The sequence below is a fragment of the Oncorhynchus masou genome, chromosome 9 (genome assembly GCF_036934945.1).
Source record: "Oncorhynchus masou masou isolate Uvic2021 chromosome 9, UVic_Omas_1.1, whole genome shotgun sequence".
Taxonomy (NCBI): Eukaryota; Metazoa; Chordata; class Actinopteri; order Salmoniformes; family Salmonidae; genus Oncorhynchus; species Oncorhynchus masou.
The window spans coordinates 79,455,090-79,520,622 of record NC_088220.1 but is presented as its reverse complement, the minus strand read 5'-3'; the positions used below and the strand labels follow the sequence as shown (position 1 = coordinate 79,520,622).

At 45.1% G+C, this 65,533-nt stretch overlaps 2 protein-coding genes across 2 annotated transcripts; both read left to right on the top strand.

The window, feature by feature from the left end:
* Positions 1 to 7,487: 7,487 nt before the first annotated feature.
* Positions 7,488 to 13,732, top strand: ctsc (cathepsin C). The gene is made up of 8 exons (XM_064975252.1): positions 7,488 to 7,853; positions 8,114 to 8,259; positions 9,311 to 9,471; positions 10,386 to 10,541; positions 11,381 to 11,499; positions 12,250 to 12,381; positions 12,481 to 12,713; positions 12,826 to 13,732. The coding sequence occupies exons 1-8, from the start codon at positions 7,694 to 7,696 to the stop codon at positions 13,090 to 13,092; spliced, it is 1,374 nt and encodes a 457-aa protein (XP_064831324.1). The 5' UTR covers positions 7,488 to 7,693; the 3' UTR covers positions 13,093 to 13,732.
* A 242-nt stretch (positions 13,733 to 13,974) lies between these two features.
* On the top strand, positions 13,975 to 41,285 carry LOC135546655 (ras-related protein Rab-38-like). The gene is made up of 3 exons (XM_064975253.1): positions 13,975 to 14,255; positions 24,377 to 24,657; positions 41,037 to 41,285. Exons 1-3 carry the CDS (start codon positions 14,057 to 14,059, stop codon positions 41,187 to 41,189), a joined length of 633 nt encoding a protein of 210 aa, XP_064831325.1. The 5' UTR covers positions 13,975 to 14,056; the 3' UTR covers positions 41,190 to 41,285.
* Positions 41,286 to 65,533: the final 24,248 nt, after the last annotated feature.

Sequence of the window (65,533 nt, the reverse complement as noted above, 5' to 3'; positions counted from 1 at the left end):
ATGAATCCTCACTGTCTCAGAGGGGAGAGCAGTGGCGGATTTAGGCATAGGCAACACTGGCCAGAGCGGCATCTTCCCGGGGGTGGCATGGGACACCCGCACAATTGTTACATTTTAAAAAATTAAAATCACAAATTATTCAGAATGGAGACATTTGCACGATCGGTTTTCTATTGCTCATTTGCTCGTCACGTCAATGATATCATGTCACCGTGTGGCACTGTGGGTCAATTAACCTTGTCGGAGTGGGCGCCCTGATTCTAGTTGGTGAGCTCGGCAGGCTACTACCTGGGAAGGTCTCCCACTCAGAAGTATGAGATGGGGAGGGGGGCGGGGGTAGGTTGACCTCAGGTCTCCCCACTGGAAGTCAGAGGAAGGGGGAGCAGGGGAATCTATCAAATAGAGTCCCTCTAACTTTGTACAGTGCTAATGCAATTAGATGTATGAGTAAACCCCTACTAAACCCCTACTAATCCGTTTGGCCCTATAACAAAGAACAAACAGCAAAAACATATACATTATCAAATGTCTACTGTTGCTGATGATCTGGTACTGCTGTCACTAACCAAGGAGGGACTACAGCAGCACCTAGATATTCTGCAGATTCTGTCAGACCTGGGGCCTGACAGTAAATCTCAGTAAGACCAAAATAATGGTGTTACAAAAAAGGTCCAGTCACAAGGACCACAAATACAAATTCTATCTAGACACCATTGCCTTAGAGCAGTGTTTCCCAAACTTTTTATAGGCCTGTACCCCTTCAAACATTCAACCTCCAGCTGCGTACCCCCTTCAGCACCAGGGTCAACCCAGACGGCAGGCCTAGACGGCATCCCCAGCCGCGTCCTCAGAGCATGCGCAGACCAGCTGACTGGTGTGTTTACGGACATATTCAATCAATCCTTATACCAGTCTGCTGTTCCCACATGCTTCAAGAGGGCCACCATCGTTCCTGTTCCCAAGAAAGCTAAGGTAACTGAGCTAAACGACTACCGCCCCGTAGCACTCACTTCCGTCATCATGAAGTGCTTTGAGAGACTAGTCAAGGACCATATCACCTCGCCTCTTCAACCTCAGGAGGCTGAAGAAATTCAGCTTGTCACCAAAAGCACTCACAAACTTCTACAGATGCACAATCGAGAGCATCCTGGCGGGCTGTATCACCGCCTGGTACGGCAACTGCTCCGCCCACAACCGTAAGGCTCTCCAGAGGGTAGTGAGGTCTGCACAACGCATCAGCGGGGGCAAACGACCTGCCCTCCAGGACACCTACACCACCCGATGTTACAGGAAGGCCATAAAGATCATCAAGGACATCAACCACCCGAGCCACTGCCTGTTCACCCCGCTATCATCCAGAAGGCGAGGTCAGTACAGGTGCATCAAAGCTGGGACCGAGAGACTGAAAAACAGCTTCTATCTCAAGGCCATCAGACTGTTAAACAGCCACCACTAACATTGAGTGGCTGCTGCCAACACACTGACACTGACTCAACTCCAGCCACTTTAATAATGGGAATTGATGGGAAATGATGTAAATATATCACTAGCCACTTTAAACAATGCTACCTTATATAATGTTACTTACCCTACATTATTCATCTCATATGCATACGTATATACTGTACTCTATATCATCGACTGCATCCTTATGTAATACATGTATCACTAGCCACTTTAACTATGCCACTTTGTTTACATACTCATCTCATATGTATATACTGTACTCGATACCATCTACTGTATCTGCTCTGTACCATCACTCATTCATATATCCTTATGTACATATTCTTTATCCCCTTACAATGTGTATAAGACAGTAGTTTAGGAATTGTTAGTTAGATTACTTGTTGGTTATTACTGCATTGTTGGAACTAGAAGCACAAGCATTTCGCTACACTCGCATTAACATCTGCTAACCATGTGTATGTGACAAATAAAATTTGATTTGATTTGAAATGTTGTTTTTTACATCATTATAAGCCTGCCACACACACACTATACGATACATTTATTAAACAATAGTTAGAGTTTTTGTCACAACCTGGAAGTGACAATGATAATTATAAGACCAGGGCACAAATAATAATAATCAATCATTTTGCTCTTTATTTAACCATCTTACATATAACATTTCACTTGTTCATCGAAAATGGTGAATAACTCACCACACAATAATGAGAAGGTGTGCTTGAAAGATGCACAGAACTCTGCAATGTTGGGTTGTATTGGAGAGAGTCTCCATGTTAAATCATTTTCCACACACAGTCCGTGCCTGTATTTAGTTTTCATGCTAGTGAGGGCCGAGAAACCACTCTCACAGAGGTACATACAGTTGAAGTCGGAAGTTTACATACATCTTAACCAAATACATTTAAACTCAGTTTCACAATTCCTGACATTTTATCCAAGTATAAATTCCCTGTCGTAGATCAGTTAGGATCAGCACTTTATTTTAAGAATGTGCCATTTCAGAATAATAGTAGAGAGAATTATTTATTTCAGCTTTTATTTCTGTCATCACATTCCCAGTGGGTCAGAAGTTCACATACACTCAATTAGTATTTGGTAGCATTGCCTTTAAATTGTTTAACTTGGGTCAAACATTTCAGGTAGCCTTCCACAACATTCCCACAATAAGTTGGGTGAATTTTGGCCCATTCCTCCTGACAGAGCTGGTGTAACTGAGTCAGGCCTATAAAAAAGGAGGCCTCCTTGCTTGCACACGCTTCTTCAGTTCTGCCCACAAAGGTTCTATAGGTTTGAGGTCAGGGCTTTGTGATGGCCACTCCAAAACCTTGACTTTGTGGTCCTTAAGCCATTTTGCCACAACTTTGGAATTATGCCAATTGGAAGACCCATTTGCGACCAAGCTTTAACTTCCTGACCGATGTCTCGAGATGTTGCTTCAATATATCCACATAATTTCCAGCCTCATGATGCCATCTATTTTGTGAAGTGCACCAGTCCGTCCTGCAGCAATGCACCCCCACAACATGATGCTGCCACCCCCGTGCTTCACGGTTGGGATGGTGTTCTTCAGCTTGCAAGCATCCCCCTTTTCCCTCCAAACATAACGATGGTCATTATGGCCAAACAGTTCTATTTTTGTTTCATCAGACCAGAGGACTATTCTCCAAAAAGTATGATCTTTGTCCCCATGTGCAGTTGCAAACTGTAGTCTGGCTTTTATGGTGGTTTTGGAGCAGTGGCTTCTTCCTTGCTGAGCGGCCTTTCAGGTTATGTCGATATAGGACTCGTATTACTGTGGATATAGACACTTTTGTATCTGTTTCCTACAGCATCTTCACAAGGTCCTTTGCTGTTGTTCTGGGATTGATTTGCACTGTTTCGCACCAAAGTACGTTCATCTCTAGGAGACAGAACGCGTCTCCTTCCTGAGCTTTATGACGGCTGCGTGGTCTCATGGTGTTTATACTTGCGTACTATTGTTTGTACAGATGAGCGTGGTATCTTCAGGTGTTTGGAAATTCCTCCCGAGGATGAACCAGACTTGTGGAGGTCTACAATTTTTTTCTGAGGTCTTGGCTGATTTCTTTTGATTGTGCCATGATGTCAAGCAAAGAGGCACTGAGTTTGAAGGTCGGCATTGAAATACATCTACAGGGACACCTCCAATTGACTCAAATGATGCCAATTAGCCTATCAGAAGCTTCTAAAGCCATGACATCATTTTAGGGAAATATCCAAGCTGTTTAAAGGCACAGTCAACTTAGTGTATGTGAACTTCTGACCCACTGGAATTGTGATGCAGTGAATTATAAGTGAAATAATAATAACTGTAGTTGCAAAAGGAATCAGTGTCTTAACAGTGTGATTTGCCAAGGCAGGATACTCTGAGCGCAGCCCTATCCAGAAATCTGGCAGTGGCTTCTGATTCAATTCAATTTTCACAGAACTGCTTTCTGCAATTTCGATGAGGCTCTCTTGTTCAGATATCGGTAAGTGGACTGGAGGCAGGGCATGAAAGGGATAATTAATCCAGTTGATTGTGTCATCCATTTCGAGAAGGTACCTGCGTAATTGCGCGCCCAACTCACTCTGGTGTTTCGCTATGTCACATTTGACATGGTCCGTAAGCTTGAGTTCATTTACACACAAAAAAATCATACAATGATGGAAAGACCTGTGTGTTGGCCTTGTTAATGCAGACAGAGAAGAGCTCCAACTTTTTAATCATAGCTCCCTTTTTCACACCCAGATAGGCCAGTCGTGTGAGAAACTCGTCATCAATACTTTGCCCCTTGATAACCAGCGCACTTCTGTATGTTGTAAAAGCGTTACATAGTTGTGGCCCATATCATTGCATAGTGCAGAAAATACACGAGAGTTCAGGGGCCTTGCTTTAACAAAGTTAACCATTTTCATGGTAGTGTCCAAAACGTCTTTCAAGCTGTCAGGCATTCCGTTGGCAGCAAGAGCCTCTCGGTGGATGCTGCAGTGTACCCAAGTGGCGTTGGGAGAAACTGCTTGCACACACGTTACCACTCCACTATGTCTCCCTATCATGGCTTTTGCACCATCAGTACAGATACCAACATGAGCAGCAGCTACGTTTGGCTACATACAGACCGTTAGTGGAATTCCCGTGAGAGAATAACGGTTAATGTGATTGGATGTTAATTATTTGACTTGGCTGCTTGTATTTGACAATGTGTTGTTATTTAGCTGAACACTAGATCGTTTAACTTGATTTTTGCCGGTGAACCGACGATACTCAGATGAGAAAAAAAAACTTGCCCAAATGTACAGCCCCGTTGGAAAATATAAATGGACTGTTTAATAAAAAAATAATTAAAAAAGTGAATCACATTTTTATTTGGCTTACCCACTACGGCATTGCCCCAGTTAGGGAAAACCTGCCCTAGAGCACACCCAAAAATATACATACCTCAGACTAAACATCAGCGCCATATACCTTCCAAAAAGCTGTGAACGATCTGATGCCATCAAAAGGAACAGATAATTTGACATACCAATTAGGATCTGGCTAAAAATGCTTTAATCAGTTATAGAACCCACTGCCCTTTATGGTTGTGAGGTCTGGGGTCCGCTCACCAACCAAGATTTCACAAAATGGGACAAACACCAAATTTAGACTATGCATGCAGAATTCAGCAAAAAAAAAATCTGTGTACAACTTAAAACACCAAATAATGCATGCAGAGCAGAATTAGGCCGATACTGGCTAATTATCAAAATCCAGAAAATAGCATTCAATTCTACAACCACCTAAAAGGAAGCGATTCCCAAACCTTCCATAACAAAATCATCACCTACAGAGAAATTAACTTGGGGCTGTCACGTTCTGACCTTCGTTCCTTTGTTTTATCTTTGTTTTAGTGTGGTCAGGGTGTGAGTTGGGGTGGGCAGTCTATGTTCTTTTTTCTATGATTTGGGATTTCTGTGTTTGGCCTGGTATGGTTCTCAATCAGAGGCAGCAGTCAATCGTTGTCCCTGATTGAGAACCATACTTAGGCAGCCTGTTACCACCCTTGAGTTGTGGGTGTTTGTTTTCTGTTCTGTGTTTTCACCGGTCAGGACTGTTTCGTGGCGTTCGTTGTCGCTTTATTGGGTTGTTTCAATGTTCGATTGTTCTATTAAATCAATATGGACACTTACCACGCTACGCATTGGTCCTCTTCTTCTTCCACTACCAACAACGGCCGTTACAGGGGCTCTGTTCACAAACACAAACAGACCCCACAGAGCCCCTGGACAGCAACAGAATTAGAACCAACCAAATCATGAGAAACAAAAAGATTATTACTTGACACATTGGAAAGAATTTACAAAAAAAACAGGGCAAACAAGAATTATATTTAAACCTAAACAGAGAGTACACAGCGGCAGAATACCTGACCACTGTACTTTAACTATTTGCACATCGTTACAACACTACATAGACACATGATATTTGAAATGACATTATTTTTCGAACTTCTGTGAGTGTAAAGTTGTATTGTTTCTTTCACTTTGTTAATTATCTCCTTTACTTGCTTTGGCGATGTTAACATATGTTTCCCATGCCAAAAAAGCCCTTGAATTGAATTTAAGAGCATCTATTTCACATTATTACAGCATCGTCGGACTGAGCTTGTTGTCATTGCAGGCAATATCAATGCTGTGTGTTACAGGGAAGACATCCTCTTCCCTCATGTGGTACCCTTCCTGCAGGCTCATCCTGACATGACCCTCCAGCATGACATTGCCACCAGCCATACTGTTTGTTCTGTGCGTGATTGTCGTGAATGTCCGTTTTCTGCCATGGCCAGCGAAGAGCCCAGATCTCAACCCCATTGAGCACGACTGGGACCTGTTGGATCGGAGGCCATTCCCCCCAGAAAAGTCCAGGAACTTGCAGGTGCCTTGATGGAAGAGTGGGGTAACATCTCACAGCAAGAACTGGTAAATCTGGTGCAGTCCATGAGGAGGAGATGCACTGCAGTACTTAATGCAGCTGGTGGCCACAACAGATATTAACTGTTATTTTTTAACCCCCCCCAGGGACACAGTACACCATGTATGTTCGTGTAACAGTATAACTTTAGATCGTCCCCTTGCCCATACCCGGGCACGAACCAGGGACCCTCTGCACACATCAACAATAGTCACCCACGAAGCCTCGCTCCACAAAAGCCAAGGGGAACTACGACTTCAAGGTCTCAGAGCGAGTGACGTCACCGATTGAAACGCACCGCTAACTCAGCTCGCCATTTCACATCCGTTACATTAGTCACATGTCTGTGGAACTTGTTCATTTTATGTCTCAGTTGTTGAATCTTGTTATGTTCATACAAATATTTAAACATGTTAAGTTTGCTGAAAATAAACGCAGTTGGCAGTGAAAGGACGTTTTTTGTTGTTGCTGAATTTATAGCCTGTACACACACCTTTAAAAAACATAAACAATTATATTGAATGTTCTCATTGTCCAATAAAACGCTTGTCTTTCACTGATGAAAGACTTACAGATTCTAAAAGTCAGCAACAGCAGAGTTGCTGAAGTGAAGTGTCTTCACAGCTGAAAACCAATTGAATGTATTTGCATTAACAAGGAACACCCCAAAGTCATTACCCACATTTGCAGTTTCCCTTTCCAATTCGATCCTCTCTTCCAGACAGGAACAGGTGAAGCGAGAGGATTTACTTCGCCCAAAATCTGTATGTGAAAGTGTCGAGTTACTGGAGGCTAATTTGATCAAATATAAGTTTCGTAATGTTTAGGCTGTTACAAATGTACTGATATAATTGGATTCACGTTGCATTCCGGCAACTTTGAGAAAAATGAACAAGTTGTGCATCATTGGCTACAATGGTTCCGCCTGACCTCATTTGCCTTCAATCATTGAGGACCTGTATTTTCGTTGTTCGAGGGGGTGACTCGGCTTTCTTGACAATATAATAAATAATATTTGTCTTCTCTCAAAAAGTCCCAGCGAGTCACGTGATAAGCTGCAGCGGGTCATATGACTGAAGGGAAAGTTCCTTCTGATTGTACAAAATCGCAGAGGACAAAGCACAAACCCGTATCGCAGGTGCATCGCAGTTTGGGGAAATATAGCTTAACGTTTTCTATTTGTTCTTATACGTAGACTCAAGTTCCTTGCTAGTTATTATCGTAGATTCAAATCTCTGCGTAGTGTTGCAAACAGGAGCGTGGTGTGACGCGATGAAGGTGAGCGGTGTGTTGTTGTGTGTGTTCCTGCTCTGGGTGGAGGGCTCCCAGGCTGATACCCCGGCCAACTGCACATATGAAGACCTGTTGGGCTCCTGGGTGTTCCAAGTGTCGAAGGGGGGACAAGGCAAAGGCATCAACTGCTCTATGATGGGTAAGAGCTGGAAATACGGAACGACCTCACGCGTTAAGCAATCAAGGAGGCTATGTAACAAACTTTTAATTGGTTCAAGTGTTAACTTGACCCGGTAGTCTATTGCCTTAGTTTGTAGGCTATTGATTTAGCTTTTGTATCATTATTACAACTTTCACCTCTGCCCAATGTTACAATGTCTACCCCGTATTAATTTGCAATACAGAAGAAGCTCACATTTTAATTGAAGTAATTACCAAAATGTCTCTGTTTTTAAAAAGACACCATTGATAAGTCAATAACGGTGCGCCTGGAGAAGCTGTCTGTGGCGGTGGACGACCTGGGGAACACGGGATTCTTCACCCTCATCTACAATCAGGGCTTTGAGGTTGTCCTCAACGACTACAAGTGGTTTGGCTTCTTCAAGGCAGGTTTAAGCTCTCACTTGTTTCATTCAGGGTTCCACTTTAGTCTCTAACAGTAGCATACTACGATCTCAAGAGGTCTGGAACATTTTTGGTGGATAAGAAATTACATTTAATCTCCAGCCTGTAGGCTACAGAAAAGACCACATCCTTGTTCCACCATATTCTATCTGCTACAGGATTGTTGATGGGACGTTGATGCACTGCACAGATGTTTCTATAGCAGCTTCCTGGAGAGGCATGCTGGGAATGGACAAGCAAAATATTTTACATCTTTGTCTTTGACAGGACTGGATTATCAAAGGGTGGCATCAGCTCTCATGTAAAAAGCCCATAAGCCTGGTTGAGAGGAACTGTCATTGTTTTGGGGCAGAATTGTGATGTTTTATGTGTTAAAAGTGCATCTTGGTCAGTTGAGCTCAGTCAATGCCATCAATATTCCGCCTGATGAGCGGGCCGGCCGCGATAGAAGTCCTCCTACCTTGTAGCCTTGTTCATTCAGTTTCAGACACATGGCTGGTCACCTTTCCTGTTATTGCAGGGTTGGTGGTTCAATCACTAATCTGACTTTTACATCTCAGTTGCTACATTGATATATTCAGGCTTGTGTTTCAAAGATACTTTCAGTGTTGATACTTTTTCATTCGGGGTGTTATTTCGTTTGCCTTTTTCACGTGACTTCCTTGTGACTATCAGGGGAAATGTTAAGTGTTGTCCCTCCTACATGGTTTAGCTGATGTCTGCACGTCACTTGTACTTCCTTATTGAAACCGTCTGGACTTGTTTCAGCACAGTGACACACCACATGCTTCACTGGAAAAGCCCGTTGTTAGTTACTCATTGCTGCTGTTCACAACGCCATACTGTCTGCTCTCTCTCTCATATTGAAAGCGGTTATCAGGGTAACTGCCACATCCACTTGCATAAAACATCACTGACTCTTGTTTTTTAATCTCTAACTCGGGCCATAAAGATTCAATATGTGATCGTCCTCTTTCTACACAACACACAGGGACGCCTCGTACAGACTGCTTTTTCTCCTCTCTGTTCCAGTATTCTGAGCAGGGCTCTGAGGTGACCAGCTACTGTGACCAGACTCTGCCAGGCTGGGTCCATGATTCTCTGGGGAACAACTGGGCCTGCTTCACTGCCAAGAGGGTTGTCCCAACACCCCCTCGCTCCATAGACACACATCGCCTCCATCACAATTACCTGTGAGTAGCCTCAGGGTTTTATAGCAGGCTTGACACTCTGTGCCCAGTAATAATGCTCTCCAATAGTCCTATAATTGGCTAGAAGGCTATTTTCATCCATGGTCCCATTTTAGTGTGAGCATTGCTCATATTGAAAAACAAGCCGTCTGCTTAGTTTAGACTCTTTTACGTTGGCTGTCAGTCACTGCTCGTGTGTTGTGTGAGTCATGTGTTCTGGTCTGAGCAGTGCTCTCTCCCTCTGGCTGTTCTAGTGCTCCTGCATTTGTTCATTCTGTTTTCATTCCTTCAGGCTGTGTAGGTCTGTTTACTCCTCTCATGTGGGGTACATGTCAATCAAGTCATTCAAATGTATATTTATAAAGCCTGATTTTTACATCAGCCGATGTCACCAAGTGCTCTACAGAAACCCAGCCTAAAACCCCCAAACAGCAAGCAATGCAGCGGTAGAATAAGTCTTTACTCCTCTCCCAGGTTGGTGTAGGTCTGTTTGCTCCTCTCCCAGGTTGGTGTAGGTCTGTTTGCTCCTCTCCCAGGTTGGTGTAGGTCTGTTTGCTCCTCTCCCAGGTTGGTGTAGGTCTGTTTGCTCCTCTCCCAGGTTGGTGTAGGTCTGTTTGCTCCTCTCCCGGGTTGGTGTAGGTCTGTTTGCTCCTCCCCCGGGTTGGTGTAGGTCTGTTTGCTCCTCTCCCAGGTTGGTGTAGGTCTGTTTGCTCCTCTCCCAGGTTGGTGTAGGTCTGTTTGCTCCTCCCCCAGGTTGGTGTAGGTCTGTTTGCTCCTCTCCCAGGTTGGTGTAGGTCTGTTTGCTCCTCCCCCAGGTTGGTGTAGGTCTGTTTGCTCCTCTCCCAGGTTGGTGTCGGTCTGTTTGCTCCTCCCCCAGGTTGGTGTCGGTCTGTTTACTCCTCCCTCCCCTCCCCCAGGTTCCTCCAGAAGTCCTACAAACACAACCTGGACTTCATTGACTCCATCAACGTGGCCCAGAGCTCCTGGAAAGCCATGGCCTACAGCGAACATGAGACCTACACTCTGCAGCAGCTAATGCACAGAGCCGGGGGACCAGCTTCACACATCCCCAGGTACAGTCGCTCACTTGTGACTCTATTGAAACAGGAATTCAATTATTATGAAACTCATTTTGGTGAACTTCACACAAGGAAGAAGCAGGATGAGTCTGTTAGCTGTGAGATTTGTTACTTCTGAAAGAAAAGGGGGACAATCAGGGGTTTAACTTTAGTTTGTGTGGGGGGGGGACATCATGTATTACATTTGATCCTGTCAAACACTCCACACAGCCCACCTGACTGCTCGGCGGCGTCCGCATGGTCCTAATGCCCACCTTCGCCTCACTTTGCATCACATTCCAACGATCAAACTGGGAGTGACAAAAGCAATTTCATAATGTGGGAGGGACAGGTCCACAGTGACAGTTGTGCCCCTGGAGAGAATAGCCCTGGCAGATGAGTCCAAGGCCAGAGGGCTCTGTTTTAGGATAATGGGACACGGTCTCTGGCCCCAACTCCTCTAGACTGCTCTGGTATGACGGATAGTAAGAGGCACTCTGTACAAGGGCTTACAAATGCCTGAGGTTTCTTTCTCTCTCAACCCCCAGCTGAGTTGTATTTCTCTCCACTCGTTCACTCCCCCCTCATGGATTTTAAAGGAATGGTTTGGTGTCAGAAATATGTTGAACTAAGTACAGTCATTACGGTGACACCAATCCATAGTGGGGGGGGGGGGACTAGTGATCACCTCAGGAGACCGTGGGGTAGAGATCCCCTTGGTGGTCAGCAGGTATGAAACAGGACTCAAACTGAGGTAGTACCTAAAAGTGTTCAATAGGAACACTCATTTTGGATTCATTGCAAAACATGCCCATGGTGTACCCTTATTGTATGAGTCTATGCTCCCCCCCCAGACGTGTTGGCCCCGCCCCTGTGACATCAACGCTAGCCAAGATGGCGGCCAGCCTCCCTGAGCGCTGGGACTGGAGAGATGTCAACGGAGTCAACTACCTCAGTCCTGTCCGCAACCAGGGTAACGCACGCCGGGTCAAATACCTACACTTGTCTATCGTGACTCTTGGCAAAATGTCTCCTCTCACAACCCATGTGTTTAATGTTCAGCCTTTCTGCTGTCTGAGGCTTTAGGAATGTCCTGTACAGGTCACACCGCACCACTGCCTGTCCTAGTTAGAGAACTGCTAAATCAATGTTCCCGTCTCAACCCCACAGATAACATGCTCGTGTAGTGATTGCATCACCCTCCATGCATAGCTGGCTGAGAGGGCAACGGCAGAGCTGGGATTTAGGGGCTCTGTTGAGGGCTTTTAATACCTGTGTGAGGAAGTGGGGCCCTTACTGAAGGCTCTGCATGGTCGTCAGTGGCCCTACAGCATTTACTGCAGAACTATTGTGAAGGAAGTGAGTTTGTTTATACAGGATGTACCGCCCCCACCTGTCAACCAATCATGTCAATAGAGCTATACGGAGCCCTCTGCATTGTTACCATTGGAGGCTCGATGTGGTACGGAGCTTCATTTTGCCTCTGCGTACCTCCGGAGGCTCCACAATTGCGTCACCCTCCATGTGAAGCCTCTGACCACATTTTCGTCTCCAGCATAAATGTGCTTTCAGGATTCATTCCCACAGAACTCCAGTTGCAGGTTAAAGATGATCCACGGACTGCTTGACCGGGTGTCTGGTTCTTAGTGGTGACTGATATTACAGTGAGGTTTTTGATTGGTTGTGACAGTGCAGGGTTTGATTGGTACTCTGTGGGCTCCAGCTTCGTGTGGTAGCTGCTATTCCTTTGCCTTAATGGGAATGTTGGAGGCTCGTGTCCGGCTCCAAACCAACAACACCGAGACTCCCATCTTCAGCCCACAGCAGGTCGTGTCCTGCTCCCAGTACTCCCAAGGTAATGAGCGAATACACTCTGCATAATTGTACCTTAACGGTGTTTGTGTATTCCTCCCAGATCTAAGCCCTCTTACTTCCCCCCTCTCCTCCCTCTCAGGTTGTGACGGTGGTTTCCCCTACCTGATTGGGAAGTACGTCCAGGACTTTGGGATCGTGGAAGAGTCATGTTATCCGTACGTTGGGACAGATTCCCCGTGTGACGTTCCCGATGGCTGTCTCCGCCACTACACTTCGGACTACAGCTACGTCGGAGGGTTCTACGGAGGCTGCAGCGAGTCTGCCATGATGCTGGAACTGGTCAAGAACGGACCCATGGGGGTGGCCTTTGAGGTGGGACACACACACGTTGGTTTGAGCATTGGCTAGCTCTATGTATAATGGCCAGTATTAGTTTTTCTCAGTCAAAATGGCCAGGTGTCTTCCTCACACTGTTCTCGTCCAGGTGTATCCTGACTTCATGCACTACAAGGAGGGTATCTACCACCACACGGGCCTCCATGACCCCTACAACCCGTTTGAGCTGACCAACCACGCGGTGCTGCTGGTGGGCTACGGCCAATGTCACGTCACGGGTCAGAAGTTCTGGGTGGTGAAGAACAGCTGGGGGACAAAGTGGGGCGAGGAGGGCTTCTTCAGGGTCAGACGGGGGTCTGACGAGTGTGCCATCGAGAGCATCGCTGTGGCAGCCAAGCCCATCCCTAAACTGTAGAGGGTCTACGGGGGTAGGAGGGAAAGGGTTCATCTTTAGACATTTTCCCAATTGGAACCTAGCCTGAAGTCTGCAATGGCATATCAATGTAATATTTTGTAGTTGTGAAGTTTGAAATGGCATATCAATGTAATAGTTTGAAATGGCTGGGACATTGTCAGATAGTTGGTAACTGTAAAAGTGTCCTCAGGCTCGCTAGACAGTCTGATCCTTGCCAGTCAGATGGATATTTGGTGAATGATGCCAAAAGGGAACCTGCTATAATGCCCTGTAACTGGGATTTGTAGTTTTATTAGTAGTTAGTCTGGTGATTGATAGGAGGGCAGAGAACCTCTACTCTTTATCTGTAATCTCAGGGGACACTGTCCTGTGATCTTAAATATCTTCCTTGTTGCTCGTCATCTCTGTCCTGTCTTCTATCTCTGCTGATGCTGTAAATTGGAGTCTCCTGGGAATGTTCAAAGGGACTGGCTCATGATGTTGGAAGGGATGCAGTATGATTCAATGTTGGTGCCTTTTTTTTCTCACTTCAGAAGTGGTTGCCTCTCATTAGAAGTGTCAGTTTTCCAATAAGATCACATCATGCATGTTCAGATTCTGTTTGCCTTAGAATTTGAAAAAATAAAGTTTTAGAAATATGTTCAGTGACTTTTATATATTGACATCTGGGCAAATCTTAAACTATATGTGCTCAACTTCAATATTCTTGATGGAACGTTGCATGTCTTGCCATTTTCCCCCAGAAATAAGTCATTTTCAGATAACGGTATGAACTTCAGATGGGGTCAGCCCAGCTACGAGCTCTCACGCCTTAGGCCCGCCAGTCACAAGGTCCCGCTGTTACCCTCTTCTGCCCCACTTCTCTGGGCGTTCCTTCAGGATCGCTGGAGCACACCGCTCCACAGTCTCTTCTCTACCGTCATCACGGCGTATTAATGTCCTACGGTAGCCCTCCGCGGTCGCCATGCAGAACAATCACAAGGAGCACCTCTATAAGATCCTGGTAATAGGGGACCTGGGGGTGGGCAAGACTAGCATCATCAAGCGCTATGTCCACCAGAACTTCAGCCCAAACTACCGAGCCACAATAGGAGTGGACTTCGCCCTGAAGGTCCTTAACTGGGACCATGAAACCGTACGGCTACAGCTTTGGGACATAGCAGGTAGGAGAAGCATTACGCGTGACACTGCTCCATTGGGGTCACAGGCAGGCCCGTTTTAGTATTATGCTATTTGGCCTCACTTGGATAAATTACATGTCATTAATGTAAGAGGTTTGAAGGCTTGTCAAAGTTACAACGTAAGAAGCCGGATGGGGAGACGGGAGAGAATTGTAGTTATTCGGTTCTGTGGAGTGGTCAACGGAGTATGTGTATCAAAAAGATTGGATGTATTGTATACTGACGGCAACATGTAATACAACAATTTTAGGGAGCGTTAAGTTTCGTAATATTACACAACAGTCCTGTTCGTGTGCAGATGTTGGGAACCGATGGCAGTAAAGTTAGACCGTAATGCGTATTGGCCTTATCTTACGTGAGTGGCGGTTATTGGAGAAATTCGTCTGACGCTTCTGTGCGCGCTCTCTGTTCTATACTCTCTGGACCGTACAGCCGGTGCGCACGCCTGCATGTACAGTCATGTGTCTCGCACTCGTGAGGGAGATTTGAGGCTCAGAATGGGTTTATCGTGAATGAGAACCGACAAGACTTCCGGGATCGAGAATGCCTGCTACCTATTGTATTCATAATAGATTGATGCATTGCTTCATTCAGCTCAATTTGGAGGGATATTGTTCATGAGACATTGCAACGTCCCAGTTATATGGCCTCTGATAATAGCTCTCAACCTTCATTACGCAGGGGTTTTGACTAATTCCCGTCAGTAACTACATGATCACACGCTTTCAAAGCCTTTGAAGGAAACACGTCTTGCAGCAACAAAACAGTTAAGCTAGTACAGTTGAGTCAGGACAACTCGTGTATGTCGATGTGGTCAATTTAAATAGAGCGCCGTACCAAAATAGCAATGTCATGTGGATGGTTTCTCAGTTTAGCTTGATGTAGTCAGCTGGTAGCCAGCTGGAGTTTGTGCTTTGTTTAAACTAGCCTTGCTCTATTGATCATACACTTGTAGAATGTCACACCTAGGCCCGATCTCAGGTGTACCTGTAGGCAAGACCTTACGTCATATGTACTTGTGGAGATCTGAGAGTATTTGACAGGTGGAAGCTTGAACGTAATTGCTTTCATCAATCAAATCCAATCATTTATAAGGCGTAGGGTTTAGGTCTCGGCAGTGGTGGAAAAATGACCCATTGTCATACTTAAGTAAAGATACATTTTAATAGAAAGTACTCAAGTGAAACTAACCCAGTAAAATACTACTTGAGTAAGTCTAAAAGTATTTGATTTTAAATATACTTTATAAAAATGAAATATAAATGTATGGGGAAAAAAGTACACAGAACAAAAATATAAACGCTACATGTAAAGTGTTGATTTCATGACCTAAAATCAAAGATCTCAGTTTTACATACAGTTGTGGCCAAACATGAGAATGACACATTAATGTTCAAAGTCTGCTGCCTCAATTTGCATGATGGCAATTTGCATATACTCCAGAATGTTATGAAGAGTGATCAAGTTAATTGCCACTATTTGCAGAGTCCCTCTTTGCCATACAAATGAACTGAATCCCCCAAAAAACATTTCCACTGCATTTCAGTCCTGCCACAAAAGGAACAGCTGACATGTCAGTGATTCTCTCGTTAACACAGGTGTGAGTGTTGACGAGGACAAGGCTGGAGATCACTCTGTCATGCTGATTGAGTTTGAATAACAGACTTCAAAAGGAGGGTGGTGCTTGGAATCATTGTTCTTCCTCTGTCAAACATGGTTACCTGCAATTAAACATGTGCCGTCATCATTGCTTTGCACAAAAAGGCCTTCACGGGTAAGGATATTGCTGCCAGTAATATTGCACCTAAATCAACCATTTATCGGATCATCAAGAACTTGAAGGAGAGCGGTTCAATTGTTGTAAAGAAGGCTTCAGGGCGCCCAAGAAAGTCCAGCAAGTGCCAGGAACGTCTCCTAAAGTTGATTCAGCTGCGGGATCAGGGCACCACCAGTACAGAGCTTTCTGAGGAATGGCAGCAGGCAGGTGTGAGTGCATCTTGAGACCATTCATGTGTGGGGTTGCTTCTCAGCTAAGGGAGTGGGCTCACTCATCATTTTGCCTAAGGACACAGCCATGAATAAAGAATGGTACCAGCACATCCTCCGAGAGCAACTTCTCCCACCATCCAGGAACAGTTTGGTGACAAACAATGGCTTTTCCAGCATGATGGAGTACCTTGCCATAAGGCAAAAGTGATAACTAAGTGGCTCGGGAACAAAACATCGATATTTTGGGTCCATGGCCAGGAAACTCCCCAGACCTTAATCCCATTGAGAACTTGTGGTCAATTCTCAAGAGGTGGGTGGACAAACAAAAACCCACAAATTCTGACAAACTCCAAGCATTGATTATGCAAGAATGGGCTGCCATCAGTCAGGATGTGGACCAGAAATTAATTGACAGCATGCTAGGGCCGGATTGCAGAGTTCTTGAAAAAGAAGGGTCAACACTGCAAATATTGACTCTTGGCATCAACTTCATGTAATTATCAATAAAAGCCTTTGACACTTATCAAATGCTTGTAATTATACTTCAGTATTCCATAGTAACATCTGACAAAAATATCTAAAGACACTGAGGCAGGGGAATTTGAAAATTAATAGTTGTGTCATTCTCAGAACATTTGGCCACAACTGTACGCAAAAAGCTTATTTCTCTCAACGGTTTTGCCCATATTTGTTTACATCCCTGTTAGTGAGCATTTTATCCTTTGTCATGATAATCCATCCACCTGACAGGTGTGGCATATCAAGAAGCTGATTAAACAGTGTGATCATTACACAGGTGCACCTTGTGCTGGGGACAACAAAAGGCCACTCTAAAATGTGCAGTTTTGGCATACAACACAATTCCACAAAGTTGAGGCACTGTGCATTTGACATGCTGACTGCAGGAATGTCAGGCAGAGCCGTTGCCAGAGAATTTAATGTTAATTGGCTGGGCCTGGCTCCTAAGTGGATTGGCCTGGCTCCCAAGTGGGTGGGCCTATTCCCTCCCAGGCCCACCTATGGCTGTGCCCCTGACCAGTCATGTGAAATCCGTATATTAGGGCCTAATGAAAGGATTTCTCTTAATTGTTAACTGATGTCGTTCTATGAACTAACTCAGTTAAATCTTTGAAATTGTTGCTTTTATATTCTAGTTAAGAATATAAATAATTTAAAATTCCTTATATTAAGCAAACCAGACTTTGATTTTCTTGTTTTTTAAATTTACGGATAGCCGGGGGCACACTCCAAACACACATAATTTCCAAACAAATGATTTGAATTTTGTGAGTCCGCCAGATCAGCGGCAGTAGGAATGACCAGATGTTCTCTTGATAAAATGAATTGGACCATTTTCCTGTCCTGCTAAGCATTCAAAAAGTATGTTTGGGTGTCAGAAAAAAATTATGGAGTAAACCAGACAATATTTTCTTTAGGAATGTAGTGAAATAACTGTTGTCAAAAAACTAAATAGTAAAATACAGATACTACTTAAGTAGTACTTTAAAGTATTTTTACTTAAGTACTTTACACCTCTTGGTCTAGGGGTCCATTTGGGATTGGGCCCTTTCAAAGACTATGGCTGTGTCCACTAACGTCTGAACACACTGATAAACAGCTTTGATAGTGACAGTAGGAGACAGTGAATACGTCAGAACACACTGGTAAACAGCTTTGATAATGACAGTAGGAGACAGTGAATATGTCAGAACACACTGATAAACAGCTTTGATAATGACAGTAGGAGACAGTGAATATGTCAGAACACACTGGTAAACAGCTTTGATAATGACAGTAGGAGACAGTGAATACGTCAGAACACACTGATAAACAGCTTTGATAATGACAGTAGGAGACAGTGAATACGTCAGAACACACTGGTAAACAGCTTTGATAATGACAGTAGGAGACAGTGAATACGTCAGAACACACTGGTAAACAGCTTTGATAATGACAGTAGGAGACAGTGAATACGTCAGAACACACTGGTAAACAGCTTTGATAGTGACCGTGGGAGTCTGTGATAACATCTGGACACACTAGTAAACAGCTTTGATAGTGACTATAGGAGTCAGTGATGGGAGACGGAGTCATAGTAGCACATTCCACTTATTACACTGCTGTAAGCAGAGGACTTTACACACCTAAAACCTGTCTCTCTCTGGTGGGCTCCCTCTCTCTCTCTCTCTCTGGTGGGCTCCCTCTTTTCTCTCTCTCTCTCTCTGGTGGGCTCTCTCTCTCTCTCTCTCTGGTGGGCTCCCTCTTTCTCTCTCTCTCTCTCTCTCTCTCTGGCGGGCTCCCTCTTTCTCTCTCTCTCTCTCTGGTGGGCTCTCTCTCTCTCTCTCTCTCTGGTGGGCTCTCTCTCTCTCTCTCTCTGGTGGGCTCCCTCTTTCTCTCTCTCTCTCTGGTGGGCTCTCTCTCTCTCTCTCTCTGGTGGGCTCCCCTCTCTCTCTCTCTCTGGTGGGCTCCCTCTTTCTCTCTCTCTCTGGTGGGCTCTCTCTCTCTCTCTCTCTCTGTCTCTCTCTCTGGTGGGCTCCCTCTCTCTCTCTCTCTCTCTCTGGTGGGCTCCCTCTTTCTCTCTCTGGCGGGCTCCCTCTTTCTCTCTCTCTGGTGAGCTCCCTCTCTCTCTCTCTCTCTGGTGGGCTCCCTCTTTCTCTCTCTCTGGTGGGCTCCCTCTTTCTCTCTCTCTCTCTGGTGGGCTCTCTCTCTCTCTCGGGCTCCCTCTTTCTCTCTCTCTCTCTCGGGCTCCCTCTTTCTCGGGCTCCCTCTTTCTCTCTCTCTCTCTCTCTCTCTCTCTCTCTCTCTCTCTCTCGGGCTCCCTCTTTCTCTCTCTCTCTCTCTCTCTGCGGCTCCCTCTTTCTCTCTCTCTCTCTCTCTCTGGCGGGCTCCCTCTTTCTTTCTCTCTCTCTCTCTGGCGGGCTCCATCTCTCTCTCTCTCTCTCTCTGGTGGGCTCCCTCTTTCTCTCTCTCTCTCTCTGGCGGGCTCCCCTCTCTTCTCCCTCTCTCTCTCTGGCGGGCTCCCTCTCTCTCTCTCTCTCTCTGGCGGGCTCCCTCTTTCTCTCTCTCTCTCTCTCTCTCTCCCTCTCTCTCTCTGGCGGGCTCCCTCTTTCTCTCTCTCTCTCTCTCTCTGGCGGGCTCCCTCTTATCTCTCTCTCTCTCTCTCTCTCTCTCTCTCTCTCTCTCTCTCTCTGGCGGGCTCCCTCTTTCTCTCTCTCTCTCTCTGGCGGGCTCCCTCTTTCTCTCTCTCTCTCTCTGGCGGGCTCCCTCTTTCTCTCTCTCTCTCTCAGGCGGGCTCCCTCTTTCTCTCTCTCTCTCTCTGGCGGGCTCTCTCTTTGTTTCCTCTCTCTCTCTCTCTGGCGGGCTCCCTCTTTCTCTCTCTCTCTCTGGCGGGCTCCCTCTTTCTCTCTCTCTCTCTGGCGGGCTCCATCTTTCTCTCTCTCTCTCTCTCTGGCGGGCTCCACCTTTCTCTCTCTCTCTCTGGCGGGCTCCCTCTTTCTCTCTCTCTCTCTCTATGGGGCTCCCTCTTTCTTTCTCTCTCTCTCTCTGGCGGGCTCCATCTTTCTCTCTCTCTCTCTCTGGTGGGCTCCCTCTTTCTCTCTCTCTCTCTGGCGGGCTCCCTCTTTCTCTCTCTCTTTCTCTCTCTCTGGTGGGCTCCCTCTTTCTCTCTCTCTCCCTCTCTCTCTCTGGCGGGCTCCCTCTTTCTCTCTCTCTCTCTGGCGGGCTCCCTCTTTTCTCTCTCTCTCTCTGGCGGGCTCCCTCTTTCTCTCTCTCTCTCTCTGGCGGGCTCCCTCTTTCTCTCTCTCTCTCTCTGGCGGGCTCCCTCCTTCTCTCTCTCTCTCTCTGGCGGGCTTTCTCTTTCTCTCTCTCTCTCTGGCGGGCTCCATCTTTCTCTCTCTCTGGCGGGCTCCATCTTTCTCTCTCTCTCTCTGGCGGGCTCCATCTTTCTCTCTCTCTCTGGCGGGCTCCCTCTTTCTCTCTCTCTCTGGCGGGCTCCCATCTTTCTCTCTCTCTCTCTGGCGGGCTCCCTCTTTCTCTCTCTCTCTGGCGGGCTCCCTCTTTCTCTCTCTCCCTCTGGCGGGCTCCCTCTCTCTCTGGTGGGCTCCCTCTCTCTCTCTCTCTCTCTGGCGGGCTCCCTCTCTCTCTCTGGCGGGCTCCCTCTCTCTCTAGCCGGCTCCCTCTTTCTCTCTCTCTCTCTCTGGCGGGCTCCCTATTTCTCTCTCTCTCTCTCTGGCGGGCTCCATCTTTCTCTCTCTCTGGCGGGCTCCATCTTTCTCTTTCTCTCTCTGGCGGGCTCCCTCTCTCTCTCTCTCTCTGGCGGGCTCCCTCTTTTTTCTCTCTCTCTCTCTCTCTCTCTCTGGCGGGCTCCCTCTTTCTCTCTCTCTCTCTGGCGGGCTCCCTCTTTCTCTCTCTCTCTCTGGCGGGCTTTCTCTCTCTCTCTGGCGGGCTCCCTCTCTCTCTCTCTCTCTAGCCGGCTCCCTCTTTCTCTCTGGCGGGCTCCCTCTCTCTCTCTGGCGGGCTCCCTCTCTCTCTCTGGTGGGCTTCTCTCTCTCTCTCTGGCGGGCTTTCTCTCTCTCTCTCTCTGGCAGGCTTTCTCTCTCTCTGGCGGACTCCCTCTTTCTCTCTGGCGGGCTTTCTCTCTCTCTCTCTCTCTCTCTCTCTCTCTGGCGGGCTCCCTATTTTTCTCTCTCTCTCTGGCGGGCTCCCTCTTTCTCTCTCTCTCTCTCTCTGGCGGGCTCCCTATTTCTCTCTCTCTTTCTGGCAGGCTCCCTATTTCTCTCTCTCTCTCTGGCGGGCTCCCTCTTTCTCTCTCTCTCTCTGGCAGGCTCCCTCTTTCTCTCTCTCTCTCTCTTGCGGGCTCCCTCTTTCTCTCTCTCTCTCTCTCTGGCGGGCTCTCTCTCTCTCTCTCTCTCTCTGGCGGGCTTTCTCTCTCTCTCTCTCTCTCTGGCGGGCTCTCTCTCTCTGGCGGGCTTTCTCTCTCTCTCTGGTGGTTCTTCTCTCTCTCTCTGGCGGGCTCCCTCTTTCTCTCTCTCTCTCTGTCGGGTTCCCTCTCTCTCTCTCTGGCGGGCTCAATTCCTCTCTCTGTCGGGTTCCCTCTCTCTCTGGCGGGCTCTCTCTCTCTGGCGGGCTCAATTCCTCTCTCTCTCTCTCTCTCTCTGGCGTGCTCCCTCTCTATGAGGTAGTCACTTGGAATGCATTTCAATGAACCGGTGTGCCTTGTTCAAAATTAATTTGTGGAATTTCTTTCCTTCTTAATGCGTTGAGCCAATCAGTTGTGTTGCTAGAAGGTAGTGTGGTATTCAGAAGATAGCGCCATTTGGTAAAATACCAAGTCCATGTTGTGGCAAGAACAGCTCAAATAAGCAAAGACAAACGACAGTTCATCATTACTTTAAGACATGAAGGTCAGTCAATCTGGAAAATTTCAATAACTTTTAAAGTTTCTTCAAGTACAGTCACATAAACCATCAAGTGCTATGATGAAACTGGCTCTCATGAGGACCACCAAAGGAAAGGAAGACCACGACTTACATGTGGTGCAGAGGATAAGTTCAATAGAGTTACCAGCCTCAGAAATTGCAGCCCAAATAAATGCGTCACAGAGTTCAAGTAACAGACACATCTCAACATCAACTGTTCAGAGGAGACTGTGTGAATCAGGCCTTCATGGTCAAATTGCTGCAAAGAAACCACTGCTCACGGACATCAATGAGAAGAAAAGACTTGCTTGGGCCAAGAAATACAAGCAATGGACATTAGACCAGTGGAAATCTGTCTGATGAGCCCAAATGTGCGATTATTGGTTCTAAATGCCATGTCTTTGTAAGAAACAGAGTAGGTGAACGGATGATCTCCGCATGTGTGGTTCCCACCGTGAAGCATGGAGGATTTTAAATTTTTTAATTTCACCTTTTTTTCACCTAATTTCACCTTTAATTTCACCTTTAAATTTTTTAATTTCACCTTTATTTAACCTCTTGATACTCCCTTTCCCGGATCCGGGATCGTGAATAAAGCCTCAGGCTCATTAGCATAACGCAACGTTAACGATTTCTGAAAATCGCAAATAAAATGAAAATAATGCGCCTGCTCTCAAGCTTAGCCTTTTCTTAACAACACTGTCATCTCAGATTTTCAAAATATGCTTTTGAACCATAGAAAATCACTAATTTGTGTAAGAGTATGCTAAGCTAGCTTAGCATTTTGAGTAGCATTTAGCACGCAACATTTTCACAAAAACCAGATAACCAAATAAATAAAATCATTTACCTTTGAAGAGCTTCGGATGTTTTCAATGAGGAGACTCTCAGTTACATAGCAAATGTTCAGTTTTTCCTGAAAGAATCTTTGTGTAGGAGAAATCGCTCCGTTTTGTACATCACTACCGAAACAAACCGAAAATTCAGTCACCAAAATGTCAAACTTTTTCCGAATTAACTCCATAATATCGACCGAAACATGGCAAACGTTGTTTAGAATCTTCCAATGATATGCCTACAAATACGTCACAATGCTGCAGACACCTTGGGGAAACGACAGAAAGGGCAGACTCATTCCTCTCGCATTCACAGCCATATAAGGAGACAATGGAAAACGGAGCCTCAAAAATCCTGCTCATTTCCTGGTTCATCCGTTTCATCTTCACAGAGAATATCTTTGCAGTTCTGGAACATTCAGAGTGTTTTCTTTCCAAAGCTATCAATTATATGCATAGTCGAGCATCTTTTTGTGACAAAATATCTTGCTTAAAACAGGAACGTTTTTCATCCAAAAATGAAATTGCGCCCCCAGAGTTTCAAGAGTTAACCAGGTAGGCGAGTTGAGAACAAGTTCTCATTTGCAACTGCGACCTGGCCAAGATAAAGCAAAGCAGTGTGACACAGACAACAACACAGAGTTACACATGGAGTAAACAATAAACAAGCCGATAACACAAACAATTCAATGACACAGTAGAGAAAAGAAAGTCTATATACAGTGTGTGCAAAAGGCATGAGGAGTTAGGCAATAAATAGGCCATAGGAGAGAATAGTTACAATATAGCAGATTAACACTGGAGTGATAAATGAGCAGATGATGATGTGCAAGTAAAGATATTGGTATGCAAAAGAGCACAAAAGTAGATAAAACAAAAACAGTATGGGGATGAGGTAGGTAGATTGCATGGGCTATTTACAGATGGACTAGGATGAGGTGTGATGGTGTGGGGGTGCTGGTGACTGATTTATTTCAGAATTCTTAACAAGCATGGCTACAACAGCATTCTGCAGTGATACACCATCCCATCTGATTTGCACATAGTCTCACTATCATTTGTTTTACAACGGAACAATGACTCAACACACCTCCAGGCTGTGTAAGGGCTATTTGACCATGAAGGAGAGTGATGGAGTGCTGCATCAGATGACCTGGCCTCCACAATCACCCGACCTCAACCCAACTGAGATGGGTTGAGATGAGTTGGACCGCAAAGTGAAGGAATATCAGCCAACAAGTGCTCAGCATATGTGGGAACTCCTTCAAGACTGTTGGAAAAGCATTGAAGCTGGTTGAGAGAATGCAAAGAGTGTGCAAAGCTGTCATAAAGGCAAAGGGTGGCTACTTTGAAGAATCTCAAATATAAAATATATTTTGATTTCTTTAACACTTTGCCATATGTGTTTTTTAATAGTTTTGATGTCTTCACTATTATTCTACAATGTAGAAAATATAAAAAATAAAGAAAATCCCTTGAATGAGTAGGTGTGACAAACTTTTGACTGGTACTGTATATTTGATCTATGTGTGGAGTGAGATGTACCCTGTCTGTCCATGTTGTCATATTTTACCGGGATTGATTAATGAATTTGACCCTCTACAACTGTGACTAGGACTGTGTAGTCGACTCTTTGCCCTGAGGCAAATGGTTGTTTACAGCCTAAAGTAACCTTCATCTCAGTGGCGTTACCAGGGCTTATGATATGGTATTAGGGTCTGGGGTGGTGTGGCAACAAGACACATGTTTTATCACAAGGCTAAGGTATGGCGTTTAGTTCTGCTATCAGTACTAACAATACTGTGTGTGTGTGTGTGTGTGTGTGTGTGTGTGTGTGTGTGTGTGTGTGTCTGTGTGTCAGGTCAGGAGCGGTTTGGGAACATGACCCGGGTCTACTACCGTGACGCCATGGGGGCGTTCATCGTGTTTGACGTGACGCGGCCGTCCTCCTTTGAGGCCGTCACCAAGTGGAAGGAGGACCTGGACTCTAAACTCACGCTGGCCAATGGGAAAAATGTGGCCGCTGTGTTATTGGCTAATAAGTGCGACCAGGGGCAGGACGTGCTGACCAACAATGGGATCCAGATGGAGAAATTCTGTCAGGAGAACGGCTTTGTGGGATGGTACGAGACTTCTGCCAAGGTAAGAACACAGACACACACACACACACACACACACATACACACACAGAAGTAGATTCATGAGAATGTCTTACCAAACCTCCACACACACTCACACCTCCGTACATATTGTTAACACACTGACACACACACACTCACAGGTAGAGTTGGGTGGTGTCCAGATGTTCAATTCATTTCTGTACCATACCGTGGTATACAGTATTACCTGAAGTGCACACACAGTGGAGCTATTATTATTATATAAAAATATAAAAAAATTGACGCAAAAACAATTTAGGAAACATGGATCTTGATTCAGGAGGTGATTCAATGATTCTGCAATAACCAAGAAGCTTGATGTTGATATCTAGCCACTTAGCTACCAAGTTAGTAACACTATGCATAGCTGGAGCCCGGAGCTGGAGATCATTTAACACGCAACCTCCCACAATTTATTTTACATTTTTAAATGTTTGAAAACGCTATTGAAATACCCCGGTATATGGTATAAACGGTATACAGCCCCAGCCTGCTCACATGCTATGGAGTCATGGCACCTTGTACAGCTCTGGAATTTCACAAATGAACTGAAAGTGAGCACAGTCAGGTGGATCAAACACACACACACACACACACACACCACTCTCCTGTCCCGAGAACCCCGTGTGCCAGTGGAGCTCTACATTCTGAGAGTCAGAAGAAGGTGAAATGTCATTACCGTGGGTTACCAGATTTATGAGCTGCATTTTATTTCTGAAAAGTTGTCCCTAACTGACTGCCTCTGTTCTCGCCAGAAGTTAGTTCTACATATACTTTCACCTATCCAGTTGGATTGAGGAGTGGAAGAGGAAAGAGGGCACAAATGAGGAGACAGCTCTTTGGAATGGATGCACTGGAAATACAACCGCATGAAGCATTCAGCCTCTTCACTCAAATACAAGAGAGGGATGTAGAGTGGTGTAGAGGGGGATGTAGAGTGGTGTAGAGGGGGATGTAGAGTGGTGTAGAGAGGGATGTAGAGTGGTGTAGAGAGGGATGTAGAGGGGTGTAGAGAGGGATGTAGAGTGGTGTAGAGAGGGATGTAGAGGGGTGTAGAGAGGGATGTAGAGTGGTGTAGAGAGGGATGTAGAGTGGTGTAGAGAGGGATATAGAGTGGTGTAGAGAGGGATGTAGAGTGGTGTAGAGAGGGGTGTAGAGAGGGATGTAGAGGGGTGTAGAGAGGGATGTAGAGTGGTGTAGAGAGGGATGTAGAGTGGTGTAGAGAGGGATGTAGAGTGGATGTAGAGAGGGATGTAGAGTGGTGTAGAGAGGGATGTAGAGTGGTGTAGAGAGGGATGTAGAGTGGTGTAGAGAGGGATGTAGAGTGGTGTAGAGAGGGATATAGAGTGGTGTAGAGAGGGATGTAGAGTGGTGTAGAGAGGGATGTAGAGTGGTGTAGAGAGGGATATAGAGTGGTGTAGAGAGGGATGTAGAGTGGTGTAGAGAGGGATGTAGAGTGGTGTAGAGAGGGATGTAGAGTGGTGTAGAGAGGGATATAGAGTGGTGTAGAGAGGGATGTAGAGTGGTGTAGAGAGGGATATAGAGTGGTGTAGAGAGGGATAGAGTGGTGTAGAGAGGGATATAGAGTGGTGTAGAGAGGGATGTAGAGTGGTGTAGAGAGGGATATAGAGTGGTGTAGAGTGGGATGTAGAGTGGTGTAGAGAGGGATATAGAGTGGTGTAGAGAGGGATGTAGAGTGGTGTAGAGAGGGATATAGAGTGGTGTAGAGAGGGATGTAGAGTGGTGTAGAGAGGGATATAGAGTGGTGTAGAGAGGGATGTAGAGTGGTGTAGAGAGGGATGTAGAGTGGTGTAGAGAGGGATGTAGAGTGGTGTAGAGAGGGATATAGAGTGGTGTAGAGTGGGATGGAGTGGTGTAGAGAGGGATATAGAGTGGTGTAGAGAGGGATGTAGAGTGGTGTAGAGAGGGATATAGAGTGGTGTAGAGAGGGATATAGAGTGGTGTAGAGTGGGATGTAGAGTGGTGTAGAGAGGGATATAGAGTGGTGTAGAGTGGGATGTAGAGTGGTGTAGAGAGGGATATAGAGTGGTGTAGAGAGGGATGTAGAGTGGTGTAGAGAGGGATATAGAGTGGTGTAGAGAGGGATGTAGAGAGGGATATAGAGTGGTGTAGAGTGGGATGTAGAGTGGTGTAGAGAGGGATGTAGAGTGGTGTAGAGAGGGATATAGAGTGGTGTAGAGAGGGATATAGAGTGGTGTAGAGTGGGATATAGAGTGGTGTAGAGAGGGATATAGAGTGGTGTAGAGAGGGATATAGAGTGGTGTAGAGTGGGATATAGAGTGGTGTAGAGAGGGATATAGAGTGGTGTAGAGAGGGATATAGAGTGGTGTAGAGAGGGATATAGAGTGGTGTAGAGAGGGATATAGAGTGGTGTAGAGAGGGATATAGAGTGGTGTAGAGAGGGATATAGAGTGGTGTAGAGGGATGTAGAGTGGGATATAGAGTGGTGTAGAGTGGGATATAGAGTGGTGTAGAGAGGGATGTAGAGTGGTGTAGAGAGGGATGTAGAGTGGTGTAGAGAGGGATATAGAGTGGTGTAGAGAGGGATGTAGAGTGGTGTAGAGAGGGATATAGAGTGGTGTAGAGAGGGATAGAGTGGTGTAGAGAGGGATGTAGAGGGGTGTAGAGAGGGATGTAGAGTGGTGTAGAGAGGGATGTAGAGTGGTGTAGAGAGGGATGTAGAGAGGGATGTAGAGTGGGATATAGAGTGGTGTAGAGTGGGATATAGAGTGGTGTAGAGTGGGATATAGAGTGGTGTAGAGTGGGATGTAGAGTGGTGTAGAGTGGGATGTAGAGTGGTGTAGAGTGGGATGTAGAGTGGTGTAGAGAGGGATGTAGAGTGGGATATAGAGGGATGTAGAGTGGAGTAGAGAGGGATGTAGAGTGGAGTAGAGGGATGTAGAGTGGTGTAGAGGGATGTAGAGTGGTGTAGAGGGATGTAGAGTGGGATATAGAGTGGTGTAGAGAGGGATATAGTGGTGTAGAGAGGGATGTAGAGTGGTGTAGAGAGGGATATAGAGTGGTGTAGAGAGGGATATAGAGTGGTGTAGAGAGGGATATAGAGGGATATAGAGTGGTGTAGAGAGGGATATAGAGTGGTGTAGAGAGGGATATAGAGTGGTGTAGAGAGGGATATAGAGTGGTGTAGAGAGGGATGTAGAGGGATGTAGAGAGGGATGTAGAGTGGTGTAGAGAGGGATGTAGAGTGGTGTAGAGAGGGATATAGAGTGGTGTAGAGAGGGATGTAGAGTGGTGTAGAGAGGGATGTAGAGTGGTGTAGAGAGGGATATAGAGTGGTGTAGAGAGGGATGTAGAGTGGTGTAGAGAGGAATGTAGAGTGGTGTAGAGAGGGATATAGAGTGGTGTAGAGAGGGATATAGAGGGATGTAGAGTGGTGTAGAGAGGGATGTAGAGTGGAGTAGAGAGGGATGTGGAGTAGAGAGGGATGTAGAGTGGAGTAGAGAGGGATGTAGAGTGGAGTAGAGGGATGTAGAGGGATGTAGAGTGGTGTAGAGTGGTGTAGAGTGGTGTAGAGGGATGTAGAGTGGTGTAGAGAGAGGATGTAGAGAGGGATATAGTGGTGTAGAGAGGGATGTAGAGTGGGATGTAGAGAGGGATATAGAGTGGTGTAGAGAGGGATATAGAGTGGTGTAGAGAGAGAGGATGTAGAGTGGTGTAGAGAGGGATGTAGAGTGGTGTAGAGAGGGATATAGAGTGGTGTAGAGAGGGATGTAGAGTGGAGAGGGATATAGAGTGGTGTAGAGAGGGATATAGAGTGGTGTAGAGAGGGATATAGAGTGGTGTAGAGAGGGATATAGAGTGGTGTAGAGAGGGATAGAGTGGTGTAGAGAGGGATATAGAGTGGTGTAGAGAGGGATGTAGATGTGGTGGAGAGGGATATAGAGTGGGAGAGAGTGGTGTAGAGAGGGATAGTGTGGTGTAGAGAGGGATATAGAGTGGTGTAGAGAGGATATAGAGTGGTGTAGAGAGGGATATAGAGTGGTGTAGAGAGAGATATAGAGTGGTGTAGAGAGGGATATAGAGTGGTGTAGAGAGGGATGTAGAGTGGTGTAGAGAGGGATGTAGAGTGGTGTAGATATAGAGGGATGTAGAGTGGTGTAGAGAGGGATGTAGAGTGGTGTAGAGAGGGATATAGAGTGGTGTAGAGAGGGATATAGAGTGGTGTAGAGAGGGATATAGAGTGGTGTAGAGGGAGAGGGATATAGAGTGGTGTAGAGTGGTGTAGAGAGGGATGAGTGGGTAGAGAGGGATATAGAGTGGTGTAGAGAGGGATGTAGAGTGGTGTAGAGAGGGATATAGAGTGGTGTAGAGAGGGATATAGAGTGGTGTAGAGAGGGATATAGAGTGGTGTAGAGAGGGATGTAGAGTGGTGTAGAGAGGGATATAGAGTGGTGTAGAGAGGATGTAGAGTGGTGTAGAGAGGGATATAGAGTGGTGTAGAGAGGGATGTAGAGTGGTGTATAGATAGAGTGGTGTAGAGAGGGATATAGAGTGGTGTAGAGAGGGATATAGAGTGGTGTAGAGAGGGATATAGAGTGGTGTAGAGAGGGATGTAGAGTGGTGTAGAGAGGGATATAGAGTGGTGTAGAGAGGGATATAGAGTGGTGTAGAGAGGGATGTAGAGTGGTGTAGAGAGGGATATAGAGTGGTGTAGAGAGGGATATAGAGTGGTGTAGAGAGGGATGTAGAGTGGTGTAGAGAGGGATATAGAGTGGTGTAGAGAGGGATGTAGAGTGGTGTAGAGAGGGATATAGAGTGGTGTAGAGAGGGATGTAGAGTGGTGTAGAGAGGGATATAGAGTGGTGTAGAGAGGGATGTAGAGTGGTGTAGAGAGGGATGTAGAGTGGTGAGAGGGATGTAGAGTGGTGTAGAGAGGGATGTAGAGTGGTGTAGAGAGGGATGTAGAGTGGTGTAGAGAGGGATATAGAGTGGTGTAGAGAGGGATGTAGAGTGGTGTAGAGAGGGATATAGAGTGGTGTAGAGAGGGATGTAGAGTGGTGTAGAGAGGGATATAGAGTGGTGTAGAGAGGGATATAGAGTGGTGTAGAGAGGGATGTAGAGTGGTGTAGAGAGGGATGTAGAGTGGTGTAGAGAGAGATGTAGAGGGTGTAGAGAGGGATATAGAGTGGTGTAGAGAGGGATATAGAGTGGTGTAGAGAGGGATGTAGAGTGGTGTAGAGAGGGATATAGAGTGGTGTAGAGAGGGATGTAGAGGGGTGTAGAGAGGGATGTAGAGTGGTGTAGAGGGATGTAGAGTGGTGTAGAGAGGGATGTAGAGTGGTGTAGAGAGGGATGTAGAGTGGTGTAGAGAGGGATGTAGAGTGGTGTAGAGAGGGATGTAGAGTGGTGTAGAGAGGGATATAGAGTGGTGTAGAGTGGGATATAGAGTGGTGTAGAGAGGGATATAGAGTGGTGTAGAGAGGGATGTAGAGTGGTGTAGAGAGGGATGTAGAGAGGGATATAGTGGTGTAGAGTGGGATGTAGAGTGGTGTAGAGAGGATATAGAGTGGTGTAGAGAGGGATGTAGAGTGGTGTAGAGAGGGATATAGAGTGGTGTAGAGAGGGATATAGAGTGGTGTAGAGAGGGATGTAGAGTGGTGTAGAGAGGAATATAGAGTTGTGTAGAGAGGGATATAGAGTGGTGTAGAGAGGGATATAGAGGGATGTAGAGTGGTGTAGAGAGGGATGTAGAGTGGAGTAGAGAGGGATGTGGTGTAGAGAGGGATATAGAGTGGTGTAGAGAGGGATATAGAGTGGTGTAGAGAGGGATGTAGAGTGGTGTAGAGTGGTGATGTAGAGTGGTGTAGAGAGGGATGTAGAGTGGTGTAGAGAGGGATGTAGAGTGGTGTAGAGAGGGATGTAGAGTGGTGTAGAGAGGGATATAGAGTGGTGTAGAGAGGGATGTAGAGTGGTGTAGAGAGGGATGGGATAGAGTGGTGTAGAGAGGGATATAGAGTGGTGTAGAGAGGGATATAGAGTGGTGTAGAGAGGGGATATAGAGTGGTGTAGAGAGGGATGTAGAGTGGTGTAGAGAGGGATAGAGTGGTGTAGAGAGGGATATAGAGTGGTGTAGAGAGGGATATAGAGTGGTGTAGAGAGGATAGAGAGGGATAGAGTGGTGTAGAGAGGGATGTAGAGTGGTGTAGAGAGGGATATAGAGTGGTGTAGAGAGGGATATAGAGTGGTGTAGAGATATAGGGATATAGAGTGGTGTAGAGAGGGATATATGTAGAGAGGGATATAGTGGTGTAGAGAGGGATATAGAGTGGTGTAGAGAGGGATATAGAGTGGTGTAGAGAGGGATATAGAGTGGTGTAGAGAGGGATATAGAGTGGTGTAGAGAGGGATATAGAGTGGTGTAGAGAGGGATATAGTGGATGTAGAGAGGGATATAGAGTGGTGTAGAGAGGGATATAGAGTGGTGTAGAGGGATATAGAGTGATGTAGAGAGGGATATAGAGTGGTATGCGAGAGAGGGAGAGGGATGTAGAGAGGGATATAGAGTGGTGTAGAGAGGGATATAGATGTAGAGGGATATAGAGGTGTAGAGAGGGATATAGAGTGGTGTAGAGAGGGATATAGAGTGGTGTAGAGAGGGATATAGAGTGGTGTAGAGAGGGATATAGAGAGTGGATGTAGAGTGGGATATAGAGTGGTGTAGAGAGGGATGTAGAGTGGTGTAGAGAGGGATGTAGAGTGGTGTAGAGAGGGATGTAGAGTGGGATATAGATTGGTGTAGAGAGGGATATAGAGTGGGATTATAGAGTGGTGTAGAGAGGGATATAGAGTGGTGTAGAGAGGGATGTAGAGTGGTGTAGAGAGGAATGTAGAGTGGTGTAGAGAGGGATATAGAGGGATGTAGAGAGGGGATATAGAGGGATGTAGAGAGGGATGTAGAGTGGAGTAGAGAGGGATGTAGAGTGGAGTAGAGTGGTGTAGAGGGATGTAGAGTGGTGTAGAGAGTGGTGTAGAGGGATGTAGAGTGGTGTAGAGAGAGGATGTAGAGAGGGATATAGAGTGGTGTAGAGAGGGATGTAGAGTGGGATGTAGAGTGGGATAGAGTGGTGTAGAGAGGGATATAGAGTGGTGTAGAGAGGGATAGAGTGGTGTAGAGAGGAATAGAGGGATATAGAGAGGGATATAGAGTGGTGTAGAGAGGGATATAGAGGGGTGTAGAGAGGGATATAGAGTGGTGTAGAGAGGGATATGGAGTGATGTAGAGAGGGATATAGCATGATAGAGTGATGTAGAGAGGGATATAGAGTGCTGTAGAGAGGGATATAGAGTGATGTATAGAGGGATATAGTGTGCTGTATAGAGGGATATAGTGTGCTGTAGAGAGGGATATAGAGTGCTGTAGAGAGGGATATAGAGTGATGTAGAGAGTGATATAGAGTGCTGTAGAGAGGGATATAGAGAGGGATATAGTGTGCTGTAGAGAGGGATATAGTGTGCTGTAGAGAGGGATATAGAGTGCTGTAGAGAGGGATATAGAGTGATGTAGAGAGGGATATAGAGTGCTGTAGCGATGTGAGAGGGATATAGAGTGCTGTAGAGAGGGATATAGTGTTGTAGAGTGCTGTAGAGAGGGATATAGAGTGTTGTAGAGAGGGATATAGAGTGCTGTAGAGAGGGATATAGAGTGCTGTAGAGAGGGATATAGAGTGCTGTAGAGAGGGATATAGAGTGTTGTAGAGAGGATATAGAGGGATATAGAGTGCTGTAGAGAGGGATATAGAGTGCTGTAGAGAGGGATATAGAGTGCTGTAGAGAGTGCTGTAGAGAGGGATATAGAGTGCTGTAGAGGGATATAGGGATATAGAGTGCTGTAGAGAGGGATATAGAGTGCTGTAGAGAGGGATATAGAGTGCTGTAGAGAGGGATATAGAGTGCTGTAGAGAGGGATATAGAGTGCTGTAGAGAGGGATATAGAGTGCTGTAGAGAGGGATATAGAGTGCTGTAGAGAGGGATATAGAGTGCTGTAGAGAGGGATATAGAGTGATGAAGAGAGGGATATAGAGTGCTGTAGAGATGGATATAGAGTGCTGTAGAGAGGGATATATAGTGATGTAGAGAGGGATATAGAGTGCAATAATATATATAGAGTGCTGTAGAGGGATATAGAGTGCTGTAGAGAGGGATATAGAGTGCTGTAGAGAGGGATATACAAACGGTGTAGAGAGGGATATAGAGTGCTGTCAGAGGGATATAGAGTGCTGTAGAGAGGGATATAGAGTGCTGTAGCAGAGGGATATAGTGCTGTATTAGGGGGATATAGAGTGCTGAAGAATATAAATGAGAGTGCTGTATTAGAGGGATATACCGTGATGTAAATGGCATAGTGTATTAGAGAGGGATGTAGAGCTTAATAATGATGTAGAGAGGGATAATGTGTGATTAGAGAGGGATATTGTGTGCTGTGAGATGGATATTTGTGCTGACAGAGCAGAAAAATATAGAGTGCTGTCAGTGGGATACAGAGATGGTTAGTGTGCTGTTGCCAGAGGCATCAAAGTCTGAGAGGGATATAGTTTTGATTTAAATTGCTGTAGAGAGGGATATAGGTGTTGGTAAGCTATTAGAGTGCTGTGGATATAGTGTGCTTAGAGAGGGATTAGAGTTCTGTAGAGAGGGAAAGAGTGCTGTAGACAGGGTAGAGTGCGAGCCAGAAGGGATATCAGTGCTGTAGAGAGGGATATAGAGTGTGTAGAGGGATATGGTCTGTAGGGATGAGAGGGATGTAGAGAGGGATATAGAGTGCTGTAGAGAGGGATTAAGTGCTGTAGGGATGAGAGGGATGTAGAGAGGATAGATCTGTAGAGAGGGTCAGTTACTGCATATAGAGTGCTGTAGAGAGGGATATAGAGTGCTTGATGACAGGGGACAGGGATACCAGTGTTTGATTGAGTTTTTTCAAAATCACAGAACCGACGGCAAAAGTGCTGTGCAGGGATATCCAGTGATTTGCAGATATAGAGTGCTGTAGGGGGATATTTGCTGCAGGTCTAGAGGGTGTAGTGAGGGATAAAGTGATGTAGAAAGATTTGCTTTGACATTAGTGTGCCTGTAGAGAATAAAACCAGCTTGGATTTGAAGGCTCCTAGTGCTGATGTGTAGGGATGTTGTGAAGGGGATACACCAGTCCCCTGTAGAGAGGGATGTCAGCTCATTCAGAGAGGGAAACAGTGTGAGGGCAAAATTCTCTGGATACAGTCCAGTGATGCCATTTGTTGTAGAGAGGGCCTCTTTCTCAGTGTTGTAGAGAGGGATGTAGAGTGTTGTCGAGAGTTGTCCCCATTGCCTGGAGAATGAAAACCAGTGCTTTGAGCTCTCAGAGTTTGTAACACACTGTTCCCCAAACTTATCTTTCAGCGGACGCAACAGTGCTACAACTAGCTCATTCTGAAGTGAAAATATTTCTTCCAAGAAAGAATGACAACAGACAGAATTTGGTCCCCAGGACTTTGTTCCTTAAAGTTAAAAAACTGGAACCAAAGCGAACGTGATTAAGCTCTCCATCTTACAGACTTACACAGAGACTTATAATTAACCAGACCACCTGGTGCCCTAAGTAAAATAACAGGGGTGATCCAGGTCTTTCTTGCCAGGACAGCGAACTCACGATGATTGTATGCCCTGGCCTCTTTTAAGCAGCCCAAAGTTTTTTCCCCTTCCCCCTGGGATCAAATGAAACAGAATATTAAACAATTGGCAAGTACAGAACAAAGGACATCAAACTCACAAAACATACCAACTCTCGATGACAGCAACACCTGTTCATATTTCTCTCTAGCTTTCAAAATCTTTCTAGTGATTCCATGCTCCAAATCTCCTTATCTCAGAAACTGGCATTTATATCTTCAGAATGAAAAATTAGAGACAGCAGCGTCTTTATGTTGTTAGCTCGATCCAGCAGCCCTAGTGAATATAAGCTCTCCTTAAAGGATTTCGCCTTTCTGTTTAACATGCTACACAAACTACAACAATCTCAAAGTTCCAAGAGCGTTAGATAGAATGATGGAGAGTGCTAGAAGTGATATAGTTTTAAACTTGATTTTTCTCCGTGCAAGTGATATAGAGTGCTGTATAAGTGCACTCAGAAGGATATAACTGTTTAGGAGAAAGGCTATGCTAGTGGTTGAGTAATTTGAATGCCAGACAGTAACTGTGCCTTGGTACTTGACTGCTTGAATTGCAGTTTGTCGGTGAAAAATGTCTGTTGACTCTGTAAATTAGATGCCAAGAGTCTGTAGGAGTGCCGACAGTGATCTTGTGTTGACTGCTTGACTAGCAGAGTTTGCATGCTTAGACAGTGGTGCAAGTGGTGTATGGAGCTGATATTGTATCTTTGAAAAGTGCTATAGACAGTTCTTGTGTATGAGTGCTATAGACAGTGGTTGATCGGTGCTTCAGTGGTGAAGAAGTATTTTGTTGTGGACTGCTTATTAAACACTGGGCATTCGCTGTCCACTTTGGTTCTCTTTGGCCGCTCATGGCATTCACAGACAGTGGTTAATGGTGTACGTGCTATAGACAGTGATGAAGAATTAAAGTGAAATAATAGTGGAAATGGAGTGCTACTCCAGACAGTGTTGTAAGAGTGTTTTGAGTGCGCCATCATTGGTGGAAGTGCTATAGACATGGTGCAGGGAGTGGTGGGCAATAAAGTGAGAGAGTTTTATGGAGTGCTATAACAGTGGTGTAAGTGGTGTATGGAGTGCTATTGACAGTGGTGTAAGAGTGGTGTATGTGAGTGCTGTAGACAGTGATGTAGAGAGTTTTTATGGTCTGATATAGACAGTGGTGTAGAGAGTGGTGTATGGAGTGATATAGACAGTGGTGTAGAGAGTGGTGTATGGAGTGCTATAGACAGTGGTGTAGACAGTGGTGTATGGAGTGCTATAGACAGTGGTGTAGAGAGTGGTGTATGGAGTGCTATAGACAGTGGTGTAGAGAGATGTGTATGGAGTGCTATTGACAGTGGTGTAGAGTGGTGTATGGAGTGCTATAGACAGTGGTGTTTGGAGTGGTGTATGGCGTGCTATAGACAGTGTAGAGTGGTGATGGAGTGCTATAGACAGTGGTGTAGAGAGTGGTGTATGGAGTGCTATAGACAGTGGTGTAGAGGAGGTGTATGGAGTGCTATAGACAGTGGTGTAGAGAGTGGTGTATGGAGTGCTATAGACAGTGGTGTAGTGAGACAGTGGTGTAGAGAGTGTTGTGTGGAGTGCTATAGACAGTGGTGTGGTTAGAGAGTGGTGTATGGAGTGCTATAGACAGTGATGTAGAGTGGTGTAGAGAGTGGTGTATGGAGTGCTATAGACAGTGGTGTGATGTAGAGTGGTGTATGGAGTGCTATAGACAGTGGTGTAGAGAGTACTATAGACAGTGGTGTAGAGAGGGGGTGTATGGAGTGCTATAGACAGTGGTGTAGAGAGTGGTGTATGGAGTGATATAGACAGTGTTAGACAGTGGTGTAGAGTGGTGTATGGAGTGGTGTATGGCATGCTATAGACAGTGGTGTAGAGAGTGGTGTATGGCATGTTATAGACAGTGGTGTAGAGTGGTGTATGGAGTGCTATAGACAGTGGTGTAGAGTGGTGTATGGAGTGCTATAGACAGTGGTGTATGGAGTGGTGTATGGAGTGATATAGACAGTGGTGTATGGCGTGATATAGACAGTGGTGTAGAGAGTGGTGTATGGAGTGCTATAGACAGTGGTGTAGAGTGGTGTATGGAGTTATATAGACAGTGGTGTAGAGAGTGGTGTATGGAGTGATATAGACAGTGGTGTAGAGAGTGGTGTATGGAGTGCTCGAGACAGTGGTGTAGACAGTGGTGTATGGAGTGTTATAGACAGTGGTGTATGGAGTGCTATAGACAGTGGTGTAGAGTGGTGTATGGAGTGCTATAGACAGTGGTGTTTGAGAGTGGTGTATGGATGCTATAGACAGTGGTGTAGAGAGTGGTGTATGGAGTGCTATAGACAGTGGTGTAGAGAGTGGTGTAGAGTGAATAGTGGTGTATGGAGTGCTATAGACAGTAGTGTAGAGAGTGGTGTATGGAGTGCTATAGACAGTGGTGTAGAGAGTGGTGTATGGCATGCTATAGACAGTGGTGTAGAGAGTGGTGTATGGCATGCTATAGACAGTGGTGTAGAGGTGTGTATGGAGTGCTGTAGACAGTGATGTAGAGTGGTGTATGGAGTGCTATAGACAGGGGTGTATGAGAGTGGTGTATGGAGTGCTATAGACAGGGGTGTATGGAGTGGTGTATGGCGTGCTATAGACAGTGATGTAGAGTGGTGTATGGAGTGCTATAGACAGTGGTGTAGAGAGTGGTGTATGGGGTGCTATAGACAGTGGTGTAGAGAGTGGTGTATGGAGTGCTATAGACAGTGGTGTAGAGAGGGTGTATGGAGTGCTGACAGTGAGACAGTGGTGTAGAGAGTGGTGTATGGAGTGCTATAGACAGTGGTGTATGGAGTGCTATAGACAGTGGTGTAGAGAGTGTTGTGTGGAGTGCTATAGACAGTGATGTAGAGAGTGGTGTAGAGAGTGTTGTATGGAGTGCTATAGACAGTGGTGTAGGATGGTGTATGGCGTGCTATAGACAGTGGTGTAGCTATAGACAGTGGTGTAGAAGTATGTGTGGAGTGCTATAGACAGTGATGTAGAGTGGTGTGGTGTATGGAGTGCTATAGACAGTGATGTAGAGAGTGGTGTATGGAGTGCTATAGACAGTGGTGTAGAGAGTGCTATAGACAGTGGTGTAGAGAGGGGTGTATGGAGTGAAATAGACAGTGGTGTATGGCGTGGTGTATGGAGTGATATAGACAGTGTTATCGACAGTGGTGTAGAGAGTGGTGTATGGAGTGCTATAGACAGTGGTTCAGAGAGGGGTGAATGGAGTGTTTTAGACAGTGGTGTAGAGTGGTGTATGGAGTGATATAGACAGTGGTGTATGGAGTGATATAGACAGTGGTGTAGACAGTGGTGTATGGAGTGTTATAGACAGTGGTGTATGGAGTGCTATAGACAGTGGTGTAGAGAGTGTTGTGTGGAGTGCTGTAGACAGTGGTGTAGAGTGGTGTAGCGAGTGTTGTATGGAGTGCTATAGACAGTGGTGTAGAGTGGTGTATGGCGTCCTTTAGACAGTGATGTAGAGAGTGGTGTATGGAGTGCTATAGACAGTGGTGTGGAGAGTGGTGTAGAGAGTGCTATAGACAGTGGTGTAGATAGGGGTGTATGGAGTGCTATAGACAGTGATGTAGAGAGTGGTGTATGGAGTGCTATAGACAGTGGTGAGAGTGGTGTAGAGTGGTGTATGGAGTGCTATAGACAGTGATGTAGAGAGTGGTGTATGGAGTGCTATAGACAGTGGTGTATGGAGTGATAGTGGTGTAGTGGAGTGCTATAGACAGTGGTGTAGAGAGAGTGGTAGACAGTGGTGTAGAGAGTGGTGTATGGAGTGCTATAGACAGTGATGTAGAGTGTAGAGAGTGGTGTATGGAGTGCTATAGACAGTGGTGTAGAGAGTGGTGTATGGAGTGACAGTGATGTAGAGAGTGGTGTATGGAGTGCTATAGACAGTGATGTAGATAGTTGTGTATGAAGTGCTATAGACAGTGGTGTAGAGTGGTGTATGGAGAATATAGACAGTGGTGTAGAGAGTGGTGTATGGAGTGCTATGGACAGTGATGTAGAGAGGGGTGTGCAGAACATTAAGACAAGTCCTTGAGCCTTCCAGTGGTGTTGAGTTGTCCGGTCCATCTCCCTGATCTCCATGACGACGTATTTCTCTTCACGTCTTAGTGGAAACGCAAGATGACGCAAATGACAGATTTTCTCAGAAAGAGCTTTGAGATGTGTGTGTGTGGACCAGTCATGTGCCTGCTGTTAGATTAAGCCCCTCTGTTACATGAACCCGTTCTGAATTTTGTTTTATTTTTGTATGTTTATTATTTGTGGTGATATAAGCCTATTACAAGAGTCTATAAAGGATCTCTCCCTCTCTCTCTCTCTCTCTCTCTCTCTGTCTCTCTGTCTCTCTGTCTCTCTGTCTCTCTGTCTCTCTGTCTCTCTGTCTCTCTGTCTCTCTGTCTCTCTCTCTCTCTCTCTCTCTGTCTCTCTGTCTCTCTGTCTCTCTGTCTCTCTGTCTCTCTGTCTGTCTCTCTCTCTCTCTCTCTCTCTCTCTCTCTGTGTCTCTCTCTCTCTCTCTCTCTGTGTCTCCCTGTCTCTGTCTTTCTCTCAATTCAACTTCAATTTAAGGGATTTATTGGCATGGGAAACATATGTTAACATTGCCAAAGCAAGTGATGTAGATAATTTGAAAAAGTGAAATAAACAATAAAAAATTAACAGTAAACATTAGACTCACTCTCTGTCTCTCTCTCTCTCTCTCTCTCTCTCTCTCTCTCTCTCTCTCTCTCTCTCTCTCTCACACACACACACGCTGTCTCTCTCTCTCTCTCTCGTTCTCTCTCTCTCTCTGTGTGGTAATGTAAGATGTTATTAGAGAGGAAGTCTGCTGTAGACTACACTATGTCACATCCTGCTGAGCAAGCTGATAAAGGACCTCATGAAGATTCAATATTCAACTAATTAATTCTGCTGCCCAACTCACCCCATGGTCTGAGGAAGAGTGTGTGTGTGTGTGTGCGCGTGTGTGTGTGTCGCTGGCGAAGCAGCTGTTGGAGGCTTGAAATGTTCTAAAATCAGACTGTAGATTTTTATCCCTGTCTTAATGTTCTCCCTCTCATTAACTTCTCATTAGTGATCACTGACCCTGTCCTCTCCTGACTTGAACCCATAGTTCACCTCAACCCCGAAGGCTTCCTTACAGAAACCACACCAAATTATTAACGTGTGGATTGGTGTTTTAGTCTCATTATCAAACCGTTGCAATAGGTAGAAGATGCAGATGTGTCACTGCACATCAACCCATGAGTGAGTGAGTGTGTGTCGTTGTGTGCCTCTGTGTATGTGTCTGTGTCGTTTTGTGCCTCTGTGTATGTGTGTATATGTCTTTCTGTGCCTCTGTGTGTGTGTGTCTGTGTTGCGTTTGAGTTTGATTGATGGATACCAACTTTTATTTCACAGCATCAAAACGTCACACTGACACTACTGAAGAGACATACACTCACAGTCACAGCAATACACTCACAGTCACAGCAATACACTCACAGTCACAGCAATACACTCACAGTCACAACAATACACTCACAGTCACAGCAATACACTCACAGTCACAGCAATACACTCACAGTCACAACAATACACTCACAGTCACAACAATACACCCACAGTCACAACAATACACCCACAGTCACAACAATACACTCAGTCACAACAATACACCCACAGTCACAACAATACACTCACAGTCACAACAATACACTCACAGTCACAACAATACACTCACAGTCACAACAATACATTCACAGCCACAAAAATACACTCACAGTCACAAAAATACACTCACAGTCACAAAAATACACTCACAGTCACAACAATACACTCACAGTCACAACAATACACGCACAGTCACAACAATACACTCACAGTCACAACAATACACTCACAGTCACAACAATACACTCACAGTCACAACAATACACTCACAGTCACAACAATACACTCACAGTCACAACAATACACTCACAGTCACAACAATACACTCACAGTCACAACAATACACTCACAGTCACAACAATACATTCACAGCCACAAAAATACACTCACAGTCACAAAAATACACTCACAGTCACAACAATACATTCACAGCCACAACAATACACTCACAGTCACAACAATACACTCACAGTCACAACAATACACTCACAGTCACAACAATACACTCACAGTCACAACAATACACTCACAGTCACAACAATACACTCACAGTCACAACAATACACTCACAGTCACAACAATACACTCACAGTCACAACAATACACTCACAGTCACAACAATACACTCACAGCCACAAAAATACACTCACAGTCACAAAAATACACTCACAGTCACAACAATACACTCACAGTCACAATAATACACTCAGTCACAACAATACACTCACAGTCACAACAATACATTCACAGCCACAAAAATACACTCACAGTCACAACAATACACTCACAGTCACACAGAAACAGAACCAGCTTATTCACACATACTGTATGCAGTGGTCTTGGAGTTGGACAGTAATTCATCAAATTAATCTATTGTTTTTTTCTCTCTCTCTCTTTCTCTCTCTCTCTTTACCTCCTCCTCTCTCTCTCTACCTCTCCTCTCTCTCTCTCTCTCTCTCTCTCTAGGAGAATATTAATATAGATGAAGCAGCTACCTGTCTGGTGAAGCACATCATCGCCAACGAGAACGATTTTCTCCAATCAGAAGTCCCTGACACCATCTCCCCCCAATTAAACTCTGGCAAGGGCAGGACCTGCTCCTCCTGTTTCAAATCATAGAATACCTCCACCACTACACACTCCTCCACCAGGACCTCCACCACTACACACTCCTCCACCACTACACACTCCTCCACCAGGACCTCCACCACTACACACTCCTCCACCAGGACCTCCACCACTACACACTCCTCCACCACTACACACTCCTCCACCAGGACCTCCACCACTACACACTCCTCACACCACCACTACACACTCCTCCACCACTACACACTCCTCCACCAGGACCTCCACCACTACACACTCCTCCACCAGGACCTCCACCACTACACACACCTCCACCAGGACCTCCACCACTACACACTCCTCCACCAGGACCTCCACCACTACACACTCCTCCTCCACGACTACACACTCCTCCACCACTATACACTCCTCCACCAGGACCTCCACCACTACACACTCCTCCACCAGGACCTCCACCACTACACACTCCTCCACCACTACACCTCCACCAGGACTACACACTCCTCCACCAGGACCTCCACCACTACACACCAGGACCTCCACCAGGACCTCCACCACTACACACACCTCCACCAGGACCTCCACCACTACACACACCTCCACCAGGACCTCCACCACTACACACTCCTCCACCTCCACTACACACTCCTCCACCAGGACCTCCACCACTACACACACCTCCACCAGGACCTCCACCACTACACACACCTCCACCAGGACCTCCACCACTACACACTCCTCCACCAGGACCTCCACCACTACACACTCCTCCACCAGGACCTCCACCACTACACACTCCTCCACCAGGACCTCCACCACTACACACTCCTCCACCAGGACCTCCACCACTACACACACCTCCACCAGGACCTCCACCACTACACACCTCCACCACTACACACTCCTCCACCAGGACCTCCACCACTACACACTCCTCCACCAGGGCCTCCACCACCTCCACCAGGACACCTCCACCACTACACACACACTCCTCCACCAGGACCTCCACCACTACACACTCCTCCACCAGGACCTCCACCACTACACACACCTCCACCAGGACCTCCACCACTACACCACTCCTCCACCAAGGACCTCCACCACTACACACCTCCACCACTCCTCCACCACTACACACTCCTCCACCACTCCACCACTACACACTCCTCCACCAGGACCTCCACCACTACACACCTCCACCAGGACCTCCACCACTACACACACCTCCACCAGGACCTCCACCACTACACACTCCTCCACCAGGACCTCCACCACTACACACTCCACCCTCCACCAGGACCTCCACCACTACACACTCCTCCACCAGGACCTCCACCATACACACTCCTCCACCACTACACACTACACACCTCCACCAGGACCTCCACCACTACACACTCCTCCACCACTCCACACTACACACTCCTCCACCAGGACACCACTACACACACCTCCACCACCTCCACCACTACACCCTCCTCCACCACTCCACCACTACACACTCCTCCTCCTCCACCACTCCACCACACACTCCTCCACCAGGACCTCCACCACTACACACACCTCCCAGATGTGGACAGAATCCACCACTAACAACAGTGTTCCATTCCACTGGCCTCCTGCATGTGTAAACTGCAGGGAGAGAATCCAGGACTCCTCCACCAGGACCTCCACCACTCCTCTTCCAAATCATATAAAACATCACATGTTATTGGTCACATACACAGTTTACAGCAGGTATAAAAGGTGCAGTGAAATGCTTTCCTGCTAGCTCCCTCAACACTGTAGTACAATATTGATTCATTATTGATTCATTGTAATTAAATGGTAATATGGATAGTAATACAACTGCTATGTACATAATAGGAGGTACAGTATTGATTATAAATTAAATATGTCAGCTAGGACTTTATTTACAAATATGGAGTTGATAGTGTCTTGGTCGCGCAGTTGAATAAATAGTATACAGAACAGCAGCATTGGTGTGTGTCCTCCACCATTGTGCGTGTCCACCACTCATGGCCACCACTACACGCGTGCGTGATTACTCCTCCACCACTACACATGTGTGAGTGCAGATGTGGAAGATACGAACAACAGTCCTCTGAGGTGCATGTGTAAAAAAGTCTCTCCTCTTGTTATAAAACATCACATGTTATTGGTCACAGGAGGTTGGTGGTATAATTGGGGAGGAAATGCTTTCCTGCTAGCTCCCTCAACACTGTAGTACAATATTGATTCATTATTGAATGTAATTAAATGGAACATGGATAGTAATACAACTGGTTTCCATGGATTCCAGTATTGATTATAAATTAAATATGTCAGCTAGGACTTTATTTACAAATATGGAGTTGATAGTTCCATTCCAGTTGAATAAATTTACAGAACATTCAGCATTGGTGTTGTGTCCATTCCATTCACTCCATTCGTGATTGGATTCGATGTTTCAAGATTCCAGGTGCAAAAAGTCTCTCCTCTTGTTAGTGTGCAGTTTGTGTGTGTCACAGGAGGTTTGGCACCATTCACTCCATTCCATTCACTCCATTCCATTCACTCCATTCCATTCACTCCTTTCCATTCCATTCACTCCTTTCCATTCCATTCACTCCATTCCATTCACTCCATTCCATTCACATTCCTTTCCATTCCATTCACTCCATTCCATTCACTCCTTTCCATTCCATTCACTCCATTCCATTCCATTCACTCCATTCCATTCACTCCATTCCATTACTCCATTCCATTCACTCCATTCCATTCACTCCATTCCATTCACTCCTTTCCATTTCCATTCCATTCACTCCATTCCATTCCATTCACTTTCCATTCCATTCACTCCATTCCATTCACTCCATTCCATTCACTCCATTCCATTCACTCCATTCCATTCACTTTCCATTCCACTCCATTCCATTTCCATTCCATTCACTCCATTCCATTCCATTCACTCAATTCCATTCACTCCATTCCATTCACTCCATTCCATTCACTCCATTCCATTCCATCCATTCCATTTACTCCATTCCATTCACTCCATTCCATTCACTCCTTTCCATTCCATTCACTCCATTCCATTCACTCCATTCCATTCACTCCTTTCCATTCCATTCACTCCATTCCATTCCGTTCCATTTTCTCCATTCCATTCTACATTCTATTCCACTCCATTCACTCCATTCCATTCACTCCATTCCATTCACTCCTCCTTTCCATTCCATTCACTCCTTTCCATTCCATTCACTCCATTCCATTCACTCCATTCCATTCACTCCATTCTGTTCCATTCACTCCATTCCATTCCATTCCATTCACTCCATTCCATTCACTCCATTCTGTTCCATTCACTCCATTCCATTCACTCCATTCCATTCCATTCACTCCATTCTATTCCATTCACTCCATTCCATTCACTCCATTCCATTCCATTCACTCCATTCCATTCTATTCCATTCACTCCATTCCATTCCATTCCATTCTATTCCATTCACTCCATTCCATTCTATTCCATTCACTCCATTCCATTCTATTCCATTCGCTCCATTCCATTCTATTCCATTCATTCCATTCCATTCACTCCATTCCATTCTATTCCATTCACTCCATTCCATTCCATTCATTCCATTCCATTCTATTCCATTCCATTCTATTCCATTCATTCCATTCCATTCACTCCATTCCATTCTATTCCATTCACTCCATTCCAGCCATTATGATGAGCCGTCCTCCTCTCAGCAGCCTCCTGTGCTGTGTGTGTTTGTGTAAGTGTGTGTTTATTTGTGCCTGGGTTTTTATCAGAGACAAGGTCACCCTCAAGGCGACTCGGAGCCTTGTCGCTGTCTCTGTAACCATGGAGACAGAGCTAACGAAGACACACACACTTCGCGGCTCTGTGTTAGCTACTTCTGTTAAATGATTCGCCCCCATATATCCGTCCTTCTTTCTCTCTTTATTTCTCTCTCCCTTTATCCATCACCTCTTCCTCTGCATCTCTCTCTTTCTTTCTCTGTTGTCTCTTCTTCCCTGACTACAACTCCCATGTTTCCCACATTTAACCAATCACATTTACAAGGCTTTACCACAGAGTCTGTAACACAGTACAGTACTTCCCTGCCAGTCCACCAGTACAGTACTACCCTGCCAGTCCACCAGTACAGTACTACCCTGCCAGTCCACCACTACAGTACTACCCTGCCAGTCCACCAGTACAGTACTTCCCTGCCAGTCCACCACTACAGTACTTCCCTGCCAGTCCACCAGTACAGTACTTCCCTGCCAGTCCACCAGTACAGTACTTCCCTGCCAGTCCACCACTACAGTACTTCCCTGCCAGTCCACCAGTACAGTACTACCCTGCCAGTCCACCACTACAGTACTTCCCTGCCAGTCCACCAGTACAGTACTACCCTGCCAGTCCACCACTACAGTACTTCCCTGCCAGTCCACTACAGTACTACCCTGCCAGTCCACCAGTACAGTACTACCCTGCCAGTCCACCAGTACAGTACTACCCTGCCAGTCCACCACTACAGTACTACCCTGCCAGTCCACCACTACAGTACTTCCCTGCCAGTCCACCACTACAGTACTTCCCTGCCAGTCCACCAGTACAGTACTTCCCTGCCAGTCCACCACTACAGTACTACCCTGCCAGTCCACCACTACCGTACTTCCCTGCCAGTCCACCACTACAGTACTACCCTGCCAGTCCACCAGTACAGTACTTCCCTGCCAGTCCACCAGTACAGTACTTCCCTGCCAGTCCACCAGTACAGTACTTCCCTGCCAGTCCACCAGTACAGTACTACCCTGCCAGTCCACCAGTACAGTACTACCCTGCCAGTCCCCCACTACAGTACTACCCTGCCAGTCCACCAGTACAGTACTTCCCTGCCAGTCCACCAGTACAGTACTTCCCTGCCAGTCCACCACTACAGTACTTCCCTGCCAGTCCCCCACTACAGTACTACCCTGCCAGTCCACCAGTACAGTACTTCCCTGCCAGTCCACCAGTACAGTACTTCCCTGCCAGTCCTGTCCAGTACAGTACTACCCTGCCAGTCCACCAGTACAGTACTTCCCTGCCAGTCCACCAGTACAGTACTACCCTGCCAGTCCACCACTACAGTACTACCCTGCCAGTCCACCACTACAGTACTACCCTGCCAGTCCACCAGTACAGTACTTCCCTGCCAGTCCACCACTACAGTACTTCCCTGCCAGTCCACCCTGTCCACTACAGTACTTCCCTGCCAGTCCACCAGTACAGTACTTCCCTGCCAGTCCACTCTCTGTCCATTACAGTACTTCCCTGCCAGTCCACCAGTACAGTACTACCCTGCCAGTCCACTCTCTGTCCAGTACAGTACTACCCTGCCAGTCCACCACTACAGTACTACCCTGCCAGTCCACTCTGTCCAGTACAGTACTTCCCTGCCAGTCCACCAGTACAGTACTTACCCTGCCAGTCCCTGCCAGTCCACCAGTACAGTACTTCCCAGCCAGTCCACCAGTACAGTACTACCCTGCCAGTCCACTCTCTGTCCAGTACAGTACTACAGTACTTCCCTGCCAGTCCACCAGTACAGTACTACCCAGCCAGCCAGTCCACCAGTACAGTACTACCCTGCCAGTCCACCAGTACAGTACTACCCTGCCAGTCCACCAGTACAGTACTACCCTGCCAGTCCACCAGTACAGTACTTCCCTGCCAGTCCACCAGTACAGTACTTCCCTGCCAGTCCACCAGTACAGTACTACCCAGCCAGTCCACTCTCTGTCCAGTACAGTACTTACCCTGCCAGTCCACCAGTACAGTACTACCCTGCCAGTCCACCAGTACAGTACTACCCTGCCAGTCCACCAGTACAGTACTACCCTGCCAGTCCACCAGTACAGTACTTCCTGCCAGTCCACCAGTACAGTACTACCCTGCCAGTCCACCAGTGCAGTACTACCCTGCCAGTCCACTCTCTGTCCAGTACAGTACTACCCTGCCAGTCCACCACTACAGTACTACCCTGCCAGTCCACCAGTACAGTACTTCCCTGCCAGTCCACTCTCTGTCCACTCAACAGTGGACTGTATACACATTCTCTTCTTAGTATTGTGGTAATAATCTGTTAATTATTTCTTATGGCCTGGTGTTATGTTCCACATTATGTTCTCAATATGATACAGCTGTTAGTCAAATATCCTTGGACTGCTGCTTTTATAACGGACAATGTGTCTTGTTTTTATTCACTTTCATCTTAAATATGGTGTTTAAATGAATTGCAACACAGACCATCATGTGACTTCCCTGCCAACATTTTGTTGTATTTAGTAATGAATGTTGTATTGTGATCCTTCTGTAATGTGTTTGAATATTAGATTAATAGAGATATATCAACTGTACATACCAATGTAGCCAGGTTGTAATAACAGATTTATATTCACTTTTAGAGATTATGCTTTGTAAACCATAAACCAGCTTTTCAGATGATTGTGTCAACTCCTGTTGTGTGTCAACACTGTGTACAGTACTACCCTGCCAGTCCACCAGTACAGTGTGTGTGCCAGTCCCACCAGTACAGTACTACCCTGCCAGTGTGTGTGTATATATATATTTGCCAGTAAAACAAATCATGTTTGTTTTGATTCCAGTGACCTTTGATTGACTTCCATGTGACAGACAGTCCACCAAAATCAGTACTGTCCTCACAGTCATGTCTGTTCCAGAATAAATATCAGTGTACCATCTCCAGTGAACATAGAATACAAGGTAATAAAGTGTGTGTGGGTGTGCCCAGTGACAGAGAGAGAAACCGGTAACAGGATGAACAGTACGTTGTAAACCCTGTTGTTTGATTGGTTCAAGTCAGAACTCCAAACATTCCCAAGCCCCAGATCACTGTTATTGGATTCAGGAAAAACAGATTACCCTGCCAGTCGGAATTAGGCTCACATCTCAAACATTACCAATCCCAACATTACCATTCACTACAATGCATCCCAGTCTAAATCCCAGCCTCGCCGTCTACCCTTCCAAACATCCAGTCTTTCCCTGTTTCCTTATTCTCACCAGTACAGTAGCCTAGCTGTTACAGTTTTTCTAGATTGCTTAAACACAAAAACTGCCAGTAGCACAAAAACCCATACCCGTCCACCATTCCCCAAAACACACACACATTTCCCATAACCATAAACACTATTCACCTGTTTCCACCAGTTACAGTACAAAACATTTTCTCCTAAACCAGTACAGTAACCCTGCCAGTAAATCAATCATTGCACTATATACTCATTCAGCAAACACATGTCTCAATATAATTAACTAAAGTCATCACAAACTAAACTGAAACAGTACACCTTTCTCCAGGTGCAAACACTAAGCCTCTCCATTTCCGTCTGAATGACGTCCCAAAGTAAACTGCCTGTAGCTCAGGCCCTGAAGCCAGGAGATGCATATAATTGGTACCATTTGAAGGGAAACACTTTGAAGTTTGTAGAAATGTTAAAATAATGTAGGAGAATATAACACAATAGATATGGTAGGAGAAAATCCAAAGAAAAACCAACCTGAGTTTTTTGTTTGTTGAGAGACCATCCTCTTAGAAAGGCAAGTAAAAGGTCATATTGACAATAGCTCCCTGATGCAATTCCTATGGCTTCCATGGGTGACAGCAGTCTATGTTCAATGTTTCAGGCTTGTAACTTCAAAAACGAATAAGAAATATCAGTTTTAGTACAGAGACACAGTCTTGGAAATTCCCCTTTTAAAATCGGACAATTGAACATGTTTTATTCACTTTCAAATATTATGGTTTGTTTAGGGTATCTCAGGAGTAAATAGAAATATTTTGAGTTGTTGAAACATTTTAGAGTTGTATTTTCTCTGCATGTTGAATGAGTGATCCTTCTGTAATGTGTTTAATTTTAGATTAATAGAGATATATCTAACTGTACATACCATGTTATAGTAGCCAGGTTGTAATAACAGATTTATTTTAACAGACAGAGATTATGACTTTGAATAAACAACAAAACCAGCTTTTCAGATGATTGTACATGTAGAACTATGAGAGAAGCTGTTGTGTGTCAACACTGTGTTACACGGTTGCATCCATTGTCTGTACTTTGAAGGGAAAACAGGTCATTTGTGTGTTGTTACTGTGATACATGTAATATTGTAGTGCATATAGACTGAATCTCCACTTTGTTCTCAGTGTAGTTTTTACCACAGTAATGGATGACCATAGGTCAGTAATGTTCAATTTCATCTTTGCAGAACTGAGGTGGCCATCTATTGGAGGTAGGCGGAGACTTCTCACAGCTGAGCAGGAGACTGCCCTGGTGAATATGGGGATTGCCCATAATGCCATCCGTTTGAGGGAAATCCAAACCCAGAACGTTGAAGACCAGGTAGTCTTTGACAGCATCAGCAGTGACCTTTGATTGACGTTCTTCCACATAAGGACAGAGCTGTAACGTAGCCTGTTCAGAAATTCAGAGTTCAGGAGCAACTGATTCCAATATGTGCAGGTAATTTCTATACTGTATATAACTTTTACAGTATGGCCCATCTCCAGCATATCAATACAGTACTGTATAGTAATGTGTTATAGTAACTGCAGTACACAGTCTTTCATTCCAGTACAACAACAGTACTGTATTTGAAAGGATAAAATGTTTTTTAATTTTTTACTTCTGTAAAGAATATTTGAGCTGGCTGACCCACAGGAATACATCTTCATCGAGGAGGCAGGGTTCAACCTAACAAAAATGCTCAAAAGGGGTGCAACACCTTGGATCACTGTTACACAAGTTCCTGGCAGGAAAAACAGATTATTTCACCCTATGTGCAGCCATCAGGAATTAGGCTCACTCCAAACATGTACCAAAGTGCAACACGGCACAACTCCTACCATAGATCAGCTGCACAATAACATTCTTCAACAGGGAGGAGCCAGGGTAATCAGAGCAAGCCCAATATGTTGTCATTTGGGTTAACGTGAGTTTCCATCGGGCTGCTCTGGTTCCGCCTGGTTCAATGACCACCCCCAATCTTTTGTCAGCATTTTCCCCATTTCTGAATCCGATTGAGGAATTTTTCAGCATGGCGGTGGAGATTGTTGACAACGACACAGCCAAACCTCCTGGAGGCAATGGTGGACGCCTGTGGTGATGTGTCTGTGGAGTCTATCCAGAGTTTTCATTCCACAAAATGGCACCCACATTGCCCAAGAGCATAAATAATGTGTGACATTGATGAGATATTAATGCCTGACCCAGACCTTCAGAAGATGATTTGAGAAACTTTACATTTGCTGCATTTGGAAATTAAGCTTTCGGGAGTTGGGTATTTTACTGTGCATTGACTCTTCCTTACATGTTTTGTCAGTGTGACATTTCAAAAGGTCAGGGTTTTGACCAAAACAACATATCCAGTAGTATTACCTTATCCACTAATGTAAGATGTAAATAGTAGTGCTCCCTTATCCAGTAATGTAAGAGGTATTTGTTACTGAAGTAGTATTACCTAGCTATCCACTAATGTAAGAGGTATTTGTTACAGTAGTACTCCCTGGTATCCACTAATGTAAGAGGTATTTGTTACAGTAGTATTACCTTTATCCACTAATGTAAGAAATGTTAAAATAATAGTACTCCCTTATCCACTAATGTAAGAGGTATTTGTTACAGTAGACTAATGTAAGAGGGGTTTTGTTCCCTTATCCACTAATGTAAAAGTAGTATTTGTTTTTGTTACAGTAGTATTACCTTATCCACTAATGTAAGAGGTATTTGTTACAGTAGTATTACCTTATCCACTAATGTAAGAGGTATTTGTTACAGTAGTCCACTACCTTATCCACTAATGTAAGTTACAAGTACTACCTTATCCACTAATGTAAGAGGTTTTTGTTACAGTAGTACTCCCTTATCCACTAAATGTAAGAGGTATTTGTTACAGTAGTATTACCTTATCCACTAATGTAAGAGGTTTTGTTACAGTAGTACTCCCTTATCCACTAATGTAAGAGGTATTTGTATCCACAGGTAGAACATGTCCCTTATCCACTAATGTAAGAGGTATTTGTATCCACAGTAGTAACTCCCTTATCCACTAATGTAAGAGGTTTTTATTATTCCACAGTTTCCACAGTAGTTTACACTAATGTAAGAGGTATTTGTTACCCTTATCCACTAATGTAAGAGGAATGTAAGAGGTTTTGTTACAGTAGTATTACCTTATCCACTAATGTAAGAGGTTTTTATTACAGTAGTACTCCCTTATCCACTAATGTAAGAGGTTTTTGTTACAGTAGTATTACCTTATCCTCTAATGTAAGAGGTATTTATTACAGTAGTATTACCTTATCCACTAATGTAAGAGGTATTTATTACAGTAGTATTACAACTTATCCACTAATGTAAGATTTTATTACAGTAGTATTACCTTATCCACTAATGTAAGAGGTTTTTATTACAGTAGTGTTTTGAAGTTCTCTCCAGGGTGTTCCTGAAAGGGTTATCTGGATAGTCAGTGCTGTGATTTTACAAACTTTCAAATTATTTATCTGAAAACCTATTCTAAACATTTTGGTAGCAGTGTTTTGAATGAATCCCTCCAGTGTGTAACACACAGTCATGTAGTCTGTGTTTTTGACAGCTTGTGTGTTTGTCAGGGTAAAATTGGGACAGAAGTTACAATGCTTTCCGTTTTGTCTGTTTTTTAAACTGGGAAGGAAAAATGTGACAGGAATTGTGGTTGTTACTGAGAAAAATGTAATATTGTAGTGCATAGACACAAATCTCCACTGGTTCTGAATCCCTGAGTGGCAAGGTTGAACGGAGTTTTCCACAGCTAATGGATGACCATAGGATTCAGAGGGGTTGATTCAAGTTGGGAAGATCATTTCAGAAGTTGAAGACCAGGTAAGTTGACTTCTTCACTAACTGACTTCATTGACAACTGACTTCACTTGTTCACTTCACTTGGGGATTCCATACTTCACTTGTACCTGACTTCAGTACAACTGACATACTTGTTCTAACTGACTTCACTTGTACAACGTCTTTAACTGACTTCACTTGTACAACTGACTTCACTTGTACAACTGACTTCACCAATGACTTCACTTGGTAATCGACTTCACTTGTACAATGACTTTTGTACAACTGACTTCACACAGCTGACTCACTTGTTAACTGAGCACTTGTTCTAACTGGAATGTGACTTCAGGACAACTGATTTCACTTGTACAACTGACTTCAATATGACACTTGTTCTAACTGACTTCACTTGTTCTAACTGACTTACTTGTACAACTGACTTCACTTGTACAACTGACTTCACCATCTCTTCCAGCTAATGATCACATTCAGTACTGTTGTAATGACTTTATTGTACAACTGACTTCAGTACAACTGACTTTCATTCAAGTACTTCATTAGTACAGTGACTTCACTTATTTGACTTAGAGTACAATGTTTGTACAACTGACATCATCTTCTCAGTAAAGAATATTTGAGCTGGCTGTCCCTACAGGAATACATCTTCATCGAGGAGGCAGGGTTCAACCTGAATAAAATGCTCAAAAATTGTATTTGCAACACCATTGGTCACAGCTGTTGACTTACAGTCCTGGCCCCTGACAACGCCCTTAACCACAATGTTATTTTGCAACACGGCACAAAGTTTCTAGAAATATGTGTTAAGTAAAAAATAGATACTTCAGTCAAATAAGAATAACAAATAATTAGAAGCTGCAGCAATAAAATAACAAGGGGAGCCAGGGTAACCAGAGCAAGCCCTTTAATGTCTCTATGTTGTCATTTGGGTTAACGTGAGTTTTGTTATCGATTTTGTATTGCTCTGTTTTGCGCCTGGTTCTCAATGACCAGCCCCAATCTTTTTGTCAGCATTTTCCCCATTTCTGAATCCGATTGAGGAACCTTTAGCTTCAGCATGGCGGTGGAGATTTTGATTAATAAAAGAAATGTAACTCCCACGCTGCACCTTGGTCTCCTTTTAACAGCCTGTGAGGCAATGTGGACAGGTTAGTTGGTAATATGTACAGCTAGGTAGAAGTTAAAGTGACTATGGAGTCATAGATTTAAACAGGCACAAAATGGGGTTTTTCCCCACAATGTCTGTGCAAGAGCCAATATTAATGTTGACATTGATGAGAATTAATGGACCTGACCCAGACCTGAGTCATGATGATGAGAAAGTTGTACATTTGCTGCATTTGGAAATTAAGTTTCGAAGAAGGGGAGTTGGGTATTTTCTGTGCATTGACTCTTCCTTACATGTTTTGTCTGTTGACATTCAGTCATGACGTTGTCTTTGGACACAGCAAACAACATCTCCACAGCACAATTCTCAAAATGTTGTAAGTCAGTGAGTTTCATAGAGAGAACAAAGGATTTCTTCCACCTCACAGAACTGGAAACAACATTTATCTTCAGAAGTATTATGGTGAAGATTCCACTAATGTAAGTTTGGTATTTGTTACTCAGTAGTACTCCACATTATAACACTAATGCCTAAGAGGCTTACATTTGTTATAAGATTAAGTATTACCTTATCCACTAATGTAAGAGGTATTTGTTACTAAGTCATTGGCATGTCCTTATCCACTAATGTAAGAGGTATTTGTTACAGTAGTATTACCTTATCCACTAATGTAAGAGGTATTTGTTACAGTAGTACTCCAGCTTACCACAGGGCCAAGGTTTAAGAGACCATAAACCAGTATAAGCTAAGGTTTGAGTAGATGGATGAATTTGTTACAGTAGTATTACTCTTTATCCACTAATGTAAGAGTCTTTGTATTTGTTACAGTAGTACTATCCTTATCCACTAATGTAAGATCTATTTGTTACAGTGAATGAATGTCACTCTTATCCACTAATGTAAGAGGTATCTTTTTACAGTAGTACTGACGACTCATCCACTAATGTAAGATATTATTTGTTACAGAATAGTACGTTCCCTTATCCACTAATGTAAGATTTATTTGTTACAGTAGTACTCTCCTTATCCACTTGTCTAACAAGCTGTATTTGTTACAGTAGTACTCCCTTATCCACTAATGTAAGATTTTGTTTGTTTGTTATAAGAGGTATTTCTGTAGTACTCCCTTATCCACTAATGTAAGAGTTGATTTGTTACTCAGTGAAGACTGGGTTCCTGCAGATCCACTAATTAAGATGTTTGGAACGAGACTTACAGTAGTACTAATTAATTATCCACTAATGTAAGAGGTTTTTGTTACAGTAGTATTCCTTATCCTCTAATGTAAGAGGTATTTATTACAGTAGTATTACCTTATCCACTAATGTAAGAGGTATTTATTACAGTAGTATTACCTTATCCACTAATGTAAGAGGTTTTGTTACAGTAGTATTACCTTATCCACTAATGTAAGAGGTTTTTATTACAGTACTGTACTAAGTTTCAAATTTCTCATGTCACATACAAGGGTTAAATGTCTTTCATAAACCCCCTGAAAGGTTATCTGGAATAATCAGTGCTGTGATTTTAAAACAAACTTTCAAATTATTTATCTGAAAACCTATTCTAAACATTTTGGTAGCAGTGTTTTGAATGAATCCTCCAGTGTGTAACACACAGTCATGTAGTCTGTGTTTTTGACAGCTTGTGTGTGTTAAAGATTTTTCAACCTTGCCAGCTCAGGGATTCAAACCAGTCGTTTGCTACCCCTTTTGGTTACTGGCCCAATGCTCTTACAGTTTTTCTCAATAGCTTAGACCACAATTCCTGGAACAACTCACATATTTTCTCAAGATGTTCTTCAGAAGCGGCTTTAAAAAACATAAACACCCAAATATTTACAAGCATTTAACTTCTGGGTCCCAATTCAAACTTTACCACACACAGAGATGCATACAAAGCTCTCCCTCGCCCTCCATTTGGTAAATCTGACCACAATTCTATCCTCCTGATTCCTGCTTACAAGCAAAAATTAAAAAGCAGGAAGCACCAGTGACTCCCTCAATACGGAAGTGGTCAGATGATGCGGATGCTTTTCTAGCACAGACTGGAATATGTTCCACGATTCATCTAATGGCACTGAGGAGTACACCACCTCAGTGATGGGCTTCATCAATAAGTGCATCGATGACGTTGTCATGCGCGGACCAACTGTCAAGTGTCTTCACTGACCTTTTCAACCTCTCTCTGACTGAGTCTGTAATACCTACGTGTTTCAAGAAGACCACCATAGTCCCTGTGCCCAAGAACACTAAGGTAACCTGTCTAAATGACTACCACCCCGATAGCCAGGAAGTGCTTTGAAAGGCTGGTCATGGCTCACATCAACAGCATCCTCCCGGACACCCTAGACCCACTCCAATTCGCATACCGCCCCAACAGATCCACAGACAACACAATCTCAATCACACTCCACACCGCCCTTTCTCACCTGGACAAAAGGAACACCTATGTGAGAATGCTGTTCATCAACTACAGCTCAGCTTTCAACACCATAGTGCATACAAAGCTCATCACTAAGCTAAGGACTCTGGGACTAAACACCTCCCTCGGCAACTGGATCCTGGACTTCGTGACGTGCTGCCCCCAGGTGGTGAGAGTGGGCAACAACACGTCTGCCATGCTGATCTTTAACACTGAGGCCCCTCAGGGGTATGTACTTAGTCCCCTCCTGTACTCCCTGTTCACCCATGACTGCATGGCCAAACACGACTCCAACACCATTATTAAGTTTGCTGACGGCACAACAGTGGTAGGCCTGATCACCGACAATAATGAAATAGCCTATAGGGAGGAGGTCAGAGACCTGACCATGTGCTGCAAGGACAACAACCTCTCCCTCAACGTGATCAAGACAAAGGAGATGATAGTGGACTACTGACTACACTAACTCGGTACCAGTGCCCCCAGTATATAGCCTCGTTATTGTTATTCTTATTGAGATTGCGTCGTCTATGGATCTATTTGGGCAACATGCAAATTGGAGTGGATCTAGGGTGTCTGGGATGGTTAATGTGTGCCATAAGCAGCCTCTCAAAGCACTTCATGATTACAGAAGTGAGTTACAGGGTGGTAGTCATTGTGGCATGAATCCTTAGAGTTCCTAGGAACAGGGATAATTATAATGAAAATGTGTATATTACAGACTGGGCCCAGGAGAGGATGCAAATTACAGTGAATATGCCTGACAGCGGTTCTGTGCATGCTCTGAGAACGCACACTAGAATACAGTCGGGGCCCGCAGCCTTGCGGGTGTTGACCTGATTAAAGACCCTCGTTGGCCTCGGAGAGCGAGATCACCCAGTCCTCTGGGTCGGTGACGGCCCTCACACCCGGCTTGATGTTGTCGTTGTCAAAGACTGAATAAAATGCATTGAGTTTGACTGGTGGAGCGGCATCGTCGGGCAGATCACGGCTGGGTCTTCCTTTGTAATCCGTAATGAAGTGTAGCCTCTCCCACATGCAGTGGGTGTCGTAGCCTGTGTGTTATGATTCCACCTTATTCCTATATTGTCCTTTTGCTCATTTGATGACTCTGTGGAGGTCATAGTAGGACTTCTTGTACTTATTCCCGCCTCCTGCCGTAGCATCAGCGTTGTCTATAATAGCTCTGTGTGACCAGGTAGCCCTGGTCTTTAGTTTAACGCCAACCTCAGCAAGGTCACACACACATACACCCAGGGTCTACCCGCTCATTTGTTGTAATTGGTTGTGAATTGTAGCACTGATATGTGAGAGTGTGTGTAAGAGAGACAGAGACAGAGAGAGCGAGAGAGAATAATGCATGCAGAGCAGAATTAGGCCGATAACCACTTATTATCAAAATCCAGAAAAGAGTCGTTAAATTCTACAACCACTTAAAAGGAAGAGATTCCCAAACCTTCTATAACAAAGCCTTCACCTGCAGAGGGATGAGTGGCGCAGCTGTCTAAGGCACTGCCTCTCAGTGCTAGATGCGTCAATACAGACCCTGGTTCGATTCCAGGCTGTATCACAATCGCCCGTGATTGGGAGTCCCATTGTGCGGTGCACAATTGGCCCAGCGTCATCTGGGTGTGGCCAGGGTAGGCTGTCATTGTAAATAAGAATTTGCTCTTTACTGAGTAAACGAGTTAAATAAAATATGAACCTGGAGAAGAGTCCCCTAAGCAAGCTGGTCCTGGGGCTCTGTTCACAAACACAAACACACACAGAGCCCCAGGACAGCAACACAATTAGACCCAACCAAATCATGAGAAAATAAAAAGATAATTACTTGACACATTGGAAAGAATTAACTAAAAAACACAGAGCAAACTAGAAAGCTATATGGCCCTAAACAGAGATCACACAGTGGCAGAATACCTGACCTTTGTGACTGACCTAAACTTAAGGAAAGCTTTGACTATGTACAGACTCAGTGAGCATAGCCCTGGTGCTGTAGGCAGACCTGTTGCCACAAGAAAAGGGCAACCAGTGAAGAACAAACACAATTATAAATACAACCTATGTTTATTTATTTTCCCTTTTTTACTTTAACTATTTGTGCATCGTTACAACCCTGTATATCGACATATGAGATTTGTAATGTCTTAATTCTTTTGGAACTTCTGTGTGTGTAATGTTTACTGTTAATTTGTATTGTTTATTTCACTTTTGTATATTATCTAATTCACTTGCTTTGGATATGTTAACGTATGTTTCCCATGCCAATAAAGCCCCTCGAATTGAATGGAGAGATTCTTCCACTCTCTACTTTCAAGAACTTTCTCTCTACCTCCTCCTTCTCCCTCTCCCCTGTGACTTCTAAAAGAAGGAGCGAGAGAGAAAGGGAGTGAGAGATATCTAAAGGAGGTTTGATCACGGGGTCCTTCTGTCACTGAGAGATGGAGTAAATCAGCTCCACGTGATCAAACGAACTTCACACACACACACACACACACACACACACACACACACACACACACACACACACACACACACACACACACACACACACAAGAGTGGAGTAAACCTCACGGTTGGACAAAGGCTTGGTTAGTGTAACATCAATAAGACTCACTTTACAGCAGATGTGTTTGATTCTGAGGCGAGAAGGCATACTCTGAATGTGAATAAAAGTCAAGTAGAATCAATAGCCAGGCCCAGGGGAAGGCTGTGAATGAAATAGTATGAGCACCCCGTAGTCTGATCGATATATGTGTGAGTAGCTACTACTATCTCAAATATAGAGCACATTTTCAAAGGAGATCCCAGAATATCAACCTCCCATATAGAATCAGTTTGAATGAGTCATCATCCAGACTGGAGCAGGACTGAAGAAGTACTCAGAATATGAATCACTCTCTGAGGGTAGAGCCAGGGCCATGGGCACTCAGCACTCCCAACCCGCTCCTTCATGTCTGCACACAGTAAGGTCTAGATGAGGGGGCTAGGAGGTTAGGTGCTAGGGGAATAAGGGCTAGATGTATGGGCTAGGGTGCTAAGGGAAGGGGCTAGGGTGCTAGGGGAAGGGGCTAGGGTGCTAGGGGAAGGGGCTAGAGTGCTAGGGGAAGGGGCTAGAGTGCTATGGGAAGGAGCTAGACGTATGGGCTAGAGTGCTAGGGGAAGGAGCTAGACGTATGGGCTAGAGTGCTAGGGGAAGGAACTAGACGTATGGGCTAGAGTGCTAGAGGAAGGAACTAGACGTATGGGCTAGTGAGTTAGGGGAATAGGTCTAAACTCGAATCCTTAGTTGCCTCGTCATTGATTTTACTGAGTTGCAGGTCATTTAAGGAAATAAATGAATTGAAATGAACTAATCAGTCCCTAGTCTATGGATTACACATGACTGGATTATAGATATGCTATGTTGGTCACAGATATCTTAAGATAAAGGGCCTCACAATGGGCCTCAGGATCTCAACACGGTATTTTTGTGCATTCAAATTGCCATCGATTGCGTTTGTTGTCCGTAACTTATGCCTGGCTTTACCATAACCCAGGCGGCATTTAGTCTGGAGTTTTAAGCGTTGGACTAGTAACCGAAAGGTTGGAAGATTGAATCCAAGAGCTGACAAGGTACAAATCTGTCGTTCTGCCCTTGAACAAGGCAGTTAACCCACTGTTCCTAGGCTGTCATTGAAAAATAAGAATTTGTTCTTAACTGACTTGCCTAGTTAAAGGTAAGGGCAAAATGGGGGGCTGAGACTCAATATTAGTAAGGTGTTCTTAATATTTGGTTTACTCAGTGTATACCCGTTGATTAAAGAACATAACTAATTCATGCCTCATGAGCTTAGTTCGGATGTTGTATCCTATCAGAACCAAAGCTGGAAGCTTGTTTTACACCAATATTTTTAAGGGGGGTTGTTTATGAACCAGGCCTACTCTGAGAATGCCCTTAGAAGCAGCCTTGGCTCAGCATGCAGCCGCAGTAAAGCTGTGTGTGTGTGTGTGTGTGTGTGTGTGTGTGTGTGTGTGTGTGTGTGTGTGTGTGTGTGTGTGTGTGTGTGTGTGTGTGTGTGTGTGTGTGTGTGTGTGTGTGTGTGTGTGTGTGTGTGTGTGTGTGTGTGTGTGTGTGTGTGTGAGATAGAGAGAGTTTATGTCTGTTGGCTCAAATGGTCTTGGCAGAGAGGAGGGAACGGAGAGTATCGGTCAGCAATGCCCTTCCCCTCTGAGCCAACGGACTCTCTTCTGGCATCACAAACAAACACACACACACACACGACAGTATGTTGTATGTGAGTGTGTGTCCTTTCCGTGCCCTTAGTTTTACTGGTAATTGGATTGGAAGTAGGCTGAGTGCCAGTATGTGCGTGAGCCCACAAGTGCCTGTTCCAGGAAGAGAGATCTGGCCAGCAGCTGTTTTTAACTCAGAGTACCTTGTCATCCTCTTACGGCCCGCTCCCCAAACAACCTCCCACTCCCTCACACACCTGATCGCAATATGGTGGGAACTGGCTTCACGTAGAAGACCAGCTGAAGCCATCCCCATATTACTGGTAGTAGAAGGCCAGATGGAGGCATCCCCATATTACTGGTAGTAGAAGGCCAGATGGAGTCATCCCCATATTACTGGTAATAGAAGGCCAGATGGAGTCATCCCCATATTACTGGTAGTAGAAGGCCAGATGGAGTCATCCCCATATTACTGGTAGTAGAAGACCAGATGGAGTCATCCCCATATTACTGGTAGTAGAAGACCAGATGGAGCCATCCCCATATTACTGGTAGTAGAAGGCCAGATGGAGTCATCCCCATATTACTGGTAATAGAAGGCCAGATGGAGTCATCCCCATATTACTGGTAGTAGAAGGCCAGAGAGTCATCCCCATATTAGAGTTGAAGGCCAGATGGAGGCATCCCCATATTACTGGTAGTAGAAGGCCAGATGGAGTCATCCCCATATTACTGGTAGTAGAAGACCAGATGGAGGCATCCCCATATTACTGGTAATAGAAGGCCAGATGGAGGCATCCCCATATTACTGGTAATAGAAGGCCAGATGGAGAAATCCCCATATTACTGGTAGTAGAAGACCAGATGGAGGCATCCCCATATTACTGGTAATAGAAGGCCAGATGGAGTCATCCCCATATTATTGGTAGTAGAAGGCCAGATGGAGCCATCCCTATATTACTGGTAATAGAGGGCCAGATGGAGTCATCCCCATATTACTGGTAGTAGAAGGCCAGATGGAGTCATCCCCATATTACTGGTAATAGAAGGCCAGATGGAGTCATCCCCATATTACTGGTAGTAGAAGGCCAGATGGAGTCATCCCCATATTACTGGTAATAGAAGGCCAGATAGAGTCATCCCCATATTACTGGTAGTAGAAGACCAGATGGAGCCATCCCTATATTACTGGTAGTAGAAGGCCAGATGGAGTCATCCCCATATTACTGGTAATAGAAGGCCAGATGGAGCCATCCCCATATTACTGGTAATAGAAGGCCAGATGGAGTCATCCCCATATTACTGGTAGTAGAAGGCCAGATGGAGCCATCCCCATATTACTGGTAATAGAAGACCAGATGGAGCCATCCCCATATTACTGGTAGTAGAAGGCCAGATGGAGCCATCCCCATATTACTGGTAATAGAAGACCAGATGGAGCCATCCCCATATTACTGGTAGTAGAAGGCCAGATGGAGTCATCCCCATATTACTGGTAGTAGAAGGCCAGATGGAGCCATCCCTATATTACTGGTAGTAGAAGGCCAGATGGAGTCATCTCCATATTACTGGTAATAGAAGGCCAGATGGAGTCATCCCCATATTACTGGTAATAGAAGGCCAGATGGAGTCATCCCCATATTACTGGTAGTAGAAGGCCAGATGGAGTCATCCCCATATTACTGGTAATAGAAGGCCAGATAGAGTCATCCCCATATTACTGGTAGTAGAAGACCAGATGGAGCCATCCCTATATTACTGGTAGTAGAAGGCCAGATGGAGTCATCCCCATATTACTGGTAATAGAAGGCCAGATGGAGCCATCCCCATATTACTGGTAATAGAAGGCCAGATGGAGTCATCCCCATATTACTGGTAGTAGAAGGCCAGATGGAGCCATCCCCATATTACTGGTAATAGAAGACCAGATGGAGCCATCCCCATATTACTGGTAGTAGAAGGCCAGATGGAGCCATCCCCATATTACTGGTAATAGAAGACCAGATGGAGCCATCCCCATATTACTGGTAGTAGAAGGCCAGATGGAGTCATCCCCATATTACTGGTAGTAGAAGGCCAGATGGAGCCATCCCTATATTACTGGTAGTAGAAGGCCAGATGGAGTCATCCCCATATTACTGGTAATAGAAGGCCAGATGGAGTCATCCCCATATTACTGGTAATAGAAGGCCAGATGGAGTCATCCCCATATTACTGGTAGTAGAAGACCAGATGGAGTCATCCCTATATTACTGGTAATAGAAGGCCAGATGGAGGCATCCCCATATTACTGGTAATAGAAGGCCAGATGGAGGCATCCCCATATTACTGGTAGTAGAAGACCAGATGGAGTCATCCCCATATTACTGGTAGTAGAAGGCCAGATGGAGTCATCCCCATATTACTGGTAGTAGAAGGCCAGATGGAGCCATCCCCATATTGCTGGTAATAGAAGGCCAGATGAAGCCATCCCCATATTACTGGTAATAGAAGGCCAGATGGAGTCATCCCCATATTACTGGTAGTAGAAGGCCAGATGGAGTCATCCCCATATTACTGGTAGTAGAAGACCAGATGGAGCCATCCCTATATTACTGGTAGTAGAAGGCCAGATGGAGTCATCCCCATATTACTGGTAGTAGAAGGCCAGATGGAGTCATCCCCATATTACTGGTAATAGAAGGCCAGATGGAGTCATCCCCATATTACTGGTAGTAGAAGGCCAGATGGAGTCATCCCCATATTACTGGTAGTAGAAGGCCAGATGGAGCCATCCCCATATTGCTGGTAATAGAAGGCCAGATGGAGCCATCCCCATATTACTGGTAATAGAAGGCCAGATGGAGTCATCCCCATATTACTGGTAGTAGAAGGCCAGATGGAGCCATCCCCATATTACTGGTAATAGAAGACCAGATGGAGCCATCCCCATATTACTGGTAGTAGAAGACCAGATGGAATCATCCCCATATTACTGGTAGTAGAAGGCCAGATGGAGCCATCCCCATATTACTGGTATTAGAAGACCAGATGGAGCCATCCCCATATTACTGGTAGTAGAAGACCAGATGGAATCATCCCCATATTACTGGTAGTAGAAGGCCAGATGGAGGCATCCCCATATTACTGGTAGTAGAAGGCCAGATGGAGCCATCCCCATATTACTGGTAGTAGAAGGCCAGATGGAGCCATCCCCATATTACTGGTAATAGAAGGCCAGATGGAGTCATCCCCATATTACTGGTAGTAGAAGGCCAGATGGAGCCATCCCCATATTACTGGTAGTAGAAGGCCAGTAGAAGGCCAGATGGAGTCATCCCCATATTACTGGTAGTAGAAGGCCAGATGGAGGCATCCCTATATTACTGGTAATAGAAGGCCAGATGGAGCCATCCCTATATTACTGGTAATAGAAGGCCAGATGGAGCCATCCCCATATTACTGGTAGTAGAAGACCAGATGGAGTCATCCCCATATTACTGGTAGTAGAAGGCCAGATGGAGCCATCCCTATATTACTGGTAATAGAAGGCCAGATGGAGCCATCCCCATATTACTGGTAGTAGAAGACCAGATGGAGTCATCCCCATATTACTGGTAATAGAAGGCCAGATGGAGCCATCCCTATATTACTGGTAGTAGAAGACCAGATGGAGTCATCCCTATATTACTGGTAATAGAAGGCCAGATGGAGGCATCCCCATATTACTGGTAATAGAAGGCCAGATGGAGGCATCCCCATATTACTGGTAGTAGAAGACCAGATGGAGTCATCCCTATATTACTGGTAGTAGAAGGCCAGATGGAGTCATCCCCATATTACTGGTAGTAGAAGGCCAGATGGAGCCATCCCCATATTGCTGGTAATAGAAGGCCAGATGGAGCCATCCCCATATTACTGGTAATAGAAGGCCAGATGGAGTCATCCCCATATTACTGGTAGTAGAAGGCCAGATGGAGTCATCCCCATATTACTGGTAATAGAAGACCAGATGGAGTCATCCCCATATTACAGGTAATAGAAGGCCAGATGGAGCCATCCCCATATTACTGGTAGTAGAAGGCCAGATGGAGCCATCCCCATATTTCTGGTAATAGAAGGCCAGATGTAGCCATCCCCATATTACTGGTAATAGAAGACCAGATTGAGCCATCCCCATATTACTGGTAGTAGAAGGCCAGATGGAGCCATCCCTATATTACTGGTAGTAGAAGGCCAGATGGAGTCATCCCCATATTACTGGTAATAGAAGGCCAGATGGAGTCATCCCCATATTACTGGTAATAGAAGGCCAGATGGAGTCATCCCCATATTACTGGTAGTAGAAGACCAGATGGAGCCATCCCTATATTACTGGTAGTAGAAGGCCAGATGGAGTCATCCCCATATTACTGGTAGTAGAAGGCCAGATGGAGTCATCCCCATATTACTGGTAATAGAAGGCCAGATGGAGTCATCCCCATATTACTGGTAGTAGAAGGCCAGATGGAGTCATCCCCATATTACTGGTAGTAGAAGGCCAGATGGAGCCATCCCCATATTGCTGGTAATAGAAGGCCAGATGGAGCCATCCCCATATTACTGGTAATAGAAGGCCAGATGGAGTCATCCCCATATTACTGGTAGTAGAAGGCCAGATGGAGCCATCCCCATATTACTGGTAATAGAAGACCAGATGGAGCCATCCCCATATTACTGGTAGTAGAAGACCAGATGGAGCCATCCCCATATTGCTGGTAATAGAAGGCCAGATGGAGCCATCCCCATATTACTGGTAATAGAAGGCCAGATGGAGTCATCCCCATATTACTGGTAGTAGAAGGCCAGATGGAGCCATCCCCATATTACTGGTAATAGAAGACCAGATGGAGCCATCCCCATATTACTGGTAGTAGAAGACCAGATGGAATCATCCCCATATTACTGGTAGTAGAAGGCCAGATGGAGGCATCCCCATATTACTGGTAGTAGAAGGCCAGATGGAGCCATCCCCATATTACTGGTAGTAGAAGGCCAGATGGAGCCATCCCCATATTACTGGTAATAGAAGGCCAGATGGAGTCATCCCCATGTTACTGGTAGTAGAAGGCCAGATGGAGCCATCCCCATATTACTGGTAGTAGAAGGCCAGTAGAAGGCCAGATGGAGTCATCCCCATATTACTGGTAGTAGAAGGCCAGATGGAGGCATCCCTATATTACTGGTAATAGAAGGCCAGATGGAGCCATCCCTATATTACTGGTAATAGAAGGCCAGATGGAGCCATCCCCATATTACTGGTAGTAGAAGACCAGATGGAGTCATCCCCATATTACTGGTAGTAGAAGGCCAGATGGAGCCATCCCTATATTACTGGTAATAGAAGGCCAGATGGAGCCATCCCCATATTACTGGTAGTAGAAGACCAGATGGAGTCATCCCCATATTACTGGTAGTAGAAGGCCAGATGGAGCCATCCCTATATTACTGGTAGTAGAAGACCAGATGGAGTCATCCCCATATTACTGGTAATAGAAGGCCAGATGGAGCCATCCCTATATTACTGGTAATAGAAGGCCAGATGGAGTCATCCCCATATTACTGGTAGTAGAAGGCCAGATGGAGCCATCCCTATATTACTGGTAATAGAAGGCCAGATGGAGCCATCCCTATATTACTGGTAATAGAAGGCCAGATGGAGTCATCCCCATATTACTGGTAGTTTAAGGCCAGATGGAGGCATCCCCATATT

Excerpts from the sequence above, each read along its gene's own strand:
- ctsc (XM_064975252.1), top strand. The coding sequence starts at position 7,694 with ATGAAGGTGAGCGGTGTGTTGTTGTGTGTGTTCCTGCTCTGGGTGGAG. Across the intron at positions 7,854-8,113 it reads CATCAACTGCTCTATGATGG|ACACCATTGATAAGTCAATA; the intron begins GTAAGAGCTGGA and ends GTTTTTAAAAAG. Across the intron at positions 12,382-12,480 it reads CTGCTCCCAGTACTCCCAAG|GTTGTGACGGTGGTTTCCCC; the intron begins GTAATGAGCGAA and ends CCTCCCTCTCAG.
- LOC135546655 (XM_064975253.1), top strand. The coding sequence starts at position 14,057 with ATGCAGAACAATCACAAGGAGCACCTCTATAAGATCCTGGTAATAGGG. Across the intron at positions 14,256-24,376 it reads ACAGCTTTGGGACATAGCAG|GTCAGGAGCGGTTTGGGAAC; the intron begins GTAGGAGAAGCA and ends TCTGTGTGTCAG. Across the intron at positions 24,658-41,036 it reads GGTACGAGACTTCTGCCAAG|GAGAATATTAATATAGATGA; the intron begins GTAAGAACACAG and ends CTCTCTCTCTAG.